The sequence below is a fragment of the Meriones unguiculatus genome, chromosome 17 (genome assembly GCF_030254825.1).
Source record: "Meriones unguiculatus strain TT.TT164.6M chromosome 17, Bangor_MerUng_6.1, whole genome shotgun sequence".
Lineage (NCBI taxonomy): Eukaryota > Metazoa > Chordata > Mammalia > Rodentia > Muridae > Meriones > Meriones unguiculatus.
The window spans coordinates 91,010,147-91,082,235 of record NC_083364.1 but is presented as its reverse complement, the minus strand read 5'-3'; the positions used below and the strand labels follow the sequence as shown (position 1 = coordinate 91,082,235).

Genomic DNA, 72,089 nt, shown 5'->3' with positions numbered 1-72,089 from the left:
CAGTTCTCAAAACAGGCATGTAACTGTGCTATTTTGGGCATTTTTAAAGAAATTAAGAATGAAAAATGGCTACAAAGGGAACAAAATTTACCCAAAGTGAGTATAATATTTTAAGAACAAAGGGCGATATTCATTACTATGAAATAAATCCACCTTTAATATCAAGCCCATTCTTGGCCTCGGACACAATGAACTACTACTGCCACAACTGCTACCGTGGCCTCGGCTATGACACAGCCTCTGCTATCGTACTGGCTATGGTCTTTGTGACTATGGCCGTGTTAGCAGCTTGAATAGTTTTTCTTTGTACACTGGATGATTCCCAAGTTGTTTGCAATCAAAATGAAGGATGTGATGCATGTGAAACAATCTCCACCCCCAACCCTGACCCACAGTGCTTCAGATTTCCATATTAGGAAGATATTGCCACCGAGGACTATAGTGGGGTGCTACCACTGGAGCATGAATCTCACTTCTGTCCCGACAATGACCAGACAATGGCAGGCCCAGTATCAATCACTGTTACCCAATAAACATCTCGCAAATGCAGTTTCTTCATAGCTCCTGTCCACCTGGGCAGAGTTGTTGAGGACAATGTCAGTCTGTCATTTGCTTTCTTTTTGTGACCTTTCTCCTATGTTTCATACCTCAAACCACTAAGTGTTACTTAGAGAATTGATATGCAATATTTGAGCAAGGTCTAACAGATGAAAAAGCAGGTTAAGTGCGTTGGAGTCACATAATAGTAATCAGAGTGAAATGGGCAACGAATGCAGACCAATAGCATACTCCCTACTATACTGAAGATTTCTTAACTGTGATTACACATGGCCTAATAATACTGGTAATTGACACTTCCAAGAGCAAAAGAGCACAGTCACATAGCTACTATAAAATGCATTGTTACAACCAGTCTACTCTTGCTGTTTTCCTCGCTATTTCATTTATGATGTCATCCTTTTCTAGGCATATATGCACAGGAAAATCAGTCAGAGCCAGTGCCAGCCTTGGTCTCAAATTGTCCCTGAAACCCTAGAACATCTCCCTCACTGGATGAGTAGGACTGTCGACTATAATAGTTGAAAATTGAATATGAACAACAATGACCTTTCCATTTCCAGAAAATAAAATATTTGTGTGAAGATGTCTACTTCCAGTTTCAGAAACATCAAGGAATCATGTTTTGGCAGGAAGATGGTTTTAGTAAGATAAGAACAGACAGTAAGTGATGTCCTCATGTTTGAGCAAATCTGTTCTATGGCATTTGATATTGACCAACACAAAAGTAGTTAAAGGTTCATGGCACAGAGTTCTAAGGAAAAGGATGATCTATCATTATTCATAAATTTGTAAATAAATCATTTTTGTATTCTAACTGATCAGAAGCAGGATTTTAATAATTCCATAAGTTACTGACTGAATGATTTTAAAAGGAAGAAAATAGTTTTGTTTGGAAAATATCAAAACTACTTCTAATTTGAAAGAAAAAGTTTGCTATCATTTGATGATATAAAAAGTCTCAAAAAACTCTCTCGTTCACATACACACACACATAGACACATGAAAATATCTGTTTGGCATTTCTGTATCACTTGAAATGCAAGAAGATGATGGCATTAAAACATTATGCATCTAATGCTCCTTTTTGATGAGATGTTTCCACATAAATAATAAGTAGATTCCAACTTTCTGATACTTTTGAGAATGAGAAATCTTTCATATTTTTAAAGTTACTTATAATAACATCTTTCATCATATCTAAGGTTTAAAGGAACATCTCTCCTCTACATACACACACGCACACACACACATACATGCAATGTGAAATTTCCCTGGACTGAAAAATGAAATTGCATGTGTGTATGTATGTGTGTGTGTGTGTATCACAGATATGTTTGTATAGATGTATACATCAAATCAGAAGAGGGACTTTTGGGAAGAAATGTCAACAGAAGGCAAAAGGAAAAAAATTAATTAATGGTGAAGTGATGGTGAGCTAAGTACAATGATATATATGCATGGAAATATCATAATGAACTACATTATTATATGCTAACTAAAATAATAAAATAGGAACAAAATTCTAAAATAAAAGAGAGCTTGGATGATTACATTTTGATGTAGAAGTGGAGTAATAATAAAGCTATGGGCATAATTAAAGCTAAGCTAATTCTATGTTATAAACATCAACTATTCACATCTTCAAGTGAAAAATATGTTGTTATGCGTCTTCAGAATTATACTTAATGGGAAAGTATGATGGAATTTTACTGCTTTTCACCAGAAATCTACAAAGAGATGGGAATTCCTTTGATGTGGTTTGCCAAGCCTGCACTGAGAAAGTATAAAAGTACAGGTGTAGAGGGTGACAGCCATTCTCAGGAACCCCATTCCTGCTCTCCAGATACTAACACAATGAGCTACTACTACGGAAACAACAATGGCTTTGGTAGCTTCAGTGGCCTAGGCTATGGCTATGGTTCTGGCTATGGCCTTGGGGGCTATGGTGGTTATGGTCATGGCTACTTCCGTCCTTCATTCTATGGAAGATATTGGTCCTCCGGGTTTTACTGAGAAAATTATCATCACTTGAGAACACTGAGCAGTTTTGAATATTTATTCTATTTCCATGTGATTTTCTAGAGAAGATACCACCATGCTGTGTCACTGTCTGAATCAATGGGCACTTCAGTCCCTGGACTGCGATCAGATTCTTAAAATTATAACTTGTCAGAAACTCTTGATTATGATGTGTTGACTTTTGACTTTTTTTGTTACATTTCTGAGATATTTTAAAATAAAATTTCCCCTGGAAATAGATTCTTATGCTTTACAACTGCTTCATGATAACTTTATCTACATGGAATTATCTGTGTAGCATTTCTATATCAGTAGAAATGCAAAAGGGTGAAGGGGTCATAATATTACTTGCTATACAGCTAGTGCTCTTTTCTGATAAGATTTCCTACAGAAATAATAAGTAGATTAAAGCTTTCTGGTGCTTGTGAGAATAAAAATTATTCCTATTATATAAGGTTATTTATAACATCCTTCATAGTAGCTAAAGTTTTAAGGAGCATGTCCTCTGCATTTAACATCGACATGAATTACTAAGAGCCCATCAACCATACATATGGAAGATATCTTTCTTCATGCTCCAGGAACCTGCAGGTGCCTGCATCCTTCTACACTGAGCAAGGAAGCTGTCGCTTATTGTTCCGGAAGCCCTAGTGTCAGGTGTTTTTCACACCATTAAGGGGGCAGGTAGCTGATTTCCTCCCCCAAGCTTTGATCTTGTAAATGAAGGAAAGCATATTTGGTTGAATGATGTTCTCTAAACATTTATGAATGTCTCAAAACTTTAAAATATGGGCTTGTTTAGAAGTCCACATCTATTGCAGCTACTATTCACTGAAGTAAATCCAAAGAGAGATGAGCCTTTTAAATGATTAATAATACACTCCTAAGTCCTTAGTGATTGTCAAGCTGTATAAAATACTGGACTCTCTACAGGCTATGGGCTTTTCTGTACACACCACAACATCTACACACCAACATTTAATTTAAAATTAAGTTTAATCATTTATCAATAATAGCAAATGTACTATTCATAATTACAGTAATGATTTTTTAATACATGTTTCATGATATGGAACTTATCTGCTAAAATATTCGATTGTTCTGCATTGCACTTTCACTCCTTGGTGAACTGTAGGTAGCTGAAACTATAGCAGGTGGTGCTAAAAGGGAAGAAGAAGTAGATTATGGTTCTTATAGTAGAGGGGAAGAGACAAAGGGACAGGCACATACAGGTAAGGACCATATGTGAGTCCACAGGGAGAATGCCATGTGACTATGGAAGCAGAGATCAGAGTGATATATCTCAGTCCATCGTAGTCTTAGTTTCTGGTAAATCCAGACTGCAAAATACAGGCAAAAAACGTGTTCTCCTAAGGAGTTGTTCAAATGAATATGGTTACTTAAAATCCTGGTTCCGAACTTCTACATCTCAGATTTGTCATAAGATGAATGTCTGTGTCTGTCTAGCAGCCAGCTGTTTTGTGGATCTTTGGTTTAGCTGACTTCATAAATGGACTACATGAAAAGTTCTATCTTACCATATTCCTGAAAATTTCAGAACTATAGCATGTATGAGACAGTCTTTGGCATAGGAACTTGGAAGTTAATTATAGATTGACTCTTCTATTTATGTTTATTCTAGTTAAATACTGCTATTGCTTATTTTCTAATTACATGGAAATCTGCTCAAAAGAATGACCATTCAGTTTTGCCTGAGATTGGTATGGTATTCATCAAGTCCTGTCTATAATCTACCCCTCTATCCCTAAAAATGTTAGGTGTTGCAGTATTATTATTATTATTATTATTATTATTATTATTATCATTTTACTTATTGAATATCTAAACCTAAGTTTATTTTGTTATAATTCTTTTTTCCTGTTTTTCTTTTATTAAAAATAGATTTGAAATTTGCAGGCAAATGGTGGGATCTACAAAATATTATCCTGAGTGAGGTATCCCAGAAGCAGAAAGACACACATGATATATACTCATTTATAAGTGGATATTAGACATATAATATAGGATAAACATTCTAAAATCTGTACACCTAAAAAAAGCTAAGCAAGAAGGAGAACCCTGAGTAAGATGATCAATCCTTATTAAGAAAGGCAAATGGGTTGGACATTGGAAGAAGGAGAAAACAGGCAACAGGACAGGAGCCTTCCACAGAGGGTCTCTGAAAGAATCTACCCAGCAAGGTACCAAAGAAGATGCTGAGACTCATAAGCAAACTTTGGGAAAAGTGCAGGGTGTAAAGAATCTTACAAAAGAATGGAGAGATAGAAAGACCTGGAGAGAGCAGGAATTCCACAAGGAGAGCAACAGAACCAAAAAATCTGGGCCCAGGGATCTTTCCTGAGACTGATACTTCAACCAAGGACCATGAATGAAGATAACCTAGAACCCCTGTACAGATGTAGCACATGGCAGCTCAGTCTCCAAGGAGGTTTCCCTAGTAAAGGGATTGTATACTTGAGCATATTTTGGATATATGCCTAGCTAGATCATGAGGAAGCACTGTTTGTAATTGTCTGAGAAGGTGCCAGATTGATTTCCAAAGTGGTTGTACAAGTTTACCTTCCCACCAGCAGTGGAGGAGGGTTCCCCTTTCTCCACAACCTCTCCAGCATCTGTTTGCACTTGAGTTTTTGATCTTTGCCATTCTAATGGGTGCAGGGAAATAGAAAAGATTATCCTGAGTGAGGTATCCCAGAAGTAGAAAGACATTTACATGATTTATACTCACTGATAAGTGAATATTAAACATATAATATAGGATAAATATACTAAAATCTGTACACCTAAAGATGCTAAGCAGGAAGAAGGACCCTGGGTAAGATGATCAATCATTACTCAGAAATGCAAATAGGATAGACATTGGAAGAGGGAGAAAACAGTAAACAGGACACAGCCTATGACAGAAGGGCTCTGATACCTATACCCAGCAAGGTATCAAAGCAGATGCTGAGACTACTCATAGCCAAACTTTGGGCAGAGTGCAGGGAATCCTATGTAAGAAGGGGGAGATAGTAAGACCTGAGAGGACAGGAGCTCCACAAGGAGAACAACAGAACCCAAATATCTGGGCACAGGGGTCTTTTCTGACTCTGATATTACAACCAAAGATCATTCATGGATATAACCTAGAACCCCTGTTCAAATGGCATCTCAGTATCCAAGTGGGTTACCTGGTAAGGGGAACAGGGACTGTCTCTGACATGAACTCAGTGGCTGGCTCTTTGACCCCACCCCAACCCCGCTGGAGCAACCTTGTCAGGCCACAGAGGAAGACAATGCAGCCAGTCCTGATGAGACCTGGTAAGTTAGGGTCAGAAGGAAAAGGAGGAGGAGCTCCCTATCAGTAGACTTGGGGAGGGGCATTGGAGGAGATGAGGGAAGGAGGATGGGATTAGGAGGGGATGAGGGAGGTGGCTACAGCTGGGACAGAAAGTGAATAAACTTTAATTCATAAAAAAAATTAAAAGAAGAAAAAAAAAACAAGCATGCAACCCATTATGATGATTTCCATGTTTTAAATTGAAGCCTTTCTTTTTAACGGTCATCCCATCAAGCTGACAAAACTCAAACTTTGTATGAAAATGTAATGCATGATCACAACACTGGTGTAAAGGGATAGCAACCATTCCTGTGTTATTCCAAGTCTGTGCCATATTCAGCATCAGAGGAAAATTCTCTCTTTTCTCTAAGCTGACATGGGAGAAACCCCTTGATCTGAACTCCCTTATACTGGATGTTTTGGTATGAATATCCCTGATACAATGCAAATGTTGAAAAAAAAATTCCTAGTAATGTTCCTCCATCTATAAAAGACATAGATCTTTAAAATAGTTATAGTTAATAGTCCCAATTATAGCATAGACAGAGCAACTAACACTTTCTATATCTTTAGCCACTTTTCACCCTCTGAAAAATAGAATTTTCTAGGTATCTTTTCCCTTTACTCTCTTGTTTGTGTATAAAACCAATGAGGTTGTATTTTATTCATATGAAAGCAGTCAAAATTTACATAGTTTCTATACATAAATGTATTGGTTTCCCATAAGGGGAACAGGGACTATTTCTGCGATGAACTCAATGGCAGGCTCTTTGACCTCCCCACCCCGAAAGGGAGGAGCAGTCCTGCTAGGCCACAGAGGAGGACTTTGCAGATAGTCCTGAAGATACCTGATAAAACAGGGCCAGACTAAAGGGGAGGAGGTCCTCCCCAATCCGTGGACTTGAAAAGGGGCAAGGAGGAGCTGAGGGAGGGAAGGTGGGATTGGGAGGGAATAAGGGAGCGGGATACAGCTGGGATACAGAGTTAACAAAATGTAACTACTTATAATATATATATATATATATATATATATACATATACTAAAAAAAGTAAAAAACAAAAGAAGTTAGATAAAGATAAATATTTTTACACTGAAAAAAATGTAGCAATACTTTAGGAGACATTTCATGTTAAACTCTAAAGTAATTTTATGCATGACGATCAAAGTGTTCTTTGTTGCTGCTCACTAATCAGGACTTAGAAATTCCAAGATGTTTTAGAGAGACATTGAGTTAGTTTGTAAACAAGGTCAGTTAATGTTTTTCATTGTATTCAAAAGCTCCAGGTGATTCTTAGTTTAGCTATAAGATTTCCATTAGAATCTCTATGAAAATTTTAGAAGGATCCTTTAGGTTTCTTTCTTTCTTTCTTTCTTTCTTTCTTTCTTTCTTTCTTTCTTTCTTTCTTTCTTCCTTCCTTCCTTCCTTCCTTCCTTCCTTTCTTTCTTTCTCTTTTTCTGACAGGAGATAAAGCATAATTCTTGTATCCTATTCAGTCCTGTAAAGAACCCAAACTCCAGAAGAATGGACTGGAGACATGGATCAGTTGATAAACACTTCTTTTGAAAGCATGTGGGTTTGTGTTATATCTCAGTGGTCCATGTTAAGAAAGCCAGTTGTGTTTGTACATGCTTCTTATCCCAGAGCTAAAGAAATAGAGACAGGTGGAGCTCTGTGACTTGTTGGCCAACTATAACAGCCCAGCTTGTGAGTTTCCAGGTAAATGAGAGATTCTGTTTTTTTAATTTTTTTTGTGGGGGAGGGGGATGTGGAGGAGTGTTTCAAGACAGGGTTTCTCTGTGCAGTGCTGGCTTTCCTGGAACTGCCTCTGTAGACCAGGCTGGCCTCAACGCAGAGATCTGCTCATCTCTGCCTCCCAAGTGTTAGGATTTAAAGTATATGATTTTATTTTATTTTTTGAAATAAAAGAAAATCATTTTAAAGATTCTGGATAAATGACTTCAGAGTTTGACCTCTGAGTTCTCATATATTTTCTTTTTCTCTTCCACCTCCAAGCCCCTTTCTTACCTTACACACTTCCTGTCCCTTTATTTACATACATGGAAAGAAAGAGAGTTATAGAGGGAGAGTCTGAGAGAGAGAGAGAGAGAGAGAGAGAGAGAGAGAGAGGGAGCACAGAGTACTGCAGAAATCAAATTCTTTCATTCTATTCTATTCTTGAATGACAATTTGGCTGAAGCTTTCTATTTTTCTCTGTCCTAAAATGTATGTAAGTTTAGTTGGTCCAAGATAATGCTCAGCAGATTTAATGAGGAATTCTTGGACCTCATACTTACTTTATCTCAAAGGATGAAATATAATTTGATAGAAGAAACGTGTTTTAGAGAGAAGATAGCGTCTTTAAAATACATAGAGGTCTTAGCTCACAGGATTTTGAGAACCTAAGTTTCTGTTGGTAAGGAGTACTTTACTTCACCACCAAAAGTAATGATAAACATTATTGGTTATATTAGATCAAATATTTTGTCTAGATAAATAAATATAAAAGGCCATTACACACATAGGCATACACATGCATATACACATGAAATAATGATAGGGAAATTATCTCCACTATTTTGGTATTTTGTTAGAAAATTCTGATTACCTTTCTTTCATTAATGTCATTTATTTATGAGTTTTTGGGAAACACAAAAGAATACATGTAGACACCTAATGTAGGATAAATTTTAAAACAATAAATGATGATGAAGATATTTTCAGCATGTCAAAAAAAATGACCAGGGATGCTCAAATATCCAAATACCCAAACCTATCTGTTTTAATTACATTCTCCAACAATTTCAAGAGGGGAAGAAAATTGCATTGTAATTATAGAGATGTGTGAAATTTGAATTATGATCAAAGCACAATGAAAATAAAAATATGTAAGCACAAAAATGAACATTCTCTGTAGCTTTGGAAATATGTTTAATAAGAAAGGTGTGATGAAATAATGCTATGATTATACAAAGATGCATTTTCAAAGACAGGAACACTCTTTGTTGTGGTTTGCCATGCCTGCACTGGAACACTGTAAAGCCTGCGAGCAGAGAGGGGCATTCATTCACCAGAACCTCACCTTCAACAACACACCAAGTCCTAAATCCCGGACACAATGAGCTACTATTACGGCAACTACTATGGTGACCTTGGCTATGGCCTTGGTGGTGTCAGTGGTCTGGGCTACGGCTATGGCTCCAGCTATGCCCTTGGGGGCTATGGTGGCTATGGTGGCCATGGTGGCCATGGTGGCTATGGTGGCCATGGTGGCCATGGTGGCCATGGTGGCCATGGTGGCCATGGTGGCTATGGTGGCTATGGTGGCTATGGTGGCCATGGTGGCCATGGTGGCTATGGTGGCCATGGTGGCCATGGTGGCTATGGTGGCTATGGTGGCTATGGTGGCTGTGGCTACTTCCGCCCCTCTTTCTATGGCAGGTATTGGTCCTCTGGATATTACTGAAAAGATGGCCATCTGAGAACGACTGTTTTGTGTAGAATCCAGCACTGAAGTTGACTCTCCTCACCCTGTTGGGCTGTCAGCAAGAAGATTTATATGTTCTGAGTTGTTCCTAGGCATGCTATTTTAATAAATATTTTTGTGAACATTATAAGCCTTGTTTTGCTTATGCTTATATTTCCAAACAGAATTTCATGCGTATTTTAACATATCTGAATGATATACTTCATTGTAATATATTTTCCAAAATAATTATATATTTCAGTACAAGAAGAAAATAAAACTTTAAGGTAAAAATAGTATTTGTCCTGACTTGATAATTACTCATTTTATATATTAATTGAAACATGACATTTTGCCTCATAAATATTTGTCATTAGTAGCTATCAAATGCATTTCAAAACAAGTAATAGACTTTCAGCTAGTAACTCCATATATTCTCCTATGCTGCTTTAGGTTTAAATCCAGGAGATCATTGTATTGATACATTTAGACTTTCTTAATTCATATGAATATTTTAACACTTTGTCTATGTGATAACTAAAGAAAGCATACCTCATGATGCTGGTTTATAAGAGAATGAAAGATTTAGAGTATATTGGAACATACAGAGGATTATTCTATGAATTTCACAAGACAGAGTGCTTTATGTGTTATTGTGTTAAGTGTTCTTATGAAACAAGGCAGGGTGCCAAATAATTGATGTCTCCTCCCTCCTGTGCACACCACATGACCCTGTGTTAGATAAGATGAGGAACTGACAATTGTCTTTGCTTATGTTCATTATTCTTATTTGAACAGTACCATTTTCCTTCTCAGGCATCCTTTCCCTCATATACTATAAATACTGAGAACTGAATTTTCAGTCGAGATTACTGCATGCTTTTTTTTTTTACAACTTGTTTCTTTTTTCTTTTTTTAAATTCTTTATTAATTACACTTTATTCACTTTGTATCCCCCCTATGGTTCTCTCCCTCCTCCCGTCCCAATCCCTCCCTTCCTCCACCCTCTGCATGCATGCCCCTTCCCAAGTCCACTGATAGGGGAAGTCTTCTTTTCCTTCCTTCTGATCCTAGTCAATTAGGTCTCATCAGGAGTGGCTGCATTGTCTTCTTCTGTGGCCTGGTAATGCTGCTTCCCCCTCAGGAAGAGGTGATTAAAGAGCAGGCCAATCAGTTCATGTCAGAGACAGTCCCTGTTCCTATTACAATGGAACCAACCCACTTGGATACTGAACTGCCATGGGCTACATCTGTGCAGGGGTCTTAGGTTATCTCCATGCATAGTCCTTCAAATAATAGCTAACTCAAATTCTCTTCGAACTATTCCATAAAATAGAAACAGAAAGAACACTAGCAAACTTCTTCTATGAAGCCACAGTCACCTTGGTACCTAAACCTCACAAAGACCCGACAAAGAAAGAGAATTTCAGGCCAATCTCCTTCATGAACATGGATGCAAAAATACTCAACAAAATACTTGCAAACCGAATACAAGAACACATCAAAGATATCATCCACTATGACTAAGTAGGCTTCATTCCAGGCATGCAGGGGTGGTTCATTATATGGAAATCTGTCAATGTGAACCACCACATAAACAAACTGAAGGAGAAAAACCACACTACCATCTCCTTAGATGCTGAAAAAGCATTTGACAAAATCCAACATCCATTCATGTTTAAAGTCTTGGAGAGATCAGGGATACATGACACATACCTTGAACATAGTAAAGGCAAAACACAGCAAGCCTATAGCCAATATCAAACTCAATGGAGAGAAGCTTAAGTCATTCCCACTGAAATCAGGGACAAGGCAAGTCTGCTCACTCTCTCCATATCTCTTCAACATTGTTCTTGAAGTCCTGGCTAGAGCAATAAGACAATTGAAGGAGATCAAGAGGATACAAATTGGAAAGGAAGAAGTCAAAGTATCACTATTTGCAGATGATATTATGGTATACCTGAGTGACCCCAAAATTTCTACCAGGGAACTCCTACATCTGACTAACACCTTCAGCAAAGTGGCTGGATCCAAAATTAACTCCAAAAAATCAGTAGCCCTCCTGTATACAAAAGACAAAAGGGCTGAGAAAGAAATTATGGAAACAACACCCTTCACAATAGCCACAAAAGACATGAAGTACCTTGGTGTGAACCTAACCAAGCAAGTCAAAGACTTGTATGAAAAAAATTTCCAGTCTCTGAAGAAATAATTAGAAGAAGATATCAGCAGATCAAAAGATATCCCATGCTCATGGCTTGGCAGAATTAATATAGTAAAAATGGCCCTCTTACCAAAAGCAATCTACAGATTCAATACAATTCTCATCAAATTATCAACACAATTCTTTACAGACCTGGAAAGAAAAATTCTCACCTTCATATGGAACTACAAGAAACTCAGAATTGCTAAAACAATTCTCTACAGTAAAAGATCTTCCAGAGGTATCTCCATCCCTGATCTCAAGCTGTACTATAGAGCAGCAATACTAAAAACTGCATGGTACTGGCATATAAATAGACTGGTGGATCAATGGAATTGAATAGAAGACCCTGACATGTTTTTTATTTTTTTATTTTTTTCAAATAAATGTCCTCATTTTTATTTAGTCCTCATTTTAACCTTGAGGTGGATTGTAGAGTCCTTTAGTTGGTTTCTTCCAGTATTAGACGAGTCACCAAGAACAGCTCCCATTCTCACTGCTCTTAAATAACATAAAGTATATTTAATTACCAATTAATTCACTTGTTTAGTGCAGTTTTGAGCCAGAATATGATGTAGCTCAGGATAGCCCAGCTTTTGATGTTGCTGAGGATAGACATCGCCCAGGACCATCCACTCTGGTATTGTGCTTGCTGTTGTATCCCATCATGGCTGGCTCATGGTATGACTTTCATTATACATTTTATTGCATTGCATGTAGAATAGGAGTCTCTATTAATATCAGGAAATTGTAAAAAGAACTCTAGGAACAGATTCATGAATAAACAGGTTGTGACAACTTCTATGACAGAGTCAATGAGAAGTGAGCTGGGGGATGGCAGTCTCGTTCACCTGAGAAACTGACCCTTCAGTGAGCTACAGAGCGGTTGTTCACATAAAATTGAATTTAACCTGGCACAGAGATTTTAAATAGTAGATATTTCCAGAAAATAATGTTTTTTTTTTTTTTCAATGCAGTTTATTCAGGAACCTTGAACAATCCTCGGACCCTGGGGAAAGCCAGCCCACAGCTTAAATAGCCTCTGGGTAGCCAACCCAGGCGTGCCACGTGGGCAATGCAGATAGGTCCACATACATGGAAGCAAGCCAGATCCTCGGCCTTAGCCAAATGTGGAATTGTTCGTGACAGAGAGCACTCACCATCGGGAAGGTGGAAAGCGGAAACCAGCTCCATCTTTAAGGCATAGCATTCCGCAGCTCTCTACAGTTCCCCCTTTTTGTTTTAGACGCATCAGGCAAGAGTAGAGGTCTGATCTCTGATAAAGCATGCCAGAAAACTCTTGAGAAATGCTTCACCTTGGCTTGATATCTCCTTAACATGAAGGAGGTATGGGGTTCTAATGCTGTAGAGCAAGTGTATGTTTACAAATGTTTAACCCAATGTACTTTTAGAGAACTTCCAATGTATTTACTTCAAGAAAACAACAGTAAGATGTTCCTAACTTATACTTCACAAAAGAATTTGCAAAGTTAAAGTTAGGAATTTAAACAAATTAGAAAAAAGACAAAGCAAAAAAAAAAAAGTACAAATACATTCTTATAGAAAGAAAATATATTACTCATTGAATAAAGAAGCTACTGAAGTTTAGGGTCAGTTTTGGATCACTGCATTTTACACACACACATATACACACACACACACACAATCTCTCCTTCTCTCTCTATCTCTGTTACATGCACAAACAAACACACACACACCCTTAACATCTCTAGTTAAAATACACATTTTATATTGGAGCAATTTATTTCTTATTTTCCTTTTTCATAAATTTGTATTAAAATAGCCCCTTAAAAATACTATTTTTTTCGTATTTTTGTTTCTAAATTATATGATAATGGTACATAATTATGACATATAGATATGCAAATGATTAAATGCATGGATAAAATATACGGTGATTAAATCAAAGATTTCTTCACATCTCTCCGCAATTGTCTCTATGTGGTGAGATACTTTTGCTTTAAGACATATTTGAAAATTAAGTTATATTTATAGTAAATAATGATAAACTTCAGTTTGCGCACTGATCTGTTAGACATCTGAACTCACTGCTTGTATCTAACTGCACAGTGTCCCGAATGTAATCTTGCTTTCTCTGTCCTACCACCCAGCTGCTCTTCCTTAAGACCGAACTCATTCTATGAGGTCAGAGTCACCCTCATAGCTAAACCACACAGACCCCCCAAAAAGAAAGAGAAATTCAGACTAATCTCGCTTATGAACATTGATGCAAGAATATGCAATAAAATACTCGAAAACAGAATCCAAGATCACATTAAAGATAACATCCACTATGACCAAATAGGCTTCATCCCAGACATGCAAGAATAGTTCAACATATGAAAAGCCATAAATGTAATCTACCACACAAACAAACTGAAAGAAAAAACAAACAAACAAACAAAAAACAAAAAAACAAACAAACAAAAAACCCCACATGATCATCTTCTTAGAGGCCGAAAAAGCATTTGAGAAAACCAAACACACGTTCATGTTTAAAGTTTTAGGGAGATTAAGGATACAAGACACATACCTAAACATAGTAAAAGCAATATACAGTAAGCCTATAGCCAATATCAAACTAGATGAAGAGAAACTTAAATCAATCCCACTGAAACTTAAGGCACATTTTTTTTAAAAGTGTCTCAAAGAAAATAACTGAAAGCCAAATAAGAACTGCTGCATCTACTCTGATACATGACAAAGGAGTCCCTAGTGAAAGCCCGTGCCCAAGCATGGCACAGAGAACAGAAAGGCAGGTTATCTAGGGAAAACATTATCTTGAAATTTTATGCAAACAGATTATCTGAGTGCTGTGTCCTGGGAAATGCAGGCTGAGCTACAATTCCAGGGCTAATGATCAGAAAATGTTGTTGCTACCATTACCATAAAAAATTAGAAATTGTTATGCATCTGAGTGTAATTTTAATGAGTTTGATTTCAAATACTTTGCCTCTACATCAGTCCAGTGACTGTCAAATGAATACATCTTTTGCACGTACTGCTACTGTGTTTTCCTATAACTATATTTTGATCTAGTTTCTGCTTAAGTCTTAATTACAGTTTCCAAAATCAATTATGCTTTTTCTTTGCATAGCTAATTATTGCACTTCATTTCAGCTTAAATGCATCTGTTTTACTTGCCTTCTCTTACTGGTCCAAATTCTGATAGAAACAACCTAAACAGGAGGCATTTACTTTAGCCCGTGGTTTCACAAAGTTCAATCCGTGGTCACTGGTTTCTGTATTTCTGGGACTACTGGGAACAGAACATTGGTGGGAGTAGGAGACAGAGGGACTTTTTCATAGTATGCTGCACACTGAGAAAGGCAGCAGAGATAAAGCCCAAGGCAAGATGGAACCCCAAGGGATATTCCTGCCCTTGTAGTTCCTGTAGCTACGTCCTTCTCATTACCTTTCATCAGCTCCCAACAATGTCACCCTAGGATGACTCTGTTAAGTGACTAATCAATTCCTGACTTTGGAGCTTTCATCATCTGACTTCCTTTGGTAATAACTAACCTCAAAGACTGATATATTTCAGTATTTTGGAGCCATCGTACATAAGAAACATACAGCTACATAGCATTATTTTTCTCTAAAGATGAACTTTCGAGGAGAACAAAGGAGGTGATGAGAACGTATGGTGTGCCACACCTGCGAAGGTTAAGTATAAAGGCTCAGGCACACTGACACGCAGCCCAGAAAACTCACCTGGGCATTAAGCCCATCCTCAACCCATACACAAAGAACCAGTACTCCAGCAACTACTACGACGGCCTTGGCTACAGCTGCGGTGGCTTCAGTGGCCTGAGCTATGGCTGTGGTTTAAGTGATGCCTTTTTGAGGCTAAGGTGTCTTTGGCTTCAGCCACTCTTGTCTCTCATTCAATGGAGGACACTTGTTTTCTAGGTTTTATTGAAAGTGTGGCTGTGATCTGTGGTGATCAGTTTTCTGACCCGGAGTCCAGCACTCGGGCTGTATATCCTCATTCCAGTGTCCTATGTGCATAAAGGTTTCCTCAGATGCCCCAGTGGCCCTCGATTAGCTGTAATCACCGAGGTCTTCTTCATCTCTTCTGGGATATTGCTCAGCATACTGTTTTAATAAACATATTGTGAGCACTCTAAGATTTGATTCATTGGTATTTGGTACAAAATATACTTCTTAGTTATAACTTAGACATATCTGAAACACACTCTTCTTTAAAATATTCCTCAGCTTGTGATCTTTTATCCAGCATCTCTGACTTGATATTTTATACAAAAATAAATAAATATCCTTAATTCCAATGACTGCATTTAACCCTAATGTTTACAGTTATGATTTGTAATTTTATATACAATGGATAAAAACATGTTTAATGATATATCAATTGTCTTTTATAGTATAAGTTCAGAAAATATTTTTAGCATATTCTCCCTTTAAAATAACATTTGTTTTATGAACTTTGTGACCAAGATTCATACATCCCTTGTTGTATACTTTGTGCTAAGTGTGTCCCTCATCAAGTATCTTTTTATGAAACACTGAGAAAATCATACAGGTTTGACTATGGGCCCTTTCCCTCAGATTTCTTTTCTTTCTTTCGTTTATTTTATTTTAACTTTTTTTTTTGTCTCACAGAATTTTTTTTTCTATTTGAAGTTAAAATAAATAGTACCAAGCTAATCATTTCAGAGAGTAAAATTAAAAGGTCAAGTAATCACAGCTCTTTGTTCTATATCCACAAAGACACAGCCATCTAACCATGGTAAATCAAGAGGCAACTTCAAAAATTTTGCAGAGTTTTGCATACTCAGAACTACTGTAGCAATATTTTTATGTGTATTATGGACAATTAGAAACAGTATTATGTGAAGACAAAATATGCTTAAAAGAAAATCATTAAAAGGCAGCAAAGTGATACCAAACAAATCCTGATGTTTGCCACGAAACTGTCTAGTAAACATTTGCAAATAGTACAATGTTTACTATAGAAAGTAAGAGAATTCTGAGGGTGAAACATGAACTGCATCCAGGCAGCAGCAAATAATTTTATATAGTAAGAAGAAGACAGGCTAATAACAAAATTCTAGTTAATTATCAGAGACAAATGTAGTCAAGTCATGTGCTGAACGAAACAAACATGGTAATTGGAAGTATGGTTGGGTGTTGGGGTGGATTATGGCCAAGGTGGGCCATACATTGTAGTCTGTGCGTTTATTTAGTCGGTGAAACAGTTAAGCATTGCATCATCTAACTGGTTTAAAAAGGTAAAAAACAAAACTAATTCTTCAGGAGTCGAATTGGATTTAAAAGTGTAACAGTTTGTGAGTGGTATTCCTCTACTAACATGAGAAGAGGAGGCTTTACAGAGAGCAGACAGGAGGCATTTCAAAGTGAAGATGAAAGTCAAAAGTAAGCGAACAATTAGAGAGAACTCATTTAAGCAGGATGGTTGAATCACATAAATCATTGCATAAAAAATCTTAGAAACTGAGCTTGTGCCATGTTTGTAGATAAGATGTGTGTTAAGTTTATCATAAAACAGCGATGGACATCTCAGTTGTTTCTAATTTCCAACTGTCATGAATAGAGTAGCAATAGGCATGAATGAGCAAGTATTTCTTTGGTACAACATAGAGTCTTTTGGATGTATGCCTAAAAGTAGCTGGATCTATGATAAATATGATTTCTTTGTTTTTATTTTTTCTTTAGTTGGTGCTTTTGTGTGAAATTTCTTTTGTCTTTAGAGAACTTGGTAGATGGGGGAAGATCTGGAAGGTGTCAAGGAAAAAGACTATAATTAGACTAAAAATTTAAACATAAATTTTAAAAAGGTTTACCACAATAATATGCAAATATACTAGTAAAGCCTAGTGTTATGCTCATGCTCTTCCTGAAAATGTACTTTCCTGTGATTTTTAACTAACAACATTCATGTATGGGCATTTTATACTGTAACTCTACTTTATTTGTTCATTAAAAGAAGGCTGTCTTTAAAAAGAATCCAATCAGAAATGAAATGGAGAAAACACTGCAATGGTAATATTTCCAGGATCTTTGAAGTAAAGGAGCTTAATAGCCAATTTAGAGATACAGATTGTCAGAGAATGATTTGACAGACTGTACCTCAAAAAAAAAAAAAAAAAGCTTAGTTTTGAGGATAAAAATAAAACTAGGTTCAAAGGAACAATGCCTTTTTTTTTAATTTTTCATCAATTACACTTTATTCATTCTGCATCCCCCCATGAGCCCCTCCCTCCTCCCCTTCCCAATCCCATCCTCCCTCCTCCCTCTACTTGCATGCCACTCCCCAAGTCCACTAATAGGGGAGGTTCTCCTCTCCTTTCTGATCTTAGTCTGTCAGTTCACATCAAAAGTGGCTGTATTGTCCTCTACTATGGCCTGGTAAGGCTGCTCCCCCCCAGAGGGAGGTGATCTCTGGAAATCAATCTGGCGCTTTCTCAGACAACTAGGAATAGCGCTTCCTCAAGATCCAGCCATACCACTACTGGGCATATATCCAAAAGAGGCTCAAGTACACAAAAAGGACATTTGCTCAACCATGTTTGTAGCAGCTTTATTTGTAATAGCCAGAAGCTGGAAACAACCCAGATGCCCCTCAACTGAAGAATGGATGCAGAAATTGTGGTACATCTACACAATGGAATATTACTCAGCAATGAAAAATAAGGAAATCATGAAATTTGCAGGTAAATGGTGGGATCTGGAAAGGATCATCCTGAGTGAGTTGTCCCAGAAGCAAAAAGACACACATGGTATATACTCACTCATATAGACATACAACATAGGACAAACCCACTAAAACCTGTGCATCTAAAGAAACTAAGCAAGAGAGAGGACCCTAACTAAAATGTCCAATCCACATCCAGAAAGGCAAAGAGGATGGACATCAGAAGAAGAAGAAAACAGGAACAATGCCTTCTTTTATCTTGGAAGTATCTTTAATATGCGAAATGTAGCTTAACGGTATTGTTTTTTCAGCAAAGTTGTATTTTCAAAGAAGAAGACATTCCTTTATTGTGGTTCAACACACCTGCACTGAAACACTATAAAAGCCCAAGAGCAAAAGGAGACATTCATTCTCCAGAACCTCATCTTCAACATCATACCACATCCTAAATCCCAGACACAATGAGCTACTGTTATGGCAACTATCATGGTGGCCTTGGCTATGGCTTTGGTGGCTTCAGTGGTCTGGGCTCTGGCTCTGGCTCCAGCTATGCTCTTGGGGGCTATGGTGGCTATGGTGTCTATGGTTACTTCCGCCCCTCTTTTTATGGCAGATACTGGTCCTCTGGATTTTACTGAAAGCATGACCATCTCCTAATACCATCCATAATCTATTACTCAACCTGGATATTCACCCTACTGTGCTGAAGATTTTTCCTTTCTTCTTTTTGTGATATTTCTCAGCATGTTACTCCAATAAACATCTATTGTGATCATTCTACATATTGTATCATTGATGTTTTTCTGATTGATGTTTCTCACTCCAAATTTTGGTGTATTGCATAATATAGCTCTTTGATAAAAGCTTCTTCCATTGTGAGATTATAAATGCAGTACTTTATATATGAGCTTGAATAACTGTAGCCAGGAGTTCTCTCTTTCCATGTCAGAAATGTTTAGCTATGCATGTGGTTTTAAGTGAAAGATAATGGCCAGAGCACATCTGTAGCTGCCGATGAGTTAAGGGAAAGGGCTTATACAGCTGAATCTACTTGTTGGGTAGGGTCAGTACCAAAGTTAAAGCTCTTTCATGTGATATCCTTTCCATCTTCATGTACCTTACTTGTGCTGCTCACCTCACTATTTGGTTCTTTGACCAGTGGGTTCAAATCTCAGCCTCATCAGGTGTACATTCTCAGCTTCTGTCCCCATTCTGCAAATCTTAGTGTATACTTTCAAATGAACAAAATTTTATTCCTATGAGGACGATTACATACCTTGGCAATTTTGAAGGGAAGTATAGATCAGCATTGTCGGATTTAGTTTGATGATCCTTAAATGTAACTCTAAATAGAAACTCTCAACAAAAAATATGAAAGAAGCTAAACACAGGGATCTGTGAAATAAGGAGAATCAAAAGCACATGCTTAGAGCAGCTTTTTGAAATGATGTTGATTCCAGGTAGGAACAGTGTCCTTAGAGAACACTGTGTATGGTAAGAATCTCACTTGCTCCACTCAGGTGAAAGGAGTAATTTTATAAAGAGTCATGGTATATTTGAAAAGTTATTAAATAGGACAGCTTTTTATTTCTTTTATGGGTCAGAAGAAACTAGGAGAAAATAAGGATGTTCATTATTAAAAATATAGAAATACTGCAATATTCAAATTAGACAATTCATTTTAAATGGAAAATTCAAAGTTATCTTCATCATATTATAGGTCATTTTATTTCATAAATAAGTAGACTTGAATCCACTCTGTACATGAAGAAAATATTATTAAGTATGATGTGCATCTCCAATTTCATTATCTATTGCATTATATTCAGCTTTTATGAAAAATGTATAAAACTTTCCTAATGCAAGAAAAACATATCCTGGTGGAACAAAACAGCTTCCTGAACCAAGATGAATTATACTATACATAGATTTAATAAACAGAAATGTAAAATATCTATGATTAATGTGTTAAACATTTGGTAAAAATAGATTTAGTATAAATAGAAATGACTGAGCAAGGGAGAGAAGGCAAGCTATAAGACAGAGAATATACAATGTTGTAGTAAAAGAAGATAGCAAAAAGTTTGAAACATGCTTGGGAGGATTATCAGTAGACTTACTAAAAAGTCCTTTACATAAATTAGCTGAACAGTAAGCAAACAGCAGAATTCTTGATCATTAATGTACAGTGGCTGAAATAAGATGTAAAGAAAAATCAATTGTATAGATGTAAAAACTGAAGAATAGAGGACAAAACTGAAATATGTGTTAAGTGCATTAGGAATGTGAAGCAATTCATTATTTGAAGGTCAATGCAGATTGGCCAAGAATATATATTGTAAACTCTACCAACTAAAACTTAAAATAGGAACAATTTTTCTTGGAATGTTGTCTTGGTTCATTTTCTTGTTGCTATGATCAAATGCCCAATAAGAAGCAAAGTCAAGAATAGAAAGCTTGATTGGCAGTTCAAGTCGTAAGTCCATCCCTGTGGGTAACACAGACAGGAGTTTAGGGCAGCTGGTCATATTGCATCCACAGACAAGATAAATGCATATGCTCCACTTTTTTACTCCATGTTTTATACAGTCTGGGATCCTAGCCTAGGGAATGATACCACATACAATGGGTAAATCATTTGACCCCAGTTAAACTAATCCATATAAAACCTCCTAGGAATGCTTATTCCTCAAGTGAGTCCAGATCTCATCAAGCTGACAGGTGAGACTAACCACAACATATATTTTCTAAGAGACACTAGAGAATTCCATAATGGAAACAGACATTGATCCGTGTGAGAATGATGTTTCTGTGCACTGTGTAAAGAATGCCCTTGTGCTACTCAAATGTACCAGAAGAGAGCTGAGTAGAGACCCAATAGGTATGGTATTGTTAACCTGCATCATATTTTGTAATGCCTCCCTCCATCACCTTCTGATTGGTTAAATAAAGTGCTGAATGGGCTATAGCAAAGGCAAGAGAGAAAAGTGGGACTTTCTGGGAGAGATAGGAACTTTGGGAAAGATCTAAGACAGGAAGATTTGCTTACGAGGCTCAGTTTCATATTCAGGCATATGAAACTGAGAGGAGGCAAAGAACCATCTTGCAGAAGATAGATTAAACATAGAGTATAAGAGCTAATTGGGAACAACAGTAAGAGAGGACCTAAAGCTATTGTAAATAATAGCTTTATTATTTACCAATGTAGTCATTATTCAGAGCTGGAGCAGAACACAGAAATTCGGTACAGTTTTAGATCAGGGTTCTCCCGTAGACTATGGTTTGCTAACTCTGTTAAGCAAGAAAGTTTTGTGAATTTTTTTATTTGACTTCACTAATATTGATACTTCAAAGGGACTTTAGAGCAGTACCACATATTTGAGAGTTTATTGTGGTTTTACAACACGCAATTGAAAGTTTCCTTACCTTGAAAGGTAATTTTTCATTTCTGTTCTTATATCTGTTAAATTTATGCTCTACCTGATTAGAAACGCATGCTGAAACGTGTTTGTGGAGCTCAGAGGACAACTTGTAGGACTTGCTTCTTTCCTTCCACTGTGTGACACCGAAGCATTGATTCTGCTTATCAGGAATGGCAGCCAGCAGCACTACCCACTTAGGAACCTGATCTAGCAAATTTGTGTCATCGCCATCATCATTATTAGTACTCTTTTATTATAATTAGCTTATAAGCAGATAATAGGTCACAAATCTTCTTTTCAGTGACTTCACATACTTTAGTGTTGAGGTCTATGTTTCCAAGCTCTTGAGGGGACTTCTTAAGGCAGCAGTGACTTCTATTATGCCTTTCTCTTTAACACATCTAGAGACTATTTTCATCAGTTTTCAGTCCTTTTGACCACCAAACTGTGTTTTCCTATCTTATTATCTAGATTTCCAGGAACTATAGGAGCTACTTAATGTCATCCTCATCTACATCTAGGTTAGATATTTGCAATATCTGCCACAGACTTTGTTTCAGCCTCCTCATGCTAGGCAACTCCTTTGAAAGTGTGAATAAATTTCTTGAATGTTTTCTCCAGTTGTCACTTAAAACACTGCTTGGTGACATCACTTCAGCCCCAAGCACATATTTGATGTAGTCTCAGATGTTGCAATTCTTCCTAAATTGCATCACATTTTCTTCAGTGATAGAAACAGCCTAACAAATTGTCTTCCTCAGAGAGAAGATCTTAATTAAAAACTGAAGCAAGTCCTTGCTTGCACCAAATATGTGACATATCAAAAGAGAGACTCTACTTAGATTTGAAATAAGGCAACATAGACTTTTGATCCTTGGATGCCTCTAAGGAGTGGCCACTATTGCTGAAAACACCACACAGGTAGGACACAGAGGGAAATCATGCCTGGTACTAAAAACTTAGCTAACTTTCTGGAGATAGTGAAGTCATGCACCTTAGAAAAGACAAACCTAGTTCCCCAACAAATTCCTAAATCTTATCTTTATACACATAGATAACTGTAGCTACCACCACACATTAAAGAAGCTCCTCTTTATGGTATGTGATGACCATCACAGAACATGTGATAGAATTGAACAGAGTGCAGAGATCATCAGAGAACGGGGTGCCCAGCCTCCCAATGGATAAATATACATCAACAGAGAATGGGGTGCCCAGCCTCCCAATGGATAAATATACATCAACAGAGAATGGGGTGCCCAGCCTCCCAATGGATAAATATACATCAACAGAGAATGGGGTGCCCAGCCTCCCAATGGATAAATATACATCAACAGAGAACGGGGTGCCCAGCCTCCCAATGGATAAATATACATCAACAGAGAATGGGGTGCCCAGCCTCCCAATGGATAAATATACATCAACAGAGAACGGGGTGCCCAGCCTCCCAATGGATAAATATACATCAACAGAGAACGGGGTGCCCAGCCTCCCAATGGATAAATATACATCAACGTGCCTACAAATGTGTCTCAAAGAACAACACCAAAGAGTGGGTAGAAAGGTTAGATGAGCCAGAATGCCAGGGAGTCTGCTGTGAAATAGTGTCTCCTAGGAATGACAGCATAAACAAGACAAGAACAATGGCGATATCATTGCACATGCTGACATGGAAGGGGCTGAGTGCACAGAGTCCCATGGCTAGACAAAGAAGTAGAGCAACCAATGACTGCTCAGAGGGCAATTAGCTTCCTCCAGGGGTGAGCCCACTTACAGGTTTTCAAATGCCAAGCATTTAAACCATATGCACACAAGAAAAACCAGGCTAACCATGTTGTGTTTACGTGTTTGTGTTTGTGCACATGTGCATATAGATTAACAGTAATAAAAAAGGCACTCAATTTGAGAGTGGGGAGACATGGAAGTGCTTCAAGTGAGGGTAGCTGGAGATGATGGAGGGAGAAAAAGGAAAGGGAAATGTATGTAATTATTTTCATTAGAAAATATTAAAATAGCATCACCACCCATTTTTGTTTGGCTATGATTCTTATGGTGCCGAGAGGGATATGGTCAGGTACATGGTCTTTAATCCAGATCATTCAAAATTTCCCTATCTGTGGATTTTGTCCTCAAACTTTCTTTATATCTTCAATAAAGCAATTTTTCATCATTTCTTCTTATTTGCTGTTATTATTCAAGATTGTCACTATAGTGAAATTAGAAATGGATGATGGGCAATAACCATCACAGATATTTCACCTCTGTAGTCCCTAATGACTTTAAATTTTGTTTCACAGCCAGTCATATTATGGTCACCTACTGACAACACGGGCAGGGATTCCATATGCTCAGAGGCCATAGTAAACAAAATAACACAAAGTTAGAAAAAGCGCTAGAGTAAAAGAATGACGCAACCAAAGAGGCAGAAGCTTCATGTGGCTGCTGCTGATATCACGTGGTGTTTTACTACAGACATTTTGGACACGTTGGAATGCTTTCTAAACTGAAGACACAATTATAGAATAGTAAATCAATAAATCTGTGAGGTAGTCATTTTCTCATTATCAGGCCTTTCATGCTGCATGTAATCGTGTGGCTATGTTTTTATAGGACTGGAAGTGCCAGGAAGTTGCTCACCAGCCTCCCAACATGACACAAATAGAAGGGCAGCATGCCATGTTAGGATGTTTTCTTGGTTTGAAATCACCAGCTTATAGGAAGAATCTATAGGCACCTATGTCACCACTGTGGTTCCTTAAGGACTAAAATGTTAACACATACAACATTAAAGAAAAGAGAATAATTCCATTCAGTGAAAGAGAAACAACAATGAAAGGACTGAGCTGAGACACACCCGAGATGATGCAATGAGAAGGAGGCTGATGCTCTGCCTGGTCCAGAGATGGGAGGCTAAGTCACACCTGAATTTACAGAGTCATCAACGCTCCTCGTTATGGAAAGAATAGTTTTCATGCAAAGCAAGCTCAGCAGGCAAATCAAATTAAAAATGTAAGCCTCCTTAATTGTATCTCATCTAATTAAGAGAATAGTTTAAACACATTTTTTGTTCTACTTTATTTTTAAAAAGTCTCAGATTTGAATGAACTTCAAGTGTGTCAGAATGACTTGGTTCTTGCACACTGAGCGAGACTAGAAGACTCTTGCCAGATATAGGTCAATGTGTAGGAAATTTGCACAACCTTTGCCCAAACTTACAAACCCTGATTATAAGAGGACAGGAGCCTCAGCTAAGCCCACAGGGTACTCCTTCAGTTCTGACTGTGTTTCCAGAATGGCCCCTGCCCCCGATCCAAACAAGACTTGACATTGGCTCATGTTTTCAACAAGTGCACTGTGACTTTGCTTGTGAAAAATTTGAAAATGATTTCTGAGGGAAAACTCATGTCTTTCTGACTCCTGGAAAAAGACATCACTCAGCTGCTCTGATTCTGTGTGGTTTTCTTTTCTTTTTTCCATTTTATTCACTATACATCTTTGTGGTAAGCCCATCCCTCCTCCTCTCCCAGTCCCTTTCTCTCCTCCCCTTGCCTATTCCTTAGAAAAGGGAAGCTTCCTTTCCATCCATCCCAGCTCATCAGTTGCATCAGAACTGAACATGTCCTCTTCCCCCTTGGCCTGGCAAGTCAGTTCCATCAGAGGGAAGTCATCAAAAAGTTAGCAAGTGAGTCCCTGTCTGACACAGTCACCATTTCCCTTATTAGAGGACCCACTTGAAGCCTATGCTGTCCATCTGCTATATCTTTGTAGGGAAGCCTTGGTCCAGTTCATGCAGGGTCCTTGGTTGATGCTTCAGTCTCAGCAAGCCCCTTTGAGCTGTGGTTAGATGGTTCTTTTGGTCTTCTTGTGGCACTCCTGTCACCTCCAGGTCATTTCCTCTTTCCTTTCACTTTACACAAGATCCCCTATGCATCACCCAATATTTGGCTGTGAATCTCAATTTCTGATTTGAGACACTGCTGGGTAGACTCTCTAAGAGGAAATCCCAGGTTCCTGTCTGCAAGCTTAGCAGAGTATCATTCACAGTGTCAGGAGTTGGCACTCTCCGACAGGGTGGGTCTTTGTTTGAAACAGGCATTGGTTGGAAATTCTGTCAATCTCTCCTCTATCTGCTTTATCTTTATCTCTGCACATCTTGTAGGCTGGGTAAATTTTGGGTCAAAATTTTTTGCAGGTTGGTTGGTGTTCCCTTCTCTCTACTACAAGACTAGTCTAGTTACAGGGTGTCCTCTAACTAGAGGTGTCTATGGCCTCTACCACTAGGAGTCACTGCTTGAATTCCCCTCATATCCTCCCTAGAGGTAGGCTCCCCTAGGTTCACTTCCTAGAGCCTACCCTGAGTTTGGCACAGATTCATGTGAATTTGTTGGTTTTCTAACGAAGTCTTTCATTCTGTAACAGGTCCTCAAAACCCTGCTATTGCTGCCTTAGAAGTATCAGAGTGCACACTGAAACTCTCAATTCTACATGAAACTAAGATTTATCCATCAAATTACTAATGACTTAACAGCTCTTTGAATTTGTGTTATGTTAGCTAATTTTATAGTACTTGAGATCCCCAATAACATTACCAATATGTTCCTGTCTTTGTACAGAAGTAACAACAATATTGATTCTTGCTTCCAAAGGTGTTCTATACTTTTTCCATCTTTGCTGTGAAATGTAGCAAAGGGAAAATGGCTGTATTAAAAAATTCTATTTTAGTATATCAGCAGATTTAGGAGAATATTTAATAAAAGTTGACTCTCTGCTATGACTGTTAGAATATATTACTGATATTTTCAAGAATATTATTATATATTCTATATAGAGTATCAAAGACTAACCACAATATCACTGAAGGTGTCAAAATAGTTTTCAGTTTTGAACATCATTTTTGTACACTGAGTTATTCTAACATCAATTTTGGAGACCTGCTGATGTGACTTTGGGAAGTAGGTGACCCATGGTATGAGTATGTCTGTGATGTGGCACTTTCTTCAGACCTAGAAATGACATTAGGTTGGTGCTTTTGGAAACTGCTATTTCACTTAATTTTCTATTGGAACATACTGGACCCTGGGTCTCTGGTATGAAGTCAGGACCTAAGATTGTTGAGCGAATGATCCATTAGAAAAAATAAAATAAAATAAAACACTAGGGTCTCTGAGGTCTCATTTTATCTAATCCATCTCCCTCTTATAGAAGCAGAGAAGATGAATTATGCACTTTACAAGCTTGTTGGCATAAGATTTAAGAGCTGTCGGAGTACATACAGCTGTTCAATAGTAATTTAGAGTTATTCCATAAATATTGGATATGTTACCACAACAGTTATTTCTCCTTTCACTCTCAAGATAGTAATTTTTCATCTGGAATTTCTGCTGTATATTTTATATTGGGAAATAGCTCTATAATCATTTTCCATTAAATGTGTTTAATGTGGCATTGCAATGTGGTCCTAACTTTAGTCATATATCTTATTGTTCATCCCTATTATAGCATTTGGGATGAAGGCAGTTGTTTTTCTTATGAGAATACAATTTATTCTTATTAAGTCAATGAAAAATAAATATCATAGCTAAAGTTCAAGAGACAGAAATCTACAGCTGGTCTTTCCCAGTGGCTCATTTACTGACTTCCAGTTCCTGAAAACCTATTAATCACCACCAAAGGTAGTCACAGCCATTTAATATGATGCAATACTTGCTAAAGTCTTCATACAAATTATATTAGTATGAACTCTAGATCATAGCAATTATTTTTGAATTTTATAACCCTTGATTTCTAGTTATAAATAGTCTCAAAATTAATTAATTTGGCCATATGACTTCTAGTTCATACCTATACCATTCTAAACATTGTAAGGAAATGTATATCAAGCAGCTACATGAAGATTCATACTGTATCACTGAACTAAAGTCTAGAAAAAAACAAATGAAATCTAAAGCAAAACACAAAACAACAAGAACAACAAGAAAATTGTGAGAACTCATAGAAACAAAATGTGCTTTCCAAACCAAGATTAAAGAACAGAACTCCCTGAGATTAACAACAGAGAAGGAAATTCTCAACACTAATTGGCTGCTTGATGTGCTGAGCTGAGAGTCTAAGGGACCCATATTACTTTCATTTCATAAGTTCTGAAGCAACCTAAATTTAAAATGTCTATGGAATGCCTAGGATCTGGCATATGAGTTTGAAAATAGTATGTTGCTAAATCAGTAGCACTAAAGTTAGGGAGCAAGCCAAAGTTACCTGAGATGGGCAGACCACGAACTACACAGCCAAAAGGAGACAAATCAGGGCAAACTGAAGCAGAGACAGATAATCGCACTGGCAGAAGTGACTGAAAGGAACCAAGGGGAAAATGGAAGGCCCCACTGTCCTCTTACCTCCGTGTTCCCTGCAGGCACTGGGAGACAAGGCAGAAGAGAGAAGGCTGAGGGAGTACTGAAAAGGGAAGTCGCACACGCACAGCTGAAGAAATCAGTTGCGGAGGTGAAACATGTAGGAGGCACACACTGAGACTTGAACAGTTGGAAATAAAGTATAGATTGACTCTGATAAGCTTTCTTAGAGGAAAATTTTCACACTCTCGGTTTCTAAAATTACTTTTTTTTTTTCTCAGCCAAAATGTCTGATGTTGGTGTGAAATAAAACTATTACGAAGGTTATTGTGCTTTACAACGCAAAATTGACACATTTTTCTTCTTGTGATTCTAGATCTAAAGTACAGATCAGATGATGGAGTCTTTGTGAATTAGAATTATAAAGCATAAATCAAGGCATTTTAAAAAGTGTTTGTCTTGATAAATAGGTTTGCTGTGTGATAAGTATAGATCTGTGTGCTGAACAAATAGCCATGGATATACCTGAAGATGAAGTTATCAATTTGAGAGGTGACAGAGCAGGGAAAAAAAAGCCTAATTATATATCAAAATATCCCTACCACATGGAGATGATGTAATGAGGCATTTTATTAAGTGTTTGGAGTATGCGTATATTGGCTATTCAACGGTTTCTTCCCATAAAAGCAAAACAATAAGTTCAAGGGCATTCTAAATAGAATTATGCAATCTTAAGCATTTTAATAGGAATGAGGGCCTCTGTGTGTCAGGAGTCAGCAGAGAAATGAGTTGCTACATTGCTAGTACCATCGACAGTGACACAAAGGAAGGGTATGTGCCTGAAGTGTCACCTGCCCCAACTAGAGTATAAAAACCTCCTCTGCACAGGCTAGCACTTACACTCAAGATCTTTCCTTGAAAAACAAACCAAATCTACCACTCTTGACACCATGAGCTACTACAGCAGCTACTATGGAGGCCGGGGTTATGGCTTCCGAGGTTTTGGGAACCTGGGTTATGGCTGTGGCTGTGGCTTTGGAGGCTATGGATATGGCTCTGGCTATGGAGGATATGGCTATGGTTATCGCCACCCATTCTACTATGGAGGGTATGGATTCTCCCGTTTCTACTGAAATGCTTTCCCACAGAACCAACATCTTGAAGATAAAAACATTTCCTGAAACTCATATGACGACTAAGTTAAACAAACATACTGTGAACCAGCTCAAGAAGAATATGATTTGACATCTAAGACTTTGAGAATGTTTACTCTCATATAATTCCTTCATCTTATGCTCTTTTATTTCTCTTCTCTCATTCCTTAAATGTAGACTCTTTTTGATCTTTTGCAATAAATTATCCTAACTTATAACTGTGCTTGTGGCTCCTATATTAATGCATTTTTAAAATATACTTGGTAACATAGTTAGCAGATTTTGCTCGTGTTTTCACTATCATCAGCCTAGCTAGGAAAGCACTTATCAAATATAAAATGAGGAAGGACAGAGAGGTGTCTCTTGGATGAGGTGGATGAGAGAGTTCAGTGTGCAATTGTTGAGATCTGACTTTAAATCGCTAGGACAGGTATAAAAGCCTGGTACAGCAGCGCACACCTGTAGTCACAGTGACAGTGACGGGATGAGGGATAGGTTGAAGAGAGGTTCTAGAACATAGATTCTCAACCTGTGGATCATGAACCCTTTGAGGGGGATCAAATGATGTTTTCATGGGGTTGCCTAAGGCCACCTGAGAACACAGATATTCACATTATGTTTCATAAAAATAGCAAGACTATAGTTATGAAGTAGAATCAAATATAATTTTATGGTTGCAGGTCACCACAATGTGAGGAATTATACTAAAGGGTCACAACATTAGGAAGGCTGAAAACGACCGCTCTAGAGCTTACTGGCCAGCCTACCTAGCCAAACAAAGCCAAACCAAACCAAAACAAAACAAACCAACACAAACCAAACCAAACAAAAGTAGGCAGGACAAGCTTCTGGTTTTGTGTGAAACCTAATTTCAAGAGAATAAGGCAGAGAATATAGCTATCAAAGTCTTCTTTTGTTCTCTGCACATGTGCATATGAGCAAATATCCCATACCAAACACACACACACACATACACACATACAACACTGTACATACTAACCCACTGTATAATGTGATGATTATGTATAAACATAAGTTCACTAAGAAACCATGGAACTAAGTTCAAAGAAATGTTAACGTGATATTTGTATTCATTCTTTGATATTTTATCATGCATTTTGATCATATTGATTTCAATTAGTTCTGCTAAATCCCCCTAGAATCATCCCATCTCCATAATCCCCAACTTTGTGTCTTCTTTTTTTAAAAATAACTCCTACATAGCAATATTTGTGTTGTCCACCTATTTGGGAATGGAGCCAGTACAGCTCACCAAGAATCAGATCATTAAAGAGTAATAGGTGCCTCTTCCTGAGAAACGATCAACTATGCATACATAGCTCCTCAGTAAGAACATTAGGTTCATAATCTCCTTCCACCTCATGATCTTCTTCAACTTCATTATAGAATGCTAACTAGCATGATCTCCTGGAGGTAATAACAGATATTGGCAAGTCATGAATTTGAGGGTCTTGTCATGTTCAAAGCATGCTGTTTCTCTCTAATTCTCCCTGACCTCTTGCTTTTACACTATTTACACCTGCTTTTCACCTGAGACTTGTAGTGGGGATTGTGGTATGAATGTCATGTTTCTGGGTGAGCCCTTCCACTGATAATTTTTCTGCACCTTGACCAGCTGTCAATTCCTACACTGACCACAATCCGCTGCACAAAGAAGCATCTCTGCTGAGGTGTGAAAGCTGCACTAATCTATTTACATTAGAGAAATACAAATTGAGATGGAAGTGTGATGAGTCCACTTAGCAGTAAATAGTAGGTTCTTCCTTAGGACATGTGAAGTTTCCAACCATGAATTGTTCTCCAGATTTACAGTACCAAGTTTGTGTTTCCTGCTGTGGAATTGGTTTTAATCCTATCATAAAGTTGTTGCCTACCCCTGTAACATTTATGTCCCTAATAGCACCCATAGGTATAATTTGCCACACCAGTGATTATTACAGTTCACAGCATTCATAAATGGGTAAGACTGTTACAGATTCTCTCTCCCAGTGGCCTGTATAGAACCTTTCAGTACTATGAGATCTAGCCAGCATGCAGAAAATTTCCTGGTCAGAGCCAACTAGATGTCTCCATGTTCTGTGATCAATGTGTGCAGGCTTTTAGAATCAAACTGTGGTGGGCAATCAAGAGCACTGACAATAGCAATAGACTGTTCGGGAGGTCCTCAGGGCACTTCAAAAGAGCATTTTCCACTCCTCGCACAATAGCGTTTTATGAAATTTATTCCAACATTTGTCAGATCACATTGACTTAAGATTGAATTAACTAACGTAGGACACATTAATTCTGTAGGCCTTAGGACACATTTCTTCTCTGAGAAAAGATTCCACTTGCCTTAGATGAAATGAATCACGGGATCATCAGTCCCTAAGGAAGAAAAGACTTGGTAAGGTGATATCCGTTCTGTCCAGAGACACATGGCAGTGTCTGAGGAAAAGGGAGGGGAAGGTAGTGAGCTTGGCCATTTTTGGTTTCATGGTGTGAATATTTTCACTCTTAGAAAATTCACCACAGAGAATGAGGATCCAGACAGTCCTGATGAGACCTGATAGGCTAGGGTCCGATAGTAGAGGAGGAGAACCTCCCCTATCAGTTGACTAGGGAAGGGACATAGAGGGGGAAGAGGGAAGGAGGGTGGGATCAGGAGAAGATGAGGGAGGGGGCTACTGTCAAGATACAAAGTGAATAACTTGTAATAAATAATAACAATAAAGAAAATTTTAAAAAAATTTCACACTAGTTACTATGATTTGGGGATAAAAATCTCTCCAGTGGACTGGATTCCTCAACTGTTATACTCCATGAGTCTCAGAACCAGGGGTGCTAATGTCAGCCCACTGAAACCAGGCAACAACAAACTAAAGCTTTCCATGCTTGTGGTCACATGGTCACAGCCCCACAGTTGTTCACTGCAGGTTTCCCCTGAAGTATGCAACTTGGGGGAAGCAGACCAAAGTAATCCACAGCCAAGCTGGAGAAATAGGTTGCCTATCAGGAAGGAGAGTCCCTACTGGAAAAACAGGCTCCATGACAGGCACATATGGAGGAGGCTGAATGTCAGCTTTTCACGCATACCTGTACAGTCACAGAGAGCACCGACAAGAGTCTTACTCCCACCACCTTGCATCCTTCACCTCCATCACTGAGTTCAGGGAAAAGGCACTGAGGTAGGACAGTGGCTGCCATTTGTTCAAACCAGGTACCCAGGGTAACTGTATTGCACAATAGAAAATATCATCTTGGAAAAAAAAAAAAAAAAAAAAAAAAAAAAAAACTCCCGCAAGTTTTCCTTTGATTTTTACTCACTGATTACTCATGTGTTCTCTCTCTCTGTTTCTCTCCCTCCTATAAATAATGTAGGAGAGAGGGATGGGGAAAGAGGGAGGGAGAGAAGGTGGGACCTGATGGGGCTACAATTGGGAAATAAAGTGAATAAATTATAAAAAATAATGTAGTATCAAAATGAAAAGAAATCAATGCATTACATAAACATATTTTAAAGTGAGCAATATAATGCTGATAAATAATTTTATCAGAAAATCTTTTCAAGATCTCCATGTAAATATCTCTTATAAGTCCACATGATAGGACATTGCAAACTCAGCGAAAATGAAGAAAATACTTGATCATGAAATTCCAAAAATAGGATATTCCAACGGACATTACTCAACTGTTAAAAACAATGACATCATTAAATTTGCAGGCAAATGGATGGAACTAGAAAAGACTGTCCTGAGTGAGTAAACCCAGACTCAGAAATTCACACATGCTATGAACTCACTCATCTGAGGATATTAGCTGCAAGTAAAAGACACTGATGCTGCATTCCACAGACCCAGGGAGGCTAAATAACAAGGAGGCCTCAGGGCAAGCACAAAGACTTGAGAAGGGTAAATAGAATAGATTTCTGGACTGGGGGTGGGAGTGGGTAGGGTTGGGAGCAACAGGGGTCAGGTGAGGGGAGGGAGGGAGGAAATACCTAGAGAAATGACTGGAATCAAGGAACATTTCAGGAGTGATGTAAAAACTAGTACAATGGAAACTCCATGGAATTTATAAAAGTAACACTAGCAAAGGCTCATAGTGATGAGGAACAAAGACCTTGAACTAGCCGACTTCTGTAACAAGACAAGCCCTCAAGTAGAGGGATTAGGACACCAAACCAGCTACAAAACATTGAACTTACAGTTTGTCCTGCCTTCAGACTGTGCTCAGACTGAAGCCTAGTGTAATCATCATCAAAGAGACAAAAGAGACTTCATCACTTCATGCAACAATGCATAGTACCACAGAAAAGCATTAAGGGAAACTTTACATGCAAAACTCTCTAAACATCATTCTCTTAGTCATATATCTGCATTGGAAAATTATATTCACATATTACAAAAGAGGGATTAATAATTATAATCATGAAATATTTATTAAATTTCACATGAAGGTAATCCTTCTGATTTAAAATGCATTACTGTAATCATCCTTATTTTGAGGACATCAGATAGCACAGTGCCTGCCCATGCAATAAAGTCAGACAGATGAGGTTGGCATCATGATATGGCATTAGACAGGCAAGGATTATGCAAATACGAACTGTGAGATTCCATAGCTATTGTTCCAATGACTGAGATGCATAAGAAGCTAATTGGGTGTGTAGCTTACACAATATGAAAGGAGATAAGCTGGAATGAAAACAATGAAAAGAGTCATAGCTCATGTTATCCATAATGGTGATCAATTTGAAATTTACGACAATTCTGAAATTTTTCTATTGCTATTTTTGGATCACAGTTGAATGCGGTTCACTGACCGAGTCAGAAGTCATGAGGGAGACAAGAATGAACAACTCATCAAATTTCATATTTACATGTTTATTATCTGATTCATCACCTCATATATCACACTTAAGAGCAAATAGATATGAAATAAATTGCTGGTTTAATGCTGCTTTGAAGTCATAAGTCATTTGAACTTTCTTTTAAAAATCCTGAATATTTATATGCATTCAGCAAATTATACAAGCCAGTGAGATGCACAATGCCTACTGCAGGGACTAGAATCTACTTAATACTTATTGATAGTGTTCCTCTAACATAATAGATAAAAGGCACAGAAAAAGCAAAGAGTACATGGAACTTTACAGTGCCCTGTAAATGGACATGCAGGAATTAAGAGAAAAGCCTTAGCTATGTTTAATAAAAGAAGATACTTCACAAAATTTCATTTTACATATTTCATCATAACATACTGACATGGGGGAACACACAGAGGGGTGATATCCTGAAAATGATATTAACATACCTATCAAGAGAATTTAAGTTCCGAACACTGACAGCAACAAATGCTGACCTGGTTTTGGAGCATCTACACCCAGAATGAAAATGCGTACAGCATGATAGGAAGACTATTCGGCAGTTTCCTGCTAAGCTAAACATAGTCATCACAGGCAGTTCGGCAGTTTTCCTCCTCAGTGTTTACCCAGGTGAGCTGAAACGGTATGTGCACATGAAAATATGAGCAAATTATTTACTGAAGTTGTTTTCATAGTTAACAAATTGCATAACATTAAGCATGTCTTTTATAACAAACTGTTATATTTGTGAGACAGAATCATATCCAGAGATGAAACAGAAATGAATTATCAAGAAAAAAAATAGAAGACTTTTAAAAAGTATTTGTCCAAAGTATGAAACTCTGTGACTCTGACAACATGATACTCTGACAAAATAAAGAACCACAAACAACTAGAAGCAATAGAAACTCAATATTTTCCAAGAGACTAGAGGAGTGTGCTTAGGGAAGAGTGTATGAAAAAGAGATTACTTTTAGCTCAGTAAGATTATTTTTATATGATATTGAGTTCATGTTTCCATAACTCCATGAAGTTTTCAAAGTCCATGGAAGTGCAAATCATAAACACGAACTCTGGTTGAACTGTGAGGTTTGGGTAGTGGCAGGCTATCACAGTTGCTCCACCCTCTGTGATAAATGTACAATGTTACTGGAATACATTTACAGAGGAACACTGTTGTTCCTGGGGGTGGTTACAGCGAGATCATGCTTATGCCCATTTTTTCCCTGAAATGTAATACTGTCCCAAACACAGTCAATTAAAAAGGAAAAGAGTCAAATGAAATATCAGATATATGTGTTAAGGAACGGCTTTTGATGTAAGCTCAAAAGTAGACAATAGGATGCCCTTTTGGCAGCACGTTACACAGAGACGTGTGGAAAAGAATGTCAGAATCTGAGGTAACTGCTCATGAGTTTTAAAGCCACTTTTGAAACAAATATTTTATACTGGCTTTCAACTTCAGTTTTAAATCTTTTTTTTTTCACACCATTGTCAAAGCGTGTAGAGCTATATCATAATAAAAGTGGACCTAATAAACCAAGTATACACTTTAAATATAATATCAACCTTAGTTCACTAACGTAAAAGCCAAATGGAACAGAGTGTAAAACAAATAGTAATTGTGGTGATCAATATCCTAATACTGGCATAAAAGAAAACACCACTACCACCACCACAACAAAAAAAAACCCACTAAACCTTCCTTGGGAATCTAGAATTCCTTAGTGTTCAAACACAGTAGAATTGATGCCTCTGACTTTCATGTATGTTCTTTCTGGTTCCCCGAAACAGATATTTAAATTACTTGAGTCTGGGGAATAAAATACTTTAGAGGATAAGAGAATGAAGAGCCTCAAATTGAGTGCAGGCCTTTGATTTAATTTGTAAGTTAGGCATCTTAAGAAAAACCAGACATGAATAGATTTAATTGAGAACAAGACATTGTTAAATGCGATCATTGTACCATGCCAGCCATGAGGGGTTCTATTAGGGAGTTGGTAATTCCAGACTTTGAAGATGCAGCAACTCCATCTCATTAAGTGATGAGAGGAATTTTAAGGGCTATACTAATTTGGAAGCTAAGCACATTCAATAGTTTAATGAATGTAAAAGAGAGTCTCCTTGCCAGGTAACAATAAGGAATAGTTTCAAATAACTTTAATTAAAGAAAAATGATGCAAAAAGAGGGAATGAATATCACCTATCACACGGTCTCTTAGGGTATATAAGCTTGCCCACAAAAGACAGTTGTGCTCAAGATCTTGCCTTAAACAGCAAACCAATCTCTCCCCCTCTGGCACCATGAGCTACTACCACAGCTACAATGGAGGCCTGGGCTATGGCTATAGAGGCTTTAGGGGCCTAGGCTATGGCTATGGCTGTGGATGTGGAAGTTTCCACCGACTGGGCTATGGCTGTGGCACTGGTGGCTATGGATATGGCTCTGGCTATGGAGGCTATGGGTATGGTTCTGGCTATGGAAGCTATGGCTATGGCTCCAGCCGCCCACTTTCCTATGGAGGATATGGATTCTCCACCTTCTATTGAAAGGATGAAACCATAGAAGATTAGTTAAACTAATCAAAAATTGAATCTGTGTACTAAGCCACGTAAATTTGAAGAGTCCAAGGTTGTAGACATTCCCTCCTTTGATATGTATAGGATATACTGGTTTAATTTGCAATAAATTCTTCTACAGGAAATAAGCACATGAAAATTCTGGCTCTTTTTTGTGTTTTGTTTATTGAGCATTTTCAAATAGGGCATTTCATTTCAAAATGGATCCCTCTACCATTTCATCCAATCAAGATATATGATTTCACAAGAATTCATTGACTTTCATGTTCTAAGCCTCATATTATTTAATATTTTTGTTGTAATTAACTTGGTTTTACATGAATTTAGTTTTATATGAATACAAATCAGGAGTAAGCAATGCTGTCAGACTTGCTTATTAATCATGGTAATAGATTCCTTCTTTACTTCAGCCAGGCTATTTTGGGTCTGTTTTCAGAGTGTACTACTTTATGGACCCCATCCTAGCTATGATATTCCAGTGCCTCAATTAGATGATTACACTAAGATTGACATATAGTAACAACAGATATTATTTTTCTAGTTATTAATACTATTTGTCCATGAAAGTGATAGGGACTACCTATAATAACCAAAAAAGTGACATATATAATAAATTGCTGAATGTGTTAGATACTCAGTACAATACAAATTTACTATCCTATTAGATACTGATTTATTGTTCTGTGGAACTCTGCAGGAAAAAAAGGTTTGGAATATCATATTTGGGGAGAAATACATATGTTTATCTTATGGATAACACAAGTTATCAGACTCAAAACAGGTAGATAATGAGTAAATCCAAGTAAGTAAAATGTGACACTCTAAAATCTGCTTGTTTAATTTGTAACTTCATGGCTTTAGCTTGAATTAATGAGGATAAAATACTCAAATTACTAAGTGTCATTTTTTTTTTTTACTTAGAATAAAAATTAAAAGAAATGAAGGGAGAAGAAAGATAGTAATGTTTAATGTCATTAAATTTCCTTTGTGCATTTTATGTGTTAGTGTGTTTGGACTAAGCACAGAAAATCTGAAGAGTCTAAGGTTTAAGAAGGCTTATCATCTAATTATGTTTATATACTTTAATATGTGCAGAATACTTTAATATGTATAGAATATTCTCTGTGTGTCTATGAACACACACACACACACACACACACACACACACACACACACACACACAGGTGAGCGACCATATGAAAGCCAGAGATGCCAAATATGCAACCTACAACTATAGACAGAAATGGTTAAAACCATCACATATTCTCTAACTCAGGATGGGAGCCTACTGTAGATGTCCTCTAAAAGACTCCACCCAGCAGGGGATGGAGAAGATGCAGATATTCACAGCCAAATTTTGGACAGAGCGCAGGGAGTCTTATTTAAGAAGGGGGAGACAGAAGGACTGGAGGAGACAGGAACCACACAGAGGCAAATAAAGCCAAAAAACGCTGGGCCCAGGGCAGACTGCAGAGAATGATGCATGAAAACACAACTGAGACCCCCTGCTCACATGCAGCCCATAGACAGCTCAGTCTCCAAGTGGGTTTCCTAGTAAGGGGAGAAGAGACAGTCTCTGACATGTACTTGGTTGCCAGACCCTTGATCACTGCTTCCTGGTAGGGAGACCTAACCAGTCCACAGAGGAAGAGGATCCAGGCAGTCCTGATGGGGCCTGATAGGCTAGGGTCAGATGGTAGAGAGGAGGACTTCCCCTATCAGTGGACTAGGGAAGAGTGATAGGAGAGGAAGAGGGAGTGCTCAATCTGTGAGTCAAGATTAGACAAACTTTACAGCAATCCTGAGTATCTACACAGGTGAGCAACATCTTAAGGATGTCTGAAAATCATTTTCATCTCAAATATTATCTCTTTGATTCTACGTCTTTACAACATGATTATTTTGGGGAGATTTCAAGACATCTCCAGTGTGAATGGTGGTTAATTTTAACAGTCATTTTAAACAGAACATTCTCAATATTTGAGATCCTAATAAATATTTATTCTTATGAGGCCCCAGTCAGCTATTATACTGTAAATATATCTATAATAGGCAAGTGGAAGGAAAAATAACATGGTTCTGGTAGAAGTCGCTGTGTGAAACTATATAATAACATGTATCATATATAAAATATTAAGTCTTGAATGATAACTGGTAGACCTAGAGAGAAATTTGTAGTGCTGGACACTGAGAACAACTGAGAAGAAGGAGCAGGGATGAGGACATAAGGTCATAGCAACCACAGTTGCAAGAGAGGGGAATGTAGTCAATTTTAATATTTTGGATATCTAACATACAGGAAAGAAAGTAATTATGAAGTTACATTTTTAATAGTTTGTGAGACTACGTACAAAGTAGATATTTATTATGAACTGAGTTTCATATTTAAAAGATTTATGCCATGTTTACAGATAAAAATAGCTTTATTTTTCAAAAATTATTAAAATAAAGCTTACTGGTTATCAGGATCGATGGTCCAAACAAATAATAAAAGATTTAAAAAAAAAACAGGAACTTCACAAGGATAACAACAGAACCAAAAAATATGAGCACAGGGGTCTTTCCTGAGACTGATACCCCAACCAAGGACTATGCATGGAGATAACCTAAGACCCCTGCACAGATGTAGCCCATGGCAGTTCAGTATCCAAGTGGGTTCCATAGTAATAGGAACAGGGACTGTCTCTGACATGAACTGATTGGCCTGCTCTTTAATCACCTCCCCCTGAGGGGGAAGCAGCCTTACCAGGCCACAGAAGAAGACAATACAGCCACTCCTGATGTGACCTAATTGACTAGGATCAGAAGGAAGGAAAAGAAGACCTCCCCTATCAGTGGACTTGGGGAGGGGCATGCATGCAGAGGGTGGAGGAAGGGAGAGATTGGGACGAGAGGAGGAAGGGAACCACGGAGGAGATAGAAAGTGAATAAAGTGTAATTAATAAAGAATTTTAAAAAAAGATTAAAAAAAGATGAGTACATTTCACCTTTACCCCATGCTGGTGTTTACCGACGAAAGCCTGATGCTACCAAGGATTTCAAATGCTTCCTACCACCTTAAAAGCAACCCAGATATAAGATGGCTTTGACTCCTGGTGACCTATATGGAAACTGAGGCTTCAGCTAAGGAAATTTTGAGTGATGAAAAGCTAGATGCCCTGCACATACACACACCCGCGCGCACACACACAGACACGCACACACATGCACACACACACACACACACCTCCAGTCTCCCTCTCCTGTCTCTACAAGTGTTACAAATTATCCTCTCAAGAACCCCTGTGTCATGAGATGATATAAAATTCTAAATGTGGACTAAAAAAAAAAAGAAAAGATGGCTTTGAAATGGTATAATAAATTGAATTTAATTACTTTTTTCACTTAATAATAACCCAAATAGAATAATTCAAAGAAACCTAGATATCAAGTGATATTTAATTTCAACACAGTACTACAATTCTATTATTTTGCTTGTCTATGGCAGCTCTGTTTAGGACACACTGGTTCCAGATTTTGAAGGCAGAAAGAGAAGTTCCCTACCTTAAGAGTGATGCAGTGAGTTTCAGGAGCACCATGAACATACAGCTCACACACTGTGGTGAGTTGGGCAGCTTCTTCACATGGCAGAACTCCACCAAGTGTAGAATGAAGAATTACAGAAAAATCTGCCAACAAAGGATAAATATGTGCTCTTACTGCCTGGTAGGGTATAAAGCATATGTGAAGAGATTTCAATTGTCACAGTAAGTATATTGCCCTAATCAGATGAACTCACTACCCTGATTACCATGGACAAGCACAGCACTGCTATCCAGCCTAGGCTGCAGCCATGAGGCTTCAGAGTCTAGTGCTGTGGCTAGGGTTATGGATGGGGGGACACATGCAGTCAGGGTGGAGTCAGGGTGGAGCACTGGTTGTGAAAACTGTGGTCATGAGTCTGGCTATGAAGGCTGTGGATACATGTCTCCAACCATTATGCCCAAGATATAGGATCTCTGGACACTATTACATTATTCTCATATTCAGCATCTGAAATAATAACTCTCTGAAGATGACTTCACTCACTCTGCAACTGAATTCATTGTAGTGTTTATTTGTGCACAAAATCTGAGTATGCCACACAATTTTTAGTTTACAACAGCAATGTCATCATAATGCTAGCATTCTTCAATTTGATTTGTAACTGATTTATTTCTTCATCTTCTAGTAAATCTTTATAATTTATAGATAAAATTTAATTTCTGTTCATAAATTTAATTATGTATGCATGCTGATGAAGCTCAACAATTCCATTGTGAAGGAGAGAATCCAATAAACAAACAGACAAATTACCGATTGCTCCAAATAATAGTTTGGGATTGAATAAAAGCTTCACAAAGATCAATAAGTCACATTTTTCCATTTCTTTACTAGGTAATATTCAGAGTCAAGTCAACAAGAAGCAGCTGTCAACAGAACTATATATCTTTATATGTTAAACATGTTTTATCACATTTTGGAATATTACTCAATTCACGCTCAATTTAAATGAATTCAGTAAGCTTGGCCCTTTAATTATAAGATCAATAGAATATTTTCAATTAAACCGTATCATTAAGCATGCTGGGAAAGTAAACCACATTTGAAAAAATGTTAATTTTGCAATCTTACCCAAGTCTTTTGTAATTATTATTTGATAATTAAATGTGCCATTGATCTATGAACTACTAATGAAGCAGGATAATTTTTCATATGAGACTAGTTGATTCTTAACTCAAAATCTTTTAGCTACATTTGTTCACTTACTGGTTATCTTATTTCATTCAGCTCTATGAAAGGACTTTTTTCTTTTTAAGTCCTCACCATAGTAAAGCATTTGCAATCCAAACACTTTTTTAGTTCAGCTCTGAACTATTATTTGGGACTATCTACTGTTTGTTTGTATGTTTATGGTTATATGATAATAAAATTTAACTCTACACTTTTATTATAGATAGTACATTGACTTTTCTATTATATCACTAAAATGGCCTATCCTGATTGTTTTTTTACCATTGTGCATGGCTCAACTAAAACACCTTTCTGTAAAATATCCTAGATTAAGCTAACGACATGTATTAGTTCACAATAAAGTCTTCACTTTCTAAGATACCGACTGTGTCTCCTGAGTGCAGGAGTTGCAAATATACACCACTATATCCAGCTTTGATATATATCTTTTTCATGACCTTTTTTTATTATTTATCCTCAAGCATGCATAGATGTATTTCTGTACGTGTGTACACAAAGGATCTAGATAAATCAATATACTACTTGCTGCTTCTTTGAAATTGTAGAAATAAGTTCAGGGGCCATTGTTAAGCTCGTGTTCATTTGTTTTATCTGTTTGAATGTGAGTGCATGCCACTATGCAATCAAAACAGGAACACAGATGAGACTTCCGTCGTGTGTGCACACCTGTCACACACCCCAAGATTCTTTAGCTTTTGAGTGCACTTACTGCTGCTGGGGTTCAAAATGACTCACTGAAAGATTTTTTTCAGCACAGTTTTTCCCTTATAGAATGAAGAGTAAAGTAGATTATGATAAAGCAGAAAAATAATTTACCTGAAAGAAAAATATTGGTTTAAATATTCCTTCTAAAGATGTAAGCCATTTTGAATCACACTTTACTTAAAAGACTCATTACAAGCTGTACCACACAGAACTAATTTTTCCCCTTTACCCAACAGGATTGCTGTGTCCTTTGGAAGAACAGTTGATTAATCCAGTTGAGAAGAGATATTATCAAGAATGTTTTTTCCAAACATTAATAAATAATAAACAAAAAATTAAATAAATAAATAAAGCAAGTATGTTTTCTGGTATATAGTTAATGTTACACAACGTGAAATACTGATTAAAGCTCAAAGCCTAGAATATGGTTGTATTCCGATGAGAGTTAAGCTTGGATTTATTTCCTACCCTTAAGATGAAGACTGTTAAATGTGAGAAGAGGGGATAGCTCCCCTCACATTAATCTTTGCAACACAGTGTGTTAAGTATTGCCATTCATATTTGGAGAATTACTAATCCTGAGAAACTTAAAGCCTCCTGGCAAAACAGTTCATGACCTTCAAAGCAGGGAAATACTTCTCAAAATAGTCAAACATTTACAAATCAGTAATTTCTTGCGATCTCGTGAGCTCATTTTCTGAGACATAATAATGTAGGCAAGGCATGCATAGTAGAAAATATTACGTAAGGGAAAAGGTATTTTGATAATATTAGGTATGTGGATAAAATAAAATGACTGTTTTAAAACTAAATACCCGGTTGACATTATAATAGAGAATAAATACAAATTATGAGGTAAAAAGTGGCTTGATACAGGAGATGGCTGCATGGGATATGAGGAAGAGGGGAAAGGAAGGAAAGTCATGCGGCAAAGATCTTGAGCATCTCAGAAAATGCTGTAAGTAGAGTCCAATCTGGAGTCATAAAATGAATAATGCTATAAGTGGAATATACTTGAAAACTATTTAGTTTGGTTATAAAATGAATTTAATGTCTTGATTTTTTTATTCTAGGTTAAATTCTAGTATTTCAATGATCCAAGAAAGTGGTTTATATGATGATGAATAGACTAAGAGTAAGGTAAAAAAGGTTTCTATTCTGCCTATAATTTTCTGTATATGTATATGCATATATATGTATATATATATTTATGATTAGGCTCATGCATCTAAACATGCCGTTTTCTTTTTAAAGAAACGTTTTTCATTTGTTAATCTCAGAACATGTTTGATGATTATGAAACGTTTAAATATTTTAAATAAGATCATTTGTTAGGATTTACATGGTTATCAGATGTTACAAATTAACTCAATGATATAAAATTGGAATGAGCAAATCGTTATAGAAAAAGAGGCTGCCTAATATGAATGATAGGATAAGCACAATAATGAATTCTACTACAGGAACTTAAATTCTACTTTGAAGTCACTGACATTTTCTCATAAAAAGGGACACGATGAGTTCAAGGGCGTTCTAACTAGGCAGAGAAACGAGCTGAAAATTGTAATGAGTTATATGCCTCCCTTTGTATTAGCAAACAGACTAATGAGGTGTTTCTAGCAAATTAATAACTTGGAATGAATGAAAACAGTGCCCACAGGTTTTGTCACATGTTCGGCACAGAGTATATAAGCTTTTCCCTACGTGTGTAGACGTTCATGTTTAGGATCTTACCTTGAAAAACACATCAAACCTACATCTCCTGACACCATGAGCTACTACAGCGGCTACTACGGAGGCCTGGGCTACGGCCATGGTGGCTCCAGAGGCCTGGGCTGCGGCTATGGTTGTGGCTGTAACAGCTTCCGCAGACTGGGCTATGGCTGTGGTTATGGAGGCTACGGATATGGCTCTGGCTATGGATGTGGTTCAGGCTACGGATATGGCTCAGGCTACGGATATGGCTCTGGCTATGGAAATGGTTCTGGCTACGGATATGGCTGCTGCCGCCCTTCATGCTGTGGAGGGTATGGGTTCTCCAGCTTCTACTGAAATCCTGCTCTAGTTACTCAACATTTGATACCTTGTCAGTTGTGAGAAATCCCAGTCCAGCAGCTGTGATGGTGCCAAGACAACTGAATTGGTTAAATCCTAGAATTTTAAAGACTCCATTTATAAAATGTGTCTGCACCCTAAACTTGGAAACTAAGAATGGATTTACGTTCAATTGCCAATAAATGAGTCAATAAGAAATTTGAAATGTGAACTTTTCTGGTTTATTTCATTTATGTGTAGATGTAGACTATGTTGATATCTGTCAAGTAAAATGAAATGCATATAAAAATATATGAATGTAAATATCCCAACACACACATTCAGCTAGATATACATAGATATAAACAAAGCAAGAGAAAGAGGGGTTGGGGGAGGGCAGAATAGTATTGAAAGAGTAACAAGATAGAAATATGATTGCTATGATTGGCCAGCAATGCTTAATATTAACATTAATGTTTTTTTATTTACCTACTAAGTTTGTAACTTTGATAGATCAAGACTTTTGTTAACATTTGCTTCTTTAATAAGCTTATTTTGTTGAACCAACCAATTGACAGGTTTTCCATTTGGGGATTTAACTTACCAATGTTAAAACCTAACTCTCAGTGAAAATTTATTCTGACTTATACTTTCAGTTAATGGTAGAAGTTCAGTTGGTCCACCCCCATGGGCTGAGCCTATAGTATCATGGGTATTTTCAGGAGGAATTTTCTCTCTGACTTAAATAATACCCTTTATAAATACTTATCACAAAGATTAAAAGGGGAAAAATAAATTACTATTGTTGACATTCTTAGTTTAGTCAGTAATATAACACGTTTGTTTTCTTTAAGATTTATTGATCAATTTCTATGTTGAGAGGAAATGTATTGCATTTTTAAGAGTTTAACACTTCCATAAATACTGAGAATATTTTCACCCTTTTATCCATAAAAATCACTAACAACTTACATAAGCCATGAGTTGACACTTCTAAATAAGTAATAATAGCTCAAGTTTTCTTTAGATCCAATCAACAGAAAGAAAAACATGGGATTCTCAACAAATATTGCAAAAAAAAATTTATCTTTTGCTTATAGAAAATTAATGAATTTTCCACAAAGATTTATTTATTTATTTTTTTGTATTTTATATGTGTGAGTGTTTTACATGTAAGTTCAAAGTGTGTGCATGCGCTTTTGGGGGCTAACAGAGAATAGTGGATCTCCAGGAATTGGAGTTGCAAATGGTGAAGAGTCCCCACTTGGGTTCTTGAAACAAACCCACCTCCTCTGAAAGAGTAACAAGTGCTCCTATCACTGATCATCTTTCCCACTTGGCACTGAACTTTTTATATGATAACAATTGGCATGGCAAAATATATCCATATGATGGAAAAAAAGAAAAGAAAAATAAAATACTGCTTTTCTTATATATTTTTTAATATTCATCACAGGTTATTTACTTTGTATCCCAGCCATAGCCCCCTCCCTCATTCCCTCTTATATTTTCTTTTTTTTTTAAAGTCCAAATCTTATGCTTTATTAACTTCAACAGTTGTCGCCTACTTATTGCTCATGACAAAAAGACAATCATTCTTGAGGGTTATTATACAGCAATCAATCCTTGGCTGTGTTAATTTTGTTCTCATATACATGTTAATGATTCCTTAGGTGACCTTACTACATTGTTGGTAAGAAGGGCCAAATATAGAAAGTAAACTAAAATAATAGAAATGCAAGAAAAAAAAAACACAAAGAACAGTAAGAATTATGAGCAGACATTTATTTAATGAAGACTACAGACACTGGCTTTACTGATGGAGAAATAACAGCAAGAACATATTTTCTTTAAGGTGCTTTTTCTTGTTTTAATGACAAAATAAACTTTGCATAGCACATTTGTACATCTTCTTCCATGAAGACGCATTTAACATTTATCAAGTTACTGAAAGGGTTTTCATTTGTATTCCATATAGTTTCTACAAATAAGATGATTTTATGTCTCAAAATATTGAAAAACAAATTTAGCAAATTATATACTCAGAAAGTATCAGAATTATTGTCAGTTATTAATATTCATTATAAATTTATCTTTTAGTTAAATAGTGGTTATTCCTAAACCAGCTGTATACCCAAATCACCACACAGAGAGTAGGATTTATTTAATTAACCTAGAGCACAATGCTGGGCAATAGTTACTCCATCCTAAACCTCCAAGCCCGCAGAGTTTCATCCCATTCAGATTTCCTTTTTAGTGATAGTGTAGGTCCAGTTTATCTCTTCTTGTGATTCCAAGTCCTCTCCTGATGATCTCTTCTCTCCGACTCCTCCCACTCGATTCTTTCTCCTCCCCTCTGGACCAGAATTCTCCACCCTATTCTTTCCATTGATCAACAATGTCTGGTTGTTTTATTGACAATACAGAAAACTAATGCTGGCATGCTTACACAAATGAGGCAGGTGATGGTTGGAATAAACATCAAAGCTCAATGTCCAGATTGAAACCAGACAGTGGGGCAGAGAAATCAGCATTTGAATGAACAAGGGTAAATCGTATACATTCCACAAGAACATTAGACCACCGCAACACAGTAACAAGAAATTCTTCGCTGTGATTTAATTATAGTTCTAAACTGTTCTTCCAGATGGCCTAACACAAAAATCATAAACTTACTTAAAATATTATGAAAATTAAGGGTGGAGTTTGTATCTCAATCATGTGGTTCATGAGAGTAAACATAGGAGTTGACAGTCTCCACTGAAGTTTCATAAGGTTATGCCTGCCTCTGAATAAAAAGTAAATGAATGAAATTTGACTAGAGTAGCAAAGACACTCAAAGAAAGGCTAGTGCAGTTTTATTTCTGTGTTAAACACAGAACAATGGTTGGAGTTCATGTGAGGCTTGAAATACTTATTGGAGTGTCTGATAAGCTGCTCAAGTTATTCTCTGAATGGTCTGTGCTTTAATATGATGGGTAGTCATATATTCCATTTATGCAATTTGTTGAGTGCCAATTGACAGCTCTGATTTAACATTAGGTAAGGTCAATACAAACAAACCCATTAGACCAAAGAATGTGTCCCTTTATAATTACAAATGGAATATTATAGTCTTTAAAAACATGTCATTCAAAAATTATCATAAATCCGAAGAAAAACTTAACATGGTAATTATAGTCATAAAATAAATTATATGAGACTCAGCTTTTAAGATCTGGCTACATGTGGGTGAGGTTTAGTCAGTTTCAAAGTCAGCCTCGGGCATCATTGCCTCATTTGGATGAGCCAAAGGGAGACTGAAAACCAAGCCTACAATGTTCCTAAAGAGTATCTTATTATGCACTCCCCTTTTCTGATCATGCCTTACATTTACTGAATTTAAGTTCTTGAATTATAAAGGTCTTTTAAAGTGAACATTCAGGCTAAGCAAGAGGGAGGACCCTGGATTACATGATCAATCCTCACTCAGAAAGAAAAACGGAATGGACATTGGAAGAAGGAGAAAACAGGAAACAGGACAGGAGCTTACCATAGAGCACCTCTGAAAGACTCTACCAGCAGTGTATCAAAGCAGATGCTCAGACTCATAGCCAAACTTTGGGCAGAGTGCATGGAATCATATGAAAGAAGGGGGGAGATAGTAAGACCTAGAGAGGACAGGCACTCTACAAGGAGAGCAACAGAGCCAAAATATCTGGGCACAGGGGTCTTTTCTGAGATTGATACTCCAACCAAGGATATAACCTAGAACTCCTGCTCAGATGTAGCACATGGTACCTCAGTATCCAAGTGGGTTCCCTAGTAACAGGAACAGGGACTGTCTCTGACATGAACTCAGTGGCTGCCTCTTTGGTGACCTCCCCCTAAGGGTGGAACAGCTTTGCCAGGCCACAGAGGAAGACAATGCAGCCAGTTCTGATGAGACCTAATAAGCTAGGGTCAGACAGAAGGGGAGGAGGACCTCTCCTATCAGTGGACTTGGAGAGGGGCATGAGAGGAGATGAGTGAGGAAGGGTGGGATTGGGAGGGAATGACGGAGGAAGCTAAGGCTGGGATACAAAGTAAATAAACTGTAACTAATATAAAAATAAATATTTAATTAAAAATGAATGTTCATGTCATACCAACTCCCCCTTCTTTCATATAATTCTCTGCACTCTGCCGAAGGCTTTGTTATGAGTCTTAGTATCTGCTTTGAAACACTGCTAGGTAGAGTCTTTCAGGGACTCTCTGTGGTAGGCTCCTGTCCTGTTACTTGTTTTCTCCTACATCCAATGCACCTTCCATTTGTCTTTCTAATTAAGGATTGATCATCTAAACCCGGGTCCTCTTTCTTGGATAGGAGCTCCACAAGGACCAAATATATCTGGGCACAGGGGTCTTTTCTGAGACTGACACTCCACCAAGGACCATGTATGGATATAACCTAGAACCTCTCCTCAGATGAAGCCCGTGGTAGCTCAGTAACCAATTGGTTTCCCATAGTAAAGGGAACAGGGACTATTTCTGACAGGAACTCAAGGGCAGGCTCTTTGACCTCCCCACCCCCCAAGGGAGAAGCAGTCCTGCTAGGCCACAGAGGAGGACTTTGCAGACAGTCCTGAAGATACCTGATTAAACAGGGCCAGATGAATGGGGAGGAGGTCCTCCCCAATCAGTGGACTTGGAAAGGGGCAGGGAGGAGATGAGGGAGAGAGGGGGGATTTGGGAGGGAATGAGGGAGCGGGATGCAGCTGGGATACAGAGTTAATAAAATGTAACTAATAATAAAAAAATAAAAAATTAAAAAAATAAAGATAGTAAATGTCAGGACTTACATGTGACCAAAGTTATGTCAATGATACTCCAGATATACTTTGAGAGTTTTTTTCCCCAAAAAACTACATTCCACTTTTCCTTCATTTGCACAAACAAATGTAATTTAGTTGCAGTCGAAATATATAAGTTGATTCTAAGTTTCTTTTATTTACTTGAAATGATGTTAAAAATAAAATATTCAGAATCTGTAACGAATTATTAAAAAATAAATTTTCAGAGGATTTTAGGTGATAAAATATGTTTGAAGTAATAAATAACCATTAATTAACATTTTAGATAGGTTCAGTTGGTATTGTAGATATTACCTCAAAATTACTTGAAAGCAACTATAACAATGGAAGAGCACAAATTGGCAAAGGGTTGTGACGGGTTCATGCCTTATACTGAGTAGGAAGAAAACAATGTTGACTTGACTGAGCAGGCTGTAGGCAAGTTCATTTAACTCCTGATCCCTTCACTTGGGTAAACAGGAACAGCGAGAAACTGAAATCAGGTGATATTTGATATGGGACATGAAAGACAGAGAAAGAGAGTAACAAGAAGAGATTAGGCACAGATGTCATCTGGGAAAGACCTGAAGCTGGATCCCTGTGGAGACAAGTCAAGCTTGAGAGAGTTCTGCCAAGATGCTGAATGGCTTTTTAATCACTGTCATTGTCTCTCTCTCCTCTCGTAACTAGATTGTGTTATGTTGTTAACCAAAATCAATATCACATAATTGAGTGTAAATCCCCAAAGAATTGTGACAGTCAAGCATACTCAAAATCTTATACTTCTAGAAATCAGGTGACAATTTTTGGCTATTGACTATAAGTCAAGTCCCTGACTCACATGATACAAAATCATGTGACTCTTTTGAAAGTACTGATACATTTAATTCTAGGCTATTTTCTAGAGCAAAATGCTCTAGAAAAAATTTAATTTACATTCATGAATACTTAGTGTATTTGGTATTGTCTAATAATAATTCTCTTGAAGTCTATCATTAACTTTGTTCTGGAATATACAGTGACTCTGTCTAATAAGGCTACAGCACTAAGCTCTGAGACAAACTCACTAGGTAGCCAAATAAATCTTAAACGTCCTTAACAGACGTTGGTCAAATGACAGTGGAGAGATGAATGTGTTGTTTCAGGTAATTACCATTCGTGGAATGGCACAAAGGAGGGCACGTGTTTATCACATACTCTACCCAGAGTGTATGAGCTTTGCTCTAAGTGCTGGTGTTCATTCACACTCACACTCTCACCCTGCCACTCCCGACACCATGAGCTACTACAGCGGCTACTATGGAGGCTACGGCTAGGGTGGCTTCAGAGGCCTGGGCTGTGGCTATGGCTGTGGCTGTAACAGCTTCCGCAGACTGGGCTATGGTTGTGGTTATGGAGGCTACGGATATGGCTCTGGCTATGGAGGCTACGGATTTGGCTCTGGCTATGGAGGCTATGGATATGGCTGCTGCCGTCCTTCATGCTGTGGAAGATATGGTTACTCCAGCTTCTACTGAGTGCATTGCTGATATCAGAAGCAAACAGGAGACTTCCAAATATATGGGGTCCTATTCTTTGCTCTTATTCCAGACATGATCTTATTTCAGACAGACATGTATCCATTTTCTGTGACATTAATTTATACAAATTAGCAATGCTTTAACAGCTTCTGTGAACATTTTGTATCTCTGTACAAATATTTAACCTCTCCAAACCATTACCAAAATGCATATTTAATATGAATAAAACCTTTAATTTACTGTTTTGTTTTTTTAAATTACTGTCACCATATTATGTTTCTAGCAGTATCTTAGATAAAAATTATACTTTATTATCTAATAAATATTTGATTTTTTACCATTACTTTAACATCTTATTTTGAAACTAATATAAATATTAGGAAGTGTTCATATCTTGCTGCACACTTCTGCTTGATGAAAATGATTCTAACTCATTTTCTAACTAATTCTACACAAGCTGTGAAGAACAAATAGGAATAACTCGCTTCCATTTGCTCATTCAAGATATGAGCCCTCTCAAATGCCTCTCAACCTCCAAAGTTCAGTCACTGATGAAGCGCCTTCTTCTGTTTTGCTGTTAAACATTGTTATTGGATGCATCTTCTTCTGGTAATACTGTTGTAGCCAATCAGAACATTGCCTGTTCCTAACCTTTGTCTTAGGGAATTGTAGGCATAGGTGAGTCTTACTCCCTTCCTTAGCCATCTCTGCAGCTCCAAGAATACATGATCTTTTGTTCCAATGATAATTACTGATATTAACTCTGAAATCATGTATACACACACACACATACATGAGCATGTGAGCAGACACACATGCAAGCGCACGCAGACACACACACACACACACACACACACATTTGTTGTTATAAAGTGACTTTTAAGAGTGAAAGCCAGATGTTAAAGAAGTAGAATGGTAGAAATGTAAAGAAAAATTGTATTGATAGGATAAGTGACCAAATTAGCATGGGAGTAGAAGCTGGAGAAGCAGCCATGCTGCCATGAGTTCTATTTGTTTGTCAATGGTCTGCAAAGTCCAGCTACAAAGGTGAGAGGAGAAGACCAGGCCCAAACCAAAAATTTAAAAACAAACAAGCAAACAAACAAACACCCTAACCAAGCAAGCAAGCAAGCAAGCAAACAAAAACATAGGAAAGGAGAGGTGGAGGGTCCATGTAGACAACAGGCAGACAGCGGTTGAGTAAGCCATATTAAGGACCAAACCAGGTTAAGCCCAGGGGCAGTTATAAATTCTCTGTGGCGTGGTCTTTTATGCACATAGTGGGTGTTCAAATAACAGGTCCCTTGGAATCAATACCATCATAATCCTAGGTGTACACCTTTTTTGTGGTGTTCAGATGAGGTAATTATACTTTTTACTTGGTTTGATATATCTAATTTATGCCTGCTTTTCATTGATATTATATTAACAAGCACACATATCCATATAGTCCCAATATGTATCAATAAATTAATAGGATAGCATTATGTCTACTGCTAGGAATAAATGATTTGTCAGTGCTGCATAAGTTGTTCCAAATGTATTTCAAGTGTCCACCCAGGCACACAGTTGTCCTCCATCTTTATTATTTTTTAATTAATTATTTTTATATATTTTTTAAATAATTCATTCACTTTTATCCCAAATCTCATCTCCTCTTGGTCTCACCCTCCCTCTCTCTTTCCTCTATACCTCTTCCCTAGTCCACTGAAATGGGGAATCCTCCTCTTCTACCATCTAGCCCTAGCCTATCAAATCTCATCAGGACTGCCTGGGTCTTCTTCTGTCAGGATGGGATGTGATCAAAGAGCAGGCAACAGAGTTCATGCCAGAGACAGTCCCTAGTCCCCTTACTAGGGGAGCCACATGGAGACTTAGCTGCTTATGGAATTCATCTTAACAGGGCGTCTGGATCTTTTCCATACATGGTCCTTGATTGGTGCATCATTTTCTGCATGGCCCCCTGGGCCTAGATCTGTTGGCTTTGTTGGTCTCCTTGTGGAGCTCCTGTCTCTCCAGGTCCTCTATCCTACCTTTTTCCATAGGATTCTCTGTGCTCTGGCCAGCATTTTTATGAGTCTGCTTATGCCTCAGTACCCTGCTGGGTCAAGTCTTTCAGAGGACATCTATGATAGGCTCTGGTCCTGTTCTCTCTCTTCAACTGCTTCTGGTGTCTATTCTGTCTGTCCTTCTGATTGAGAATTAAGCATTCTCCATAGGGTCCTCCTTGTTATTTAGCTTCTTTAAGTCCATGAATTTTAGTATGGTCATTGTATATTATATGGCTAATATCTGCATATAATTGTATATTATATGGCTAATATCTCATATAAGTGAGCTAATATCGGCATATAATATCTGCAGATATTCTTACTATAATATCTGCATGTCTTTCTGCTTCTGGGTTAATGTACTAAGAATGATTTCTTAGTCCCATCCATTTGTATGCAAATTTCACAATTTCCTTGTTTTTAATAGTTGAATAGTATTCCATTGTGTAAATATACTACAGTTTCTATATCCAGTCTTCAGTTGAGGGACACTTAGGTTATTTCCAAATTCTGGCTATTACAAATAAAGCTGCTATGAACATAGTTGAGCAAATGGTCTTTGTTGTATGGTGGAACATCTTGCATGTAAATGCCCAAGAGTGGTTTAACTGGGTCTTAGGTAGCACTATTCCCAATTTTCAGACAAAGTGCCAGATTGATTTCCAAAATGGTTGTACAAGTTTGCAATCCCACCAGCATTTGAGGAGGGTTCCCCTTTCTTCATGTCATGGCCAACATGTGCTGTCACATGAGCTTTATTTATTTTAGCCATTATGATAAGTGTTTAAGATAGAATTTCTGAGTCATTTTGATTGGTGTTTCCCTAATGACTAAGGATGTTGAACATTTCTTTACGTGTTTCTCCTCCACTTGACATTCCTCTGTTGAAAATTCTCTGTTTACTCTGTATCCCATTTTTAATTGGATTGTTTGGTTTGTTGATCTTTAATTTCTTAAGTTATTTATATATTTTGGGTATTAGCCCTCTGTAGGATGTAAGGTTGATAAAGATCTTTTCCCAAGGCTGAAGAGATGGCTCAGCACTGTCAGCAATTTCAGAGGTCTTGAGTTCAATTCCCAGCAATCACATGGTGGCTTATAACCATCTACACTGGGGATCTGATGCCCTCTTCTGGCTTGTAGGTGTACATACAAAAAGAGCACTCATCTATGTAAAACCAACCAAAAAAAAAAAAAAAAGACCTTTTTCCACTCTGTAGGCTATCATTTTGTTCTGTTGACAGTTTCATTTGCTTTACAGAAATTTGTTTGTTTGTTTGTTTCATGAGGTCCCATTTATTAATTGTTGGTCTTAGAGCCTGAGCTGTTGGTGTTTTGTCAAGGAAGTTGTCTCCTGTGCCAACGAGGTCAAGGCTTTTCCCCAATTTTTCTTCTAACAAGTTTAGTGAGTCCAATTTTATGTTAAAGTCTTTGATCCACTTGGACTTTAATTTTGTGTGGGTGATAAACATGGATCTATTTGTATTTTTCTACATGTCCACATCCAGTTAGACCAGGACAATTTGTTAAAGATGCAATATTTTTCCATTGTATTGTTTTGGCTGCTTTGTCAAAAATAAGGTGTCCATAGTTGTGTGGATTTATTTTGGGATCTTTGATTAAATTCAATTGATTTACCAGTCTGTTTCTATGCCAGTACCAGGCAGTTTTTATGACTGTTGCTCTATAGTAAAGCTTGAGATCAGAGGTGGAGATACCTCTAGAAAATCTTTTATTGTAGAGGATTGTTTTAGCTATTTTGGAATTTTTTTTGTTTTTCTATACAAATTTCAAAATTGTTCTTTCCAGTTCTTTAAAGAATTGTTTTGTTATTTAATGAGAATTGCATTGAAACTGTACATTTCTTTTGGTAGGATGGCCATTCTTACTATGTGGATCCTACTGATCCATGGGCAGCGAAGATGTTTTCATCTTCAGATGGTCTCTTATAAAGACAACCTATTTGCCATCACCATGATGCAAGAAACACAAATGACTTAGTGTCCTACAAAATAATTGATGGAAGCAGGTATGTATGTGTGTGTATGCGCATGTATGCAAGTGTGTGTGTATGTGTGTGTGTGTGTGTGTGTGTGTGTGTGTGTTGGGTATCATTCTGATTCCTTTTCAATTCATTAAATGATCCTTAATGTTCTATAGTCATTCTCCACTGTGGACGGCACAAAGTGAAATGTTAGTTAATAGTACACAGGACTCTTTAATGATAAGAGATTTTATGGTTGAGAATGATCCTATTATGATTCAAAAGATCGTAACTCTTTCTTCCCAGAGATTTTCTACTCAGAACTCCCTTAAGGCCATGCAGAACTAGTTGGCTTGCTGCTTTCTCTACAATTTATTCTTTCTAGTTCAGGACATCAACAGTAAATCTGGACTGGATCTTTCTCCAAGTTTCTTAGCCAATATATAAAATAACCATATGTGCATCCAGTTAATTCAAATTTGACCCCCACTATCGATGTCAGAGATCTTTGTTCACTTCTGTACACTTAAAAGAGAAGAATAGCTGTTCGAATGAATTTTTATGGAATAAATTATATTGTGTATTTATATGTTATGTTTCAAATCAAACAATAGAAATAGAGCAAGGCAAGAGGGAAGGTAAAGAGGAAGAAAGAAGGAAGGACAAAAGGAAAAGAGATAGAGAGAAAAAGAAGAGAAAGGGGGAGGACAAGTTGGTGGCACCAGGAGAACACTGCCTCTGAGGAGCAGGACAACATTTTCCATACAGCGACCACGACACTGAACTCTGGGCCCTAAAACAACAGTGATCCTGTTTCCAAGGTGAGAGAAAACCTCCATGGCATGGGAATCAGTCTGGTCCACTCTCAGGTCAGCCAGGCAAAACCCAGAAGAGATCCCAGGTAGCACAGGCACTAGGTCACCAGACCAGAGCCACAGGCCTGCATGTCCTGATCACCTTCCCAGGCTGAAGGGTGGGCATTAAAACACCAGAGACTGGGAGTCCTAGTCGCAAGAAAAACCCACAGGAAAGGAAGGCAACGGTACTGGTCACAGGTCACCCAGTCTTTACCTGGAAAAGGTCTCGCAGCCTGGCTGGTACAAGCCGCCATCACTGAACTGAGCTCAAGCCGCAAGCACAGAGAGTTGTTGTGTGCCCAGCTCTCTGGCACAGGCAGAGATGTGTGCCCCAGGGCAACAGAGACCAGGAGTCTCTGTCAGGAGTAAAACCCACAGGGAAGGAAGGAAATGGGGAGCCGTATTAGGTCATCTAGTATATCCCAGGAAAATGTCCCGCAGACTAGGAGGCGAGCGCACCACCAGCCCACAGACCTGCTCTGTATCAACTATTCCTCACAGACAGAACTGTGTGCCCCAGGACACCAGAGACTTGGAGTCACTGTCCGGAGAAATCCTCACAGGGAACAAAGCAAAGGGTACAGAATTAGGCCACCCAGTATATCCCTGGAAAACATCCCGCAGACTGGCCCAACCCAGGGACCTGCTGTGCACCAGATAGCCTGCTGTCTGAGTGAGTACCAGGAGAGCCATACTCACCCAACACAGATTACTGCTTGGGTACTGGGGCACAGAGCCACAACCTCGACCTACAAATGCCCGGGATCTTTGAGATCAACCCACAAATTCTGCTCCAAGGGGCGACCAGTTATCCATAACAAAACTGACCAAACCACAGGACACCCAGGTTACAGCAGCAGCTCACTAATTTACATCACGAAACCGAGAAGCATGGCAGCTGTCTCCAGGACTTCTGCAGGTGAGAGGAGAGCCCTCTCAACTAACAAGGACCACAGCTACCACTCAGTTCTCTATGCCTGAGGTGAGCTGTGGCAACTCCTGAAAAACACCAGCCATATAGTGACTATACCCAAAAAGCTGAGGAGGCTTCCTTCAGGAAAAACCATCTTCCTGCCAAGGGGATTCTCTCCACCACAGGAGTCCAGAAGCCATCAAAACTAACTCCAAACATGTAAGATAGCCCAATGGGTAGAGGCTCAACCAACAAAAGATATAGCAAGATGGCATTTTGAGAACCCAGTTATCCAGGGAAAAGTAGCCTTGGATACCCCAGCATAATTGAAATTCAAGAAGATGACCTAACATCTATGCTCATGAGGAGGATAACAGAGGAAACAAATGAAATGGGTAAAGACCTAGAGGAAGATAAACTCAAACAGATATGGCCATCCATAAAGAAATAGAAGATGATAAAGAAAAACAGATTATGGCCATCCATGAAGAAATACAGGAAGTTGCAGCCAAACAGTTTGTGGCCTTTAGAGAGGAAATGCTTAAATCACTGAAAGAAATAAAAGAAACAGAGGATTGTTCAAACAAACAGCTGAAGGAATTGATGGAAAAACATGAAAATACAGACAGGTGAAGGAAATCAACAAAATGGCTCAAGACCTAAAGATAGAATTGGAAAAATTGAAGAAAACACAAATGGAGGAAACTGTGGAGAGAAAGAACTTAAGGAAGAAAATAGGAACTACAGAGGTAAGCATAACCAATAGACTACAAGAGATGGAAGAAATAATCTCAAGTATGGAAGATACAATGGAAGAAATAGATGTATCTGTCAAAGAAAATGTTAAATCTAAAAAATTCCTGACACAGACCATTCAAGAAAGTCAAGAAAACATAAAAAGACAACACCTAAGAATGGTAGGAATAGAGGGAAAATAAGATTCCCTCCTCCAAGGCCCAGAAAATATTTTCAATAAAATCATTGAAGAAAATTTCCCAACTTAAAGGAGAAGCCAATAAGAATACAAGAGGTCTACAAAACACCCAATGAATTAGACCAGAAAAGAAAATCCTCCCACCACATAATAATCAAAACAGTAAGTATACAGAACAAAGGAAAAATTACTAAAAGCTGAAAGGGAAAAAGGCCAAGTAACATATAATGGCAAACCCATCAGAATTATACCTGAATTCTCAACAGAGACTATGAAAGGCAGAAGGGCCTGGACGGATATCATGCAGACCCTAAGAGAACAAAGATGTCAGCCCAGGCTACTATAACCAGCAAAACTCTCAGTTCTTATAGATGGAGAAAATAAGATACTCAATCACAAAAACAAATTTCAACAATACCTACACACAAATCCAGCATTACAGAAGACACTAAAAGGGAAAATAGAACCCTAGAAAACTAGCCACTTTCAAGAGAACACAGGAAATAATTAACAGTAGAACAAAAAACAACCAAGCACATCACATAACCTTATGACCACAGCCAACATCAAAACCAAAGGATCTAACAGCCACTGGTCATTAATATCTCTCAACAACAATGGACTCAATTCTCCAATAAAAAGACACAGACTAACAGAATGGATGCATAAACAAAACCCAGCAATCTGTTGCATACAAGAAACACACCTAAGTCAGACCTAAAGATAGACATTACCTGTGGGTAAAGGGTTGGAAGATGGCTTTCCAAGCAAATGGCCCCCAAAAGCAAGCAGGAGTAGCCATTCTAATATCTGATAAAATAGACTTTCAAGCAAAATTAATCAAAAGAGATGGGGAAGGACACTTCATACTCACCAAGAGAAAATTCCACCAGGAAGACATCACAATCCTGAACAACTATGCCCCACATACAAGGGCACCCACATTTTTAAAAGAAACATTGATAAAACTTAAACCACACATAGATCCCCACACATTAATAGTGGGAGACTTCAACACCCCACTCTCAACAAAGGACAGGTCAACAAGACAGAAATTAAACAAAGAAAGAATGTCTCTAACAGAGGTCATGAATCAAATGGACCTAACAGACATTTACAGAACCTTTCACCCAAGCACAAAAGAATTTACCTTCTTCTCAGCACCTCATGGAACCTTCACCAAAATAGACCATATAGTTGGTCACAAAGCAAGCATCAACAGATACAAGAAGATTGAAATAACCCCTTGTATACTATCTGATTACCACGGAATAAAGCTCGACCTCAACAAAAATAGAAATAGCAAAAAGCCTAAACTCATATGGAAATTGAACAACTTGTTGCTAAATGACAGCTTGGTCAGGAAAGAAATAAAGAAAGAAATTAAAGTCTTCCTAGATCCAATTAAAATGAAGGCACAACATACCAAAAATTGTGGGACACAATGAAAGCAGTGGTAAGAGAAAAGTTCACAGCACTAAGTGCCTTCAAGGAGAAAGTCAAAACAGCTCATTAAAGCAACTTAATGGTTCACCTAAAAACCCTAGAAAAAGAAGAAGCAGACACACCAAAAAGGAGTAGACAGCTAGAAATAATCAAACTCAGGGCTGAAATCAATTGTTTAATTTGTTTCAAATTTAATTTGTTTCAATTAGAAACAAATTAAACAGTTCAAAGAATCAATGAAACCATGAGCTGGTTCTTTGAGAAAATCAACAACATAGACAAACCCTTAGCCAAGCTAACTAAAAGGCAGAGAGACACCATCCAAATCAACAAAATCAGAAAGGCAAAAGGGGACATAACTACAGACACTGAGGAAATCCAAACAATCATTAGGACTTACTTCAAAAGTCCGTATGCCACAAAATTTGAAAATCTAAATGAAATGGAAATTTTCTTGATTGATTCTGCTTACCAAAACTGAATCAAGACCAGGTAAATTAATTAAATAGTCCTATATACCCCAAAGAAATAGAAGCACTCATCGAATCTCTCCCATCCAAAAAAAGCCCAGGTTTCAGCACAGAATTCTACCAGACCTTCAAAGAAGAGCTAACTCCAGTTCTCTTCAAACTATTCCACAAAATAGAAACAGAAGGAACACTACCAAACTCATTCTATGAAGCCACAGTCACCTTGGTACCTAAATCTCACAAAGAGCCAACAAAAAAAGAGAATTTCAGGCCAATCTCCCTTATGAACATTGATGCAAAAAATACTCAACAAAATACTTGCAAACAGAATACAAGATCACATCAAAGATATCATCCACAATGACCAAGTAGGCTTCATCCCAGGTATGCAGGGGTGGTTCAATATACAGAAATCCATCCACCATATTAAGAAACTGAAAGAAAAAAAAAACATGATAATCTCTTTAGATGCTGAAAAAGCATTTGACAAAATCCAACATCTATTCATGTTTAAAGTCTTGGAAAGATCAGCGATACAAGGCACATATCTAAATATAGTAAAGGCAATATATAGCAAGCCAATATCCAACATCAATCTAAACAGAGAGAAACTTACAGCAATCCCACTAAAACCAGGGACAACCAAGGCTGCCCACTCTCTCCATATCTCTTCAATATAGTCCTTGGTAGAGCAATGTCTGGATGTCTTTTCTAGAGCAATAAGACAGTTGAAGAAGATTAAGAGGATACAAATTGGAAAGGAAGATGTAAAATTATCACTATTTGCAGATGATATTATGGTATACCTGAGTAACAACAAAAATTCTACCAGGGAACTCTTACAGCTGATAAACACCTTCAGCAAAGTGGCTGGATTCAAAATTAACTCCAAAAATTAGTAGCCCTCCTGTATACAAAAGACAAAAGGATGAGAAAGAAATTGGGGAAACACGCTTCACAATAGCCACAAAGGACATAAAGTACCTTGGTGTGAACCTAACCAAGAAAGTCAAAGACTTGTATGAAAAAAATTTCCAGTTGCTGAAGAAAGAATTAGAAGAAGATATCAGAAGATCGAAAGATCTCCCATGCTCATGGCTTGGCAGGATTATTATAGTAAAAATGGCCATCTTACCAAAACCAATCTACAGATTCAATGCAATTCCCATCAAATTACCAACACAATTCTTTACAAACCTGGAAAGAAAAATTCTCAACTTCATATGGAATAACAAGAAACATAGAATTGCTAAAACAGTCCTCTATAATAAAAGATATTCAGGAAGATTTTCCATCTCTGATCTTAAGCTCTACTATAGAGCAACAGTAATAAAAACTACATGGTACTGGCATAGAAACAGAATTGTGGATCAATGGAACTGAACAGAAGACCTAGAAATAAACCCATAAACTTATGGACACCTGATATTTGGTAAAAATTCCAAAACCATACAATGGAAAAAAGATAGCATCTTCAACAAATGGTGCTGGTCCAACTGGATGTCTACATGTAGAAAAATGTAAATAGATCCATACTTATTACCCTGTACAAAACTAAAGTCCAAGTGGATCAAATACCTCAACATAAAACCTGATACTGTAAATTGGTTAGAAGAAAAAGTGGGGAACAGCCTAGAACTCATTGGCACAGGAGACAACTTCCTGAACAGAACACCAACAGCACAGGCTCTAAGAGCAACAATCAATAAATGGGACTTCATGAAACTGAAAAGCTTATGTAAAGCAAAGGACACCGTCATCAAAACAAAACGACTGCCTACAGATTGGGAAAGAATCTTCACCAACCCTTTTTCTGACAGAGGGCTAATATCCAGTATATATAAAGAACTAAAGAAACTGAAAAGCAGCAATCCAAGTAATCAATTAAAAAATGGGGAACAGAGCTAAACAGAGAATTCTCTGTAGAGGAATTTCGAATGGCAGAGAAACACTTAAAGAAATGCTCAACCTCATTAGCCTTTAGAAAAATGCAAATCAATACAACCTTGAGATTTCACCTTACACCCATCAGAATAGCCAAGATGAAAAACTCAAGTGACAACACAGCTGGAGAGGCTGTGGAGAAAGGGGAACCCTCCTCCCCTGCTGGTGGGAATGTAAACTTGTACAACCACTCTGGAAATCAATCTGGTGCTTTCTCAGACAACTAGAAATAGTGCTTCCTCAAGATCCAGCCATACCACTCCTAGGCATATATCCAAAAGAGGCTCAAGTACACAATAAGGACATTTGCTCAACCATGTTTGTAGCAGCTTTATTGTAATAGCCAGAAGCTTGAAACAGCCCAGATACCCTCAACTGAAGAATGGATGCTGAAATTGTGGTTCATCTGCATGATGGAATATTACTCAGTAATGAAAAATAAGGAAATCATGAAATTTGCAAGTAAATGGTGGGACCTGGAAAGGATCATCCTCAGTGAGCTGTCCCAGAGGCAGAAAGATACACATGGTATATACTCACTTATACAGACATATAATATAGGATAAACCTACTAAAACCTATACCTCTAAAGAAACTAATCAAGAGAGAGGACCCTGACTAAAATGCTCAATCCCCATCCTGAAAGGCAAAGAGGAAGGACATCAGAAGAAGGAGAAAACAGGAAACAACGTAGGAACCTGACACAGTGGGCCTTTAAAAGGCTCTGCCTTGCAGACTATGAAAGCAGACACTGACACTTATGGCCAACTGTTGGGCAGTGTGAATGGAATCTTATGTAAGAAGTGGGAAATAGTAAGAACTGGAGAGCACAGGAACCCCACAAAGAGAGCAACAGATCCAGAAAATTTGAACACAGACTTCTTCCCAGAGACTCATACTCCAACCAAGTACCATGCATCGAGATAACCTAGAACCCCTGCACATATGTAGCCCATGGCAGTTTAGTGTCCAAGTGGGTTACATAGAAATGGGAAGAGGGACTGCCTCTGACATAATCTGATTGGCCTGCTCTTTGATCACTTCCCCCTGAGGGGGGAGCAAGCCACAGAAGATGACAATGCAGCCACTCCTGATGAGATCTGATAGACTAAATTCAGAAGGAAGGAGAGGAGGACCTCCCCTATCAGTGGACTTGGGGAGGGGCATGCTCGAAGAAGGGGGAGGGAGGGTGAGATCAGGAGGGGAGGAAGGTGGGGCTTATGGGGATACACAGTGAATAAAGTGTAATTAATAAAAAAGAAGAGAGAGGAAGTTTTTACAATAATTATGATTGCTTTTTAATTGAACTTGTTTTGTTAACAAAAACAATTATTGAATTAATACAAAAATATATAGTTGAGGAGAAAAAATGAAGAGAAGGAAATTTTCCTCTTTTGAATTTGGAGGAAGGAAGGAATTAATTCACAAATGAAGGGCTGAGTCACTTATTTACATGCCTCTGAATTTTTGTAATAATTAAATGGGAAACAAAGATAATTGGTTTCTAAGTATTGTCAAAGTGGAAGAAAGGGGTAGAAAGACATTCCAGTACAACTCATTTGTAAATACAATAATTAATTTTGTTACTAAAGCTTAGAAATTGCATGTTCTAAATACCCTGAACAGAGTTATTCCACAGGTTATGCTCTGAAATATTCCCTGTGTGTTAATGGCTGTGGTTACCATTCAGTATGATTTATGATCTTGAGCTTTCATTTTTTATTGTCAACTCTAAAATTTAACGGCATGTAAACACACATTTGCTCTCTAGGGGATGTTATTATGTTTAGAGATTGCCCTGTTGACACATTTAAAAAAAATGGTCGATGTTTTTATTATTTAGAACATATAACATGTGATTGCTCACCATAATTTTCTGCAGACAGTCATTGCATTGACTAAACATGACCTTGTCTAGCATCTACATTTGTTTTAAATGCTGGCCTCATTTGAAGGCTTTTTAAAAATTCATTTCTGTTGAAAACTGTCAAGATGCTATTAAAATTGACTTGTACCCAATGTAATTAGTGCTTCTGAACATCATGGCTTTTAGAAGCAAATTTCAAAAGCTATATTTACCATCTTGATCACATTGCTAAGAAATTGGAAGCAAGAAACCAGAAATACATTTTCATATTGAGGTCTTTAAAGTAGTTCTATTATAGGCAACCAAATTTTTGTTTCCATCTAATGCATTGGTTCTCAGTCTTCTTTATGCTGTGATTCTTTAATGCAGTTCCTCATTTTGTGGTGGCCCCCAAATATAAGATAGTGCTGTTGCTACTTCATAACTGTATTTTTGCTACTGTTATGATCGTAATATAAATTTATGATAGGCAGGATATCAGGTAAATGACTGCAAAGTGGTCATGACTCACAGGTTGAGAACTGCTGATATAGTGCATTACTCACCTATCAGAACATTAGAACATGTGCAAACAGAAGGCTATTTGCATATGGAAGGCATGGGTTCTTCTTTTAGGACAGGCTGGCACTAACACAGTGGTGCTGGGTGTTGGGCAGGACAATGTCTTACTGCTTAGTAATGCCTTAGTCTTGCCTTCAACTTAAAACTTACCCTCCTTAAGACCTCAAAGAAGGATTTGGGGTATCACTAGATCTCACTGTCCTTCCAAATGTAACTACACTAAATGTATCTCATTTGTCTGCTGAGGTGCAAGTCATGATTTTTATTACTATTATGGGTGGGGTGAATGGTTTCATAGTGTTCCTGTGAATGTCAGAAGACAAGGTACACATCTCTCCCTACCGTTCTACCACATGGCGTTCCAGGCTTGAGCTCAGTCACCAGGCTTGGCAGTAAATGCCTTTACCAACTAAGCCATCTCACAGGTCCTCTAGGTCCTTATTTTGAAGGGTTTAATAATGCTAATTGCAACTAACCTGCCAGTGGACCTATATTAAAGGAAGAAATAGGAACATGAATACTTTTTTGAAGTAAAAACATATGAAAAGTGATTGTTTACCTTCACTGAAAGCTGTTTGTAAGGAATAAATCATAGACACTGGCTTTTGCTCAGAATGTCTGGACCTGCTCATTTATTACTGTTTGTCACTGTAACTTCTAACTCTGCCATTTTTGTTAGTCTCTTTGTTAAAAGCCTTTTGTTTAAGAGGGTTCCACCTTATTTGTGTGACAAATGTTCCTGTCATTATAATGCAGCTTTCAATATGCTAAAATTAAAAGAAATCTGAGAAAATCTAGGTCAAGTTCCATAGTGTTACAGTAAAGTTCATTTATCAGATATGAGACTCAATGAAATATCAAATGCAGCAAGATACTTACTTAGATGAGCCATGAGTGAATGTCTTTACATTCACTCCCTCACCAGATTACATGTTCCACTCTTTATTTCTCTTCTTGGAAGGCAAACTACTGTGATGAGGGACCATGTTTCCAACCCAGGAGCTTTTGGGGGACATTCAAGTCAGAGCTGCATATGCATAAACTGCAACTGCATAAGCTGTAAAGCCCACAATTTCCTTCTACAGTGTTCTCTTAGGAAGAACACTTTTACCTTCAAATTTTTCTTGCTCATTTGGGTACTGTGGCATCCACCATTACCTCTCATCATATTTGCATTACAACATTGTCTGGAGGACCCTGGACCTGATCTGCATGGTACCATAAGCTGTCTTCCAGGAAACTGAGCTTCATGCTTTTAAAACCTTAAAAGTCAACAAATCAAATCATTTTTACAGCAAAGCTAGATCTTTAACTCAAGAATCCTGAGACTCTTACCCAAGGTCCTCCTTCTTGCTTAGCTTCTTTAGGTGTACAGATTTTAGTATGTTTATCCAATATTATATGTCTAACATTCACTTATGAGTATGTACCATGTCTGTCTTTCTACTTCTGGGATACCACCCTCAGGATGATCTTTTCTAGTTCCATCTATTTGCCGACAATTTCATGATTTCCTTGTTTTTAATTGTGTAAATGTAATTAGCATTAAAAATAATTCTCTCTTCTTACATATGATTCCTTGCACTCTGCCCAAGGTTTGGTTATGAGTCTCAGCATCTGCTTTGATACACTGCTAGGTAGAGTCTTTCAGAGGCCCTCTGTGGTAGGTTCTTGTCTCGTTACTTGTTTTCTCCTACTTCCAATGTCCATCTCAATTGCCTTTCTAAGTGAGGATTGATCATCTTATCCTGGGTCCTCTTTCTTGTTTAGGTATACAGATTTTAGTACATTTATCCTATCTTATAGGTCTAGTATCCACTTATAAGTGAGTATATTTCATGTGTGTCTTTCTGCTTCTGGGATACATCACTCAGGATGATCTTTTCTAGATCTTACCATTTGCCTGGAATCATATGAAAGAAGGGAGAGATAGTATGACCTGTAGAGGACAGGAGCTTCACAAGGATGTCACCCATGGCAACTCAGTATCCAAGTGGATTCCCTAGTAAGGGGAACAGGGACTGTTTCTGACATGAACTCAATGACATCGCCTCCCTTCTCCCCCCAAGGGAGGAGCAGCCTTGCTAGGCCAGAGAGGAGGACATTGCACCCAGGCAGACATTCTGAGCAAAAACCAGTGTCTAAGGTTTTGAATTCTGCCCCATTTCTCACTGTCTAGCATCTTTCCTTGAAAGTTTTTTTTTTTTTTTAATTTGGAGAAACTTGACACAAGAAACCTTCCTTAAGTTGTTGAAACTCAAATCTGTTGCCATTCTGTAGGGACGCTGCAAAGCAATAAAAGATAACCTGTCAAATGGAGGCCTGAGGTAAATAACAAAAATCACTGTTGTAGAAGAATGTCCATGTCAAGAAGTGTGATTAGTTATGTAAAATTCATATAACCAGGCATACAATAGTTCTTGAGCCTAACTTTCGAACTTCCCACAGTCTCACTTGCCTTCTTATGTCCATGCTTGTTAAATGGGTCTGGATGTGTCTCTGCATGACAGGCAAGCCTTGGCCTGCTTCCACTAACAGACAATTCCCTCACACATGGAAACTTCCTTCTGTTCCAGCCCTGACCTTCCTAGATGGCTATGCACTCAGCGCTCTAAAACTGAAAGTCAAATCATAAAAAAATAATTAGCCATTTATCTGTCTCACCTCATTCACTGGCTACCAAATTATCTTTAATCTTCTGTTTAATATTTTTCAGAGGCTATTTCCATCATCACCAATTCTCCCTGTTTCCAGCTTCTCATCACTTCATCATGTTCTTTTCAGCTGAGTTTTACTAACTAGTGTTTGCTTATCTTTTGTCATAAGATTTTGCACTTATTGAGTAGAAATCCAGAGTTGAAAGCAGACTGTGTAGATTCTAGCATGAACTTGACTGCTGCCCAGTAGAGTTAATACCCTATGACCCAGCACAACTGATTTTCATCTCTTTGTTTGTTTGTTGCACATTGTAATTAGTATAATTATAATGTGACTAGGAGCCCAAAAACTTGCTTGTACCATGGATCCTGAATATACAGTGTATTCTCACTTCTATTCCTACACAGTTTCTTTTTTCCACAATCATTCTTATTACATAATTTTTAAATTTTTCCTTCCCGTTAAATTATGAGCTCATAAACTAAAGTCTAAATTTACTCAGCTTTAGTGATTTCATTTCAGACTCACGCAGTTCAAGGTCTCACTGGCTGTGATACTGGATGGCTGTTAAACTTGATGTTCTCATCTTAGGGAGAATTTTCTTTGAGCTGCACTTTCACGTTGAAGTGTTCACCAAAAAAAGATTTTACCAAAAAGTGTTTACAAAAAAGAAAAATTTAAACAGCCCACATTAAATAGGAAATTGTTTGCTAAGCATATTGTGAAAATATAATACAACTGTAATAAACTGTTAACACCTTATTCCAAAAGTCATATATAGCATATGAAGTGATTGGCTCCTCTATACTCTATGTCAGGCCTCTCACATTATTCTTTCTTTTGTGACTTTACGAATTTAAATATTTTAAGTAATTAACTATGTGTGTTTGAACACACAAACATGCCAAAGTGTACACTTGAAGTTTAGAGGACATTTGTGATAAATTTCCTTCTGCCACATGGGTTCTAGGATCAAACCCACATCACTAATTTTTTCCAGCAACTATCTTTACCCACTGAGTCACTTCAATGATCTTAAGACAAAACTATTTTAAAACTGCAGAAGTGGTTGATGGAAAGATGACCAAGCCAAGATGAGCTGCCTCCTTACTTTACATTTATTTTAGAAGTAAAGCATCTAAGGAGAAATAGGACATATCAGCTAAGGTTTATGATTAAGAGGTGCAAATCACTGACACACAAAAAACTTTCTAAGGAAAGTTTAGGAATTGAGGTTGACAATCTGCATAGCAGCCAGCGTTCTCAAGTTATCTGTGACAGCATGCAAGTCAATGGAACAGCAGGACTATGAGTAGAATATTGTTTTTGTCATGTCTGCCATTGTTGCATCTTTGCCACTGGAACAGTACTGTTCACTGTAATAAGTAGACCCTAGAACCGAACTCCTCTGCTTTTGGAGACCTCCAATTGAGTCTTCCTATCATTTGTGGGTCACTTTGTCCAATACTGGAGATCAGGTAGAATACTTTATCAGGAAAGTCTAATTCACATGCTGAAGATATTACTACTGAGAGCAGTATAAGAATTTATTTTGTTTTCCTAGAATTGCGCAGTGGGAAGTGTGATATTTCTTCCTCCTAAATACAAACATGACAGGCACACAGGCAGAGAAAACCTCAGAAGCTTTATGTAAGTTACTCAAAGCTAACTAACACTGAAATCATCTTTTCTTTCATACCAAATTTAGTACAAAATACAAATAATATAAGTATATACATGGCCCTCTTAGCTAAGTGATATGTGAATTATTGAAGGTTGTTTGTCCATTTTTTACCTCTCAAACAATTTCAGCAGGTCTATGTTTGTGATTAGAAACTAAGCCCATTTCTCAAGTAATAAGGATTTGATTTCTCCACATTATTGATCTATACCATAGACCATCAGACATAAAAAGGACAAGAAGGAAATAAGAGAAGAAAAGAAGAAAGTTAAGGGAGTATTTAGAGCCAGAGCCAGTGTTGAAGGAGCCAGCTCACTCATAACAACCCAGTAAGCTACCCCTCAAGAGCTGTCATTAATACTGGCCCCTCGAAGACAGATGTGACAGCATCATAAAGCAGAAACCCAAAGGAACCAAAAAGTTCTTTGTGGATCAGAAGTCTAAAACCAATAAGCCACACCTTCAACACTGTATCTCCAGCTTTTAGGTGATCTACATGTGTGAAAAGAAAGGTACTTAGGGTGTCTGTCTGCCTCTCTGTCTAGGGGAAGCTTTCTTTTTCTTTGTTTAGTTGTGTTTTTTTAATTAATTATTTTTTATTAATTACAATTTATTCATTTTGCATCCCAGCTATAGCTCCCTCCCTTTTCCCCTTCCAATCCCACCCTCCCTCCCTCATCTCTTCCCATGTCTCTCCCCAAGTCCACTTATAGGGGAGGTCCTCTTCCCCTTATCTCTGACCCTAGCCTATCAGGTCTCATCAGGACTGGCTGCATTATCTTCCTCTGTGGCCTGGTAAGGCTGCTTCCCACTCAGGAGGAGGTGATCAAAGAGCCAGCCACTGAGTTCATGTCAGTGATGGCCCTGTTCCCATTACTAGGGAACCCACTTGGAGACTGAGCTGCCATGGGCTACATCTGTGCAGGAGTTCTAGGTTATCTGCCTGCATTGTCTTTGGTTGTAGTATCAGTCTCAGAAAAGACCCCTGTGCCCAGATTTTTCAGTATATACTCACTTATAAGTGGATATTAGAAATATAATAGAGGATAAACATACTAATATCTGTGCATGTAAAGAAGCTAAGCAAGATGGAGGACCCTGGGTAAGACTCTTTCCTCATTCAGAAAGTCAAACAAACAGGATGGACAGCTGAAGAGGGAGACAACAGGGAATAGGACAGGAGCCTACCACAGAGGGCCTCTGAAAGACTCTACCTAACAGGGTATTAAAGCTGATGCTGAGACTCATAGCCAAAGTTTGGGCAGAGTGCAGGGAATCTTATGAAAGAAGGGGAGATGAAAAACCTGGAGGGGGCAGGAAATCTACAAGGAGAGCAACAGAACCAAAAATTCATAGGGGAAGCTTTCTAAATCAACATTTCAATAATGAAGAGATCACTGGATCTAGAACCAGCTTATCTCGGTTCAAGTAAAACTAGTACAAAAACTACTTGTATTACCTAGAAGAAGCTTTTTGCTTAACCAGTCTGTAACATCTAAAAAATGAAGGTAGTAAGAGATGTCGATGCCGTTAAGTGAATATATCTAAAGCACCCAGTATTTAATAGCTTTAAATAAACACAGACTAGTCTTGCTATTCCTTTTGCGAAGTTGAGGGATATGTCTACCCCAGCCACTCAGTTCAAGTGGTTAACCATTTAATGGATGTTGGTTTTGAATAATGGTGAACAGACCACAGTGTTTACATAAAATATCTTCTTGTAGGGAATGTCAGAGGCTGTCATGTGTAATTAATGAACCAAAACAATCTTTTGAAATGCAGTTGGAGGATTACCTCATGTCCTGGAGTACATTTATGAGAATTTCAACCAGGATCAGATAAAAGCCAACGCTTTGAGGATGGAAAAATTACCTCTAATAGGCACAAAGGTGATTAAAGGTATACTAAATTAAAACATGTTAATATGCAAGAGGCCTCCCTTATTGGGACTAGAGAATATTACAGGGTTCGGGGGCTCCAGTGCTTTTGAGATGTAAAGGCTTCAGGCTTTACCAGCCCCACTTCTGAGGGTTTGTAAGTTCACTGTGCAGAGAGAGTAACTGGTAACACAGCTTTTACTTCCCAGAAGAATTCACATCTCTATAGACAGTAGGCTCCCTCCAAAGCTTTAGGCGAGTACTGTGACCTTAGTAGGGTAAGTCACTATTCTCATTTTGCTTATTGGGATAAGACTTGAAGAAAACAGGGCAAAAAAAATCATGTTTGTTCTCAATCTTGTCTCAGGAGTCATTTCAATATCCTAACAAAGTATTTTAGAATGTATTCATTGAATTAATATCCTCCCTTTCATGTCACTATTTAGAACATTTGCAGCTTGAATTTTTAATGCATGGCATTTATATTGTTAAACAGTTTTGTTTATTTATTTTAAAATTTGAATTTACTCAGCTAATGTTATTCATAGGCATACAGCATACTGACTATTCTTACTCACCATCTGCTCTTATCTCCCTTTATCTATACTCATTCTTCCCCCAAATCTCTCTCACACATTCATGTCTATTGATTTTGTTCTGTGATCTACTGAGTTTAACCAGGCATGCCTGTGTGATCATGGCTTTAGAGTTATCCTTTGAGTTTCCATCCACAGTGGGTCAGTCAGTGATGGGTACCGGTTAACCCAGAATCAGTCAACAGCCAATAGTTCAGTGGTAAAAGGTAGGGTCCTGTGAGTGTCTTTCCTTTCTCTAGCGGTTATTTACAGGGCCAGAAGAGGCAACCACAGTTGTGTATAATGATTGCAATGGTTGTACTGAGTCTAGAAGATAGTATTTTGCCAGCCTTAAACCTAAAGCGATTTTTGGTATCATGGTTATTTTTGTTCTGATTTAAGAATAGTTATTGACAGTTGTTTGTTTTGTTTTTGCTTTTGCTATCATTATTGTTCTAGGTGGTGATAAATATAAAACACCAATAATAACATTAATTCCCCCAGAAAACCAAAGATATAATTAATAATCAATAAAAGCATGTGAATCTATTTCAGAACTAATCTTGTTTCCATGAAAGAAATCAAGTAATTGATCCAAGTATATGATCCAATGCATTGATGTTGTACCATGAACAGCAACATTGCTGTTTATGTTCATTTTTCCACTGTATTTTTGATGTAGGAATATTTAATCTGTAGCAAAGCAACACCGACACTATGTTGATGTCAACAGACTTAGATGAAGAAACAACTTAATCTCAGTAAAAGGTTCAGAGCAGGATGGTCTAGCTTGTGTCATCTCATAGCCTGTTCTTCTAGTGTTCTGACTTAAAGAGTCAGTCACTTCCCCTGAAGTGATGCTATCAGTCAATCACTTCACCTGAGGTGATGCTCTTCCCCTGAGGTGATGCTATCAGTCAGTTGTCACTCCCCTGAGGGGTCATGCTATTAGCATTTCCCATAGGGGTCCTGCTCCTCAAGTCATTTCCTAAACTCTTCTAGATCGTGACCTATTATTAACTTTTCTCTCAGTATTATTTTTTCTATGTATTTTTTATTTGAGTATAGTTATTATAGTTTTAATAAATGATAATATCTGTCAACAATGATTCTAGGTATTAACTGGTCTTCTAAGTCGACAGTAATTTTGTATTGTGTTTACTAATATATGGTGTTTCCATAGATGCCTGTTTATAATGACTAAGTAGATTTATTTTCCCCAAAGAATACTTAAATAACCATTGTAACTCTTGACAAAACATCAAATAAAGGTCCAATGCCATTAGTGTTAACTTTATCTGTGGACTTGCTTTTTGCAACCATTTATTATAAAGAACAAACTGCAAACATCATAGGTCATTCACACACCACATGTCAGTTTTCTGTGGTTGATTAAGTTCCCTCTCTGCCTCTGTAAAATATGGGGATTGAACAAACTGTGTCCAAGATACCTCTCATGCAGTGACAATGCTTCTTAACATCACCATTGAGAACTCTTTCTAAATATTTACATTATGTTTAAAGAATATAAATCCTATTAGACAAGACAAGTATCTGAGAACCCTTAGTCCCTCTGTACCTTAGCCGAATTTGGCTGTCTATGCTCAGTTTATCTTACAGACTATCCTATGATGTGGCTTGCCTGTCAATAATATTTATATGACTACTTAATAGTTGAATTATAAATGAAAATAGAATGATTGTGATGCTCCCAGGCTCAGCTAAAACCCAAAACCTTAAAAAAAAATAACCATTACTCAATATTCTATA

At 37.7% G+C, this 72,089-nt stretch overlaps 3 protein-coding genes and 1 pseudogene across 3 annotated transcripts; all 4 read left to right on the top strand.

The window, feature by feature from the left end:
* The first annotated feature begins 9,037 nt into the window (after positions 1 to 9,037).
* LOC132648511 (uncharacterized) lies at positions 9,038 to 9,385 on the top strand. Its single transcript, XM_060370118.1, has one exon. It carries the CDS (start codon positions 9,038 to 9,040, stop codon positions 9,383 to 9,385), a length of 348 nt encoding a protein of 115 aa, XP_060226101.1.
* A 19,622-nt stretch (positions 9,386 to 29,007) lies between these two features.
* LOC132648541 (keratin-associated protein 19-5-like) lies at positions 29,008 to 29,190 on the top strand. Its single transcript, XM_060370313.1, has one exon. The coding sequence runs from the start codon at positions 29,008 to 29,010 to the stop codon at positions 29,188 to 29,190; it is 183 nt and encodes a 60-aa protein (XP_060226296.1).
* A 7,192-nt stretch (positions 29,191 to 36,382) lies between these two features.
* On the top strand, positions 36,383 to 44,188 carry LOC110542469 (keratin-associated protein 16-3-like). Its single transcript, XM_060370117.1, has 2 exons — positions 36,383 to 36,543; positions 43,849 to 44,188. Exons 1-2 carry the CDS (start codon positions 36,383 to 36,385, stop codon positions 44,186 to 44,188), a joined length of 501 nt encoding a protein of 166 aa, XP_060226100.1.
* A 6,070-nt stretch (positions 44,189 to 50,258) lies between these two features.
* Positions 50,259 to 50,498, top strand: LOC132648803 (keratin-associated protein 19-3-like; annotated as a pseudogene).
* Positions 50,499 to 72,089: the final 21,591 nt, after the last annotated feature.

What these genes read in the sequence shown, in the direction of transcription:
- LOC132648511 (XM_060370118.1), top strand. Translation starts at nt 9,038, where the DNA reads ATGAGCTACTATTACGGCAACTACTATGGTGACCTTGGCTATGGCCTT.
- LOC132648541 (XM_060370313.1), top strand. Translation starts at nt 29,008, where the DNA reads ATGAGCTACTACAGCAGCTACTATGGAGGCCGGGGTTATGGCTTCCGA.
- LOC110542469 (XM_060370117.1), top strand. Translation starts at nt 36,383, where the DNA reads ATGAGCTACTACCACAGCTACAATGGAGGCCTGGGCTATGGCTATAGA. An exon ending in TCTGGCTATGGAGGCTATGG is followed by an intron (nt 36,544 to 43,848) that starts GTATGGTTCTGG and finishes CTACGTGTGTAG; the next exon opens with ACGTTCATGTTTAGGATCTT.